Source organism: Triticum urartu, chromosome 5A, assembly GCF_056163025.1.
Source record: "Triticum urartu cultivar PI428250 chromosome 5A, HENAU_Tu73, whole genome shotgun sequence".
In the NCBI taxonomy this organism is placed as follows: Eukaryota; Viridiplantae; Streptophyta; class Magnoliopsida; order Poales; family Poaceae; genus Triticum; species Triticum urartu.
This window is the reverse complement of record NC_141877.1, coordinates 20573423-20645511: the sequence shown is the minus strand read 5'-3', so window position 1 is coordinate 20645511 and position 72089 is coordinate 20573423. Positions and strand designations below refer to the sequence as shown.

The 72089-nt window shown below is 42.6% G+C and overlaps 1 long non-coding RNA gene across 2 annotated transcripts; it reads left to right on the top strand.

Moving 5' to 3' along the window:
* Positions 1 to 40034: 40034 nt before the first annotated feature.
* On the top strand, positions 40035 to 40909 carry LOC147967606 (uncharacterized). 2 transcript variants are annotated; one of them, XR_015603181.1, is made up of 4 exons: positions 40035 to 40186; positions 40354 to 40437; positions 40547 to 40604; positions 40681 to 40909. It is a non-coding gene; the product is annotated as an uncharacterized LOC147967606 (long non-coding RNA). The 2 variants fall into 2 exon arrangements; XR_015603180.1 differs by lacking the exon at positions 40035 to 40186 and having other exon boundaries at positions 40268 to 40437.
* Positions 40910 to 72089: the final 31180 nt, after the last annotated feature.

Here is a 72089-nt window from a genome sequence, read left to right as displayed (position 1 = left end):
AAGACATCCTCGGCAATGTTAAGACAAGTCCAGCAAGACCACCCGATGCGCCGACATCCTGATAGGAGCTGCACATATCTCGTTCTCAGGGCACACCGGATAAGCTAAGCGTACGGGAGCCAACGTAACCCAAGTTGCCAAGGGACGGCCCCGCACGGTGCTCTGGGTTGGACCAACACTTAGACAAGCACTGGCCCAGGGGGTTAAAATAATGATGACCCTTGGGCGCGCGACCCCCAAGGGAAAAGAAAAGGCTAGGTGGCGAATGGTAAAACCAATGTTGGGCCTTGCCGGGAGTTTTATTCAAAGCGAACTGTCAAGGGGTTCCCATTATAACCCAACCGCGTAAGGAACGCAAAATCCGGGAACATAACACCGATATGACGGAAACTAGGGCGGCAAGAGTGGAACAAAACACCAGGCATAAGGCCGAGCCTTCCACCCTTTACCAAGTGTATAGATGCATTTATTAAATAAGATATATTGTGATATCCCAACAAGTAAACATGTTCCAACAAGGAACAACATCTCCATGTTCCAACAAGGAACAAACTTCAATCTTCACCTGCAACTAACAACGCTATAAGAGGGGCTGAGCAAAGCGGTAACATAGCCAAACAACGGTTTGCTAGGACATGGTGGGTTGGAGGTTTGACATGGCAATTTGGGAGGCTTGAAAGCAAATGGTAGGCATCGTAGCATTGGCATAGCAAAAGAGCGAGCAACTAGCAAAGCAAAGATAGTAGTGATTTCGAGGGTATGATCATCTTGCCTGAGAACCCGCAAGGAAGAAGAACGAGTCCATGAAGAAGAAAAACGGACGTAGACGAACGGGTCCTCACCAACGGGACATTACCGGAACCAAGCCGAAGAAGCAAACACCGGAAAGAAGCACACAACATAGAAAACAACCAACACATGAACATGGTATGATATGCGGGATGCGGTATGTGATGCATATGCATGATTGGGCAAGGAATGGATGAACCTGGCCTCAACTTGGAAATCCAAGTGTTCCACTGGAAAAATGAGATGATTTCGGTTGAAATCGATATAAAGATCACCGGAATCGGACTTACGGTTTGGAAATGGCAAGCGATTCAAATGACACCGGTCTGCGATTTATAGCAAGTAGTCATCTAAATGCAAAGAGATGAACATGCTACAACACTCAAACATGGCATAAAAATACATGGCATGGATGCATTCATGATGCTTAACAAAAGACTAGCACTGAGCTATGCCCAATTCATCCATTAACAGGTTCAAACAAGCATGGCAAAAACGCAAACGGTAAACAGATCTCAGACTTAGTGAAATTTACACTTGTCTGGAATTTCAGACCACGTAGCTCTCTTCGGAGCAACAAAACAACATGCTACAGGACCTGAACATGGCAAAGTAATACATGGCATGGAGCTACTCAAAGAGCTTAACAAAAGTCCCTTAGTGACCTTGAGCCAAAAGGTATCACAAAATATACTAACAAGCACATGAACATAGCAAAAATATAATCAGTTTTCAGACTTAGTGAAAACTGACACATGCTGAAATATAACTCAAGTAGGCATGTTTACGAGCTCGATGCACTCACTACGGTGCAAGTCATGGCAAGACAAGCATACATCCATTAATAAGGCACAAAATTCAAGCTAGACATGGCATTAACAATGGCATAGCATGCACGGATCAACTACAACATCACCGGCAAAATTGCAAACAAGTTGACAATCTGCCCGGATTCACAACGAAGCAAAAGTAGAGCTCGATGGACTCCAGATAGGGTGCTCCATAAGTGCAAACAAAGACATGGATGGACAGAGCAATACAATATTAACAAAACTCCTTTACTGATCATCCTCAAAAGAGGCACGGATCACTAGGAAACAACATGAACATATGGCATCATGAGATAAACAATCCCAGGACTTAGTGAGATTACTAAGTCCCTGAAAACAGAATTACCGGGTACCTCACTTTCCAAGCTTGCACTAGTCACCACACACATCACAAAAATACATGGGTTGCACCTCTGGAAAGATGACAAAACCCTTAACAAAACATATGTAGAGCATCAGGGCATATCATGCATACAATAATCATGGCAAAAATGACAAATGTCTAAGATGGAGTAGCAGATCTGACAATTATCTCAAGTAGCCCTCTTCTTACGGAATTTCGGGCATCAAGATGAGCTCAAATGAAAATGATGCAATGGAATGAAATGATGCAATCTCTGAGACGAACATTTTGATATGCTATATGCACAAAACGGAGTTACAGATGATGAGATACGACACATTGAACATGGGCATATGAAACATGGAAATCTCGGGGACTTTGTGAAAATTGGACCTCTCCGAGAAAAGTCAACGGGCGGACGAAGTTGTGCGGGACGACGAGATTCAGGCGCGGGGCCGAAGCGTTTGGATGGAGGGACCGGTGGATCTCATCCCCCCCAGTGAGCGGATCCGGCCGGAGTGGATCTCCGGCGAGCTCCGGTGACGAAGGCGGCGGCAGAGTCGCGCTTGCGCCGGCGATGGCCGGAGGTGGCGACGGGTGCCGGTCGCCGGAAGAGCGCAGGCGAGGCGGAGTAGTGAGGGCGGCGGCCGGTTGGCGATGGCGCGCGACGACGGCGAACTGGGGCGAGCGGGGCGGCGTGGAGGAGCCCGCCGGCGAGGCGAGGTCGCCGGAACAGCAGCTCCGCGACGGAACGATGAAGAGGCAGCCGGGCGGCGCTGCTCCGTTGGGCGGCGACGGGATGGGCCCGCGCGGGCCCGCGATGGGTTCGGCGGGCCGCGCGGTGGAGAGGCGGGGCGCCGGGACGACGTGGCGGCGCGCGGTTGGATGAGGCGGCGGCGGAGCTGACGTGGCAAGCACTGATTGGCCGGGGTGAGGTGGAGGCTGGACACATCCGGCGGGTGCGGACATGTCCGGCGGCGGAGTGGGAAGAAGCTAGGGTTTGGACTGCGCGAAAAATCGGGGAGAGCCACATATTTATAGGTAGAGGGAGCTAGGAGAGTCCAAATGAGGTGCGGTTTGCAGCCACGCGATCGTGATCGAACGCTCTAGATGATGGAGCAGAGTTAGGTGGGTTTTGGGCCAAATTGGAGGGGTGTTGGTCTGCAACACACACGAGGCCTTTTCGGTCCCTCGGTTAACCGTTGGAGTATAAAACAAAGTCCAAATAGTACGAAACTTGACAGGCGGTCTACCGGTAGTAAACCAAGGCCGCTTGGCAAGTCTCGGTCCAATCCGGAAATGTTTAATTCCCACACATGAAAGAAAGGTAGAAATGACCACCGGAGGAGAACGAAGCGCCGGAATGCAAAACGGACAACGGGATAAATGCTCGGATGCAAGAGACGAACATGTATGCAAATGAAATGCACATGATGACATGATATGCAACAACATCGAATAACTGCACGACACCTGGCACATCGGTCTTGGGGCGTTACAAGACACCCGAAAGTAAGTACTATAGTAGCATGTTCCGCGCATCTCCTATTTATTCAAGCGCTAGTTTCATCAATACCATTTGGCATTCTTGCTTATCAGTTTGATTGACCTCTATTTCTTGTAAAGTGGTTATGGAAGGAAGAAGGGAATGATTTCTGTGGATACTACGTTTGCGAGGCCATCCACCACACGACCTGTGAGCGGGGCTACTCTGACGAACAATATGAAGTGCGTAAATAACAACATTCACTATTTTATTTTATTACCATCATTTGTGTTGAGTTTCACTCATTCATATATATATATATATATATGTATTGACCCCCTTCTTCAAATTAGATGTTTCGGAAGCAGGATGAACTCCTAGCACCAGCTCGCATGCGAGCAATTCAAGAGGAATTGGCGGCATTCTTTCTTGACCACGTGATCGCTGAAGTCAGAGAATACTATGTGGACCATGAGTCCGTAGGTTAGGAGATTATATTTGTAAGAGATAATTATTTTATATATGTAGCCGGTAGTGCCGGATAGATATACGAGAACTTGTTGTTCGAAAAATCTCTCGGAGAAGGAGAGGTGGTCGATATCACTTCTCTCTGTATGCATATATGTTCATGACGATCTTCTGTTTCCTTCGTTTTCTTACTAGCTAGCTAGCGTGTCTAGCCCTCTCTATACGTATGTATAGTACGTAGCGTCGACCAAGCACGGACATAAGAGAGGACACTTCTATCTATTAATTATAGCTAGCTAACACAATATATGAAACACCTAAATTAACCCCCCAAAACACCCAACCCCCCCTTCAAAAAAAACCCCAGCCATAGAAATGCTGACGTGTGGATGCCTATTGGTCTAGGTTGGTGCCACCAACCGGGACCAAAGGCCCTCCTGCCTGGGCTCCGCGCATAGGCCACGTGGAGGCCCATCTGTCCCGGTTCTGGATTGAACCGGGACTAAAGGGGCAGGGCATTAGTACCGACCCTTTAGTCCCGGTTCCGGAACCGGGACAAAAGGCCCTTACGAACCGGGACATGAGGCCCTTTTTCTACTAGTGATTATAGGCGGTTCCCAAACAGAATGGTAAAGTTTATACTCCCCCTTCCACCAACAAGCATCAATCCATGGCTTGCTCGAAACAGCGAGTGCCTCCAACTAACAAGAGTCCCAGGGGGAGTTTTGTTTGCAATTATTTTGATTAGTTTGTATAAAGCATGGGACTGGGCATCCCGGTCACCAGCCATTTATCTCGTGTGTGAGGAGCGGAGTCCACTCCTCTTGAGAATAACCCGCCTAACATGGAAGATACAGACAGTCCTAGTTGATACATGAGCTATTCGAGCATACGAAATAGGATATTTATTTGAAGGTTTAGAGTTTGGCACATACAAAATTACTTGGAATGGCAGGTAGATACCGTATATAGGTAGGTATAGTGGACTCATATGGCATAACTTTGGGGGTTTAAGGAGTTTGGATACCGCCTAGTGCAGGTGAAGGCTAGCAAAAGACTGGGAAGCAACCAGCTAGAGAGCGACAACAGTCATGAATTGCATTAAAATTAATCAACACCGAATGCAAGCATGAGTAGGATATAATCCACCATGAACATAAATATCGTGAAGGCTATGTTGATTTTGTTTCAACTACATGCGTGAACATGCGCCAAGTCAAGTCACTTAAATCATTCAGAGGAGGATACCACCCTATCACACAACATCATAACCATCTCAATAGCATGTTGGCACGCAAGGTAAACCATTATAACTCATAGCTAATCAAGCATGGCACAACAAACTATGATCTCTAATTGTCATTGCAAACATGTTTATTCATAATCGGCTGAATCAGGAACGATGAACTAATCATATTTACAAAAACAAAAGAGGTCGAGTTCATACCAGCTTTTCTTATCTTAGTCAGTCCATTTTATATCGTCATAATTGCCTTTCACTTGCATGACTAAACGATGTGAATAATAATAATAGTGCACGTGCATTGGACTAAGCTGGAATCTGCAGGCATTCAATAGACAGGAGAAGACAAGGTAAAATGGGCTCTTTTGTCAGATCAACAATTATGCATCTAAGAGCCACTTCACCAATTTCATCATGGTCTTCTCCTATCGACCCCCAAAGAAAAGAAAAGAAATAAAACTATTTACATGGGAAAGCTCCCAACAAGCAAAAGAAGAACAAGAAATATTTTTGGGTTTTCTTTTTAATTACTACTACAAGCATGGAAAGTAAACTAATTAAAAGCTACAACTAATTTTTTTGGTTTTCTTAAGGTTTATTAAACACACAAGAACAAAGCATAAAAAGGAAAATAAACTAGCATGGATGATACAATGAAAAAGTATGAACACCGACATCTAGCAATGAGTGTGTGAACATGAATGTAATGTCAGTGGGAAATACGTACTCCCCCAAGCTTAGGCTTTTGGCCTAAGTTGGTCTATGGCCACGACTGGCCTGGAAGATATCCGTAATAGTAGCTGGGGTCGTACTGCGATGCGGCGGCTATCGCCTCCTGAGCTGCAGCGTGGCGACGAGCGGCCTCCCATCTCCTCTCGTACTCATCTGCCTCCTCTCTGGTAATGGTATATCTTCCTCTTGCCTGATAATCAAAGAAGGCAGGAGCAGGGAGAGAAATATGGACAGCACGACGTCTGTCAAAGATTAGTCGATACAGGAGAGGTGATTCATTCCTCTCAATGAACTGGTGGTGGAACATAGCATTAAAGTCTAGGTAAGCAGGTGGTAATTCAATATCATCTTCGGGTATGGCTACACCAAGAAAATTAGCTATGCGGGTTGCATAAATTCCTGCAAAGAAATCTCCATTAAATCTATTAAGATGCAACCTACGTGCAACAATGGCTCCCAAATTATAAGATTGGTCTCCTAACACAGCACTCCTAAGAATACTGAGATCGGGGACACACGTGTGACATGCCTCATCTTTACCATTGATGCATCTACCTATGAAGAGAGCAAAATAATGTATAGCAGGAAAGTGAATGCTCCCTATGGTAGGTTGTGTAATATCTCTAGAATCTCCCACAGTTATGCTAGCAAGAAAATCTCTAAATTCAGATTTGCGAGGATCCATTGTACTATCCCATTGTGGAATTTTGCATGCAGTGGTAAAATCCTCTAAGTCCATAGTGTAAGAATTATCATAAAGATCAAATAGGACAGTTGGAGAATTACGTGAAGTTGAAAATTCAAACCTCCTCACAAAGGTACTAGTGAGGTTGTGATACTGGCTGCACTTCTCTTCCTCGAAGCTCAAAAGATCAACGTTACGCAAATATGTGTTGAATTCTTCCTTAATTCCCGCTCGATCCATAAAGTTCACAGAAGGCCATTCACGAGGACGCACTGGAGCGTCTCTTGGTGGCTCGTCATCAGCATCACGCATTGCAAGCCTGGATCCTTGCTTCCTTGAAGAACTACCTTGGAACATTTTCCTAAGCATATTTCTTCCTCTAAAAAATTCTGAAATTTTTTAGTAACTTCAAAATAAAAGTAAACCAAACTCAATAATATTGATAGCAACTACTCATACAAGTGCCTAGGGCCTATATCATGCATCAAAACTACTTTTGACCATATAAATTTGACATGCACGCTCAAGAACAAGGTCACCTAAGCAGCAAAAAATTGCAATGAATAAATAACTAGAACAAAAACTAATTGGACCAATGGAGGAGTCACATACCAGGGAACAATCCCCCCAAGTAGTTTTGTGAGAGGTGCTTTGAGCAAGGAGATCGAAAATGGTAGCAAAACGAGCTTGGACTTGGGTTTGAGATGGTTATTCGTGTTTGTGGGAGGAAGAAGAAGTGTGTGGGTGCAGGAATAAGTGTAGGTGGGCCACCGTGGGCCCACGAGGCAGGGGGCGCGCCCAGGGGGTAGGGCGCGCCCTCCACCCTCGTGGGCAGGTGGTTGACCCCCTGCTGTGTTCTCAGTGCCAAATATTCTCAAATATTCTAGAAAAAATCATATTTAAATTTCAGGGCATTTGGAGAACTTTTATTTTCGAGGTATTTTTATATTGCATGGATAATCAGATAACAGACAGAAAAATATTTATTTTTATTTTATTTAATATAAATAATAGAAAGTAAAAGTGGGGTACAGAAGGTTGTGCCTTCTAGTTTCATCCACCTCATGATCATCAAAAGGAATCCTCTAACAAGGTTGATCAAGTCTTGTTAACGAACTCATTCCGAGTAACATGGAACCGGAGAAATTTCGAATAACACTATGATTCAACGGGGATATGCACATCCCCAATAATAAGAATATCATATTTCTTCTTGATAGTAGGAAGAGGAAATTCAAAACCTCCAAATATAATCGATGGAATTTTTCCAATAGAGTTGATACTATGAACTTGAGGTTGTTTCCTCGGAAAGTGTACTGTATGCTCATTACCATTAGCATGAAAAGTGACATTGCCTTTAGTGCAATCAATAACAGCCCCTATAGTATTCAAAAAGGGTCTTCCAAGAATAATAGACATACTATTGTCCTCGGGAATATCAAGAATAACAAAGTCCGTTAAAATAGTAACGTTTGCAACTAAAACAGGCACATCCTCACAAATACCGACAGGTATAGCAGTTGATTTATTAGCAATTTCAAAGATATTTCAGTAGGTGTCAACTTATTCAAATCAAGTCTACGATATAAAGAGAGAGGCGTAACACTAACACCGGCGGTTTTCACATAAAGCAGTTTTCACATAGTTTCCTTTAATGGAGCATGGTATAGTTGGTACACCGGGATCTCCAAGTTTCTTTGGTATTCCACCGTTAAAAGTATAATTAGCAAGCATGGTGGAAATTTCAGCTTCCGGTATCTTTCTTTTATTTGTAATAATATCTTTCATGTACTTGGCATAATGATTGGTTTTGAGCATATCAGTTAATCGCATACGCAAAAAGATAGGTCTAATCATTTCAGCAAGGCGCTCAAAATCCTCATCATCCTTTTTCTTGGATGGTTTGGGAGAAAAAGGCATGGGTTTCTGAACCCATGGTTCTCTTTCTTCAGCTTGTTTTCTAGCAGCAAAGTCTTTCTTATCATAACGTTGATTCATTTATTGTGGGTTATCAAGATCAACATCAGGTTCAATTTCTATATCATTATCATTACTAGGTTGAGCATCATTATGAACAATATCATTAACATTACCACCAGTTTTAGGTTCATTACCAGATTGTGCTTCAGCATCAGAAATAGAAATATCATTTGGATTCTCAAGTGTTTCAACAATAGGATCACTAGAAGCATGCAAAGTCCTATCATTTTTCTTTTTCTTCCTTTTAGTAGGACTAGGTGCATCTATATTATTTCTCTGATAATCTTGCTCAATTCTCTTAGGGTGGCCTTCAGGATACAAAGGTTCCTGAGTCATTCTGCCAGTTCTAGTAGCCACTCTAACAACGTTATCATTATCCTTACTATTCAATTCATTGAGCAAATCATTTTGATCTTTAAGTACTTGTTCTACTTGAGTGGTAACCATAGAAGCATGTTTACTAATAAGTTTAAGTTCACCTTTGACATTAGCCATATAATCACCCAAGTGTTCAAGCATATTTGAATTGTATTTCAATTGTCTACCAAAATAAGCATTAAAATATTCTTGCTTAGCCATAAATTTATCAATCTCATCTAAGCATGGGCTAGCAAATTTAGTAAATGGGATTTCAGCTTTATCATATCTATAGAGAGAATTTACCTTTACTACCTGTGTCGGGTTATCAAGACCATGAGTTTCTTAAATAGGTAATGGATTGAGATTATATGTTTCTTCAATAGGCGGTAAATTAAGACCATGTATTTCTTCAATAGGAGGTAAATTCTTAACATCTTCAGCTTTAATACCCTTTTCTTTCATAGATTTCTTCGCCTCTTGCATATCTTCAGGACTGAGAAATAGAATACCCCTCTTCTTCGGAGTTGGTTTAGGAATAGGCTCAGGAATTGGCTCCAGAGGTGTCCAATTATTTTCATTTGTCAACATATTATTCAATAGAATTTCAGCTTCATCTGGTGTTCTTTCCCTAAAAACAGAACCAGCACAACTATCCAAGTAATCTCTGGAGGCATTGGTTAGTCCATTATAAAAGATATCAAGTAATTCATTTTTCTTAAGAGGATGATCAAGCAAAGCATTAAGTAATTGGAGAAGCCTCCCCCAAGCTTGTGGGAGACTCTCTTCTTCAATTTGCACAAAATTATATATATCCCTTAAAGCAGCTTGTTTCTTATGAGTAGGGAAATATTTTGCAGAGAAGTAATAAATCATATCTGGGGACTACGCACACAACCAGGATCAAGAGAATTAAACCATATCTTAGCATCACCCTTTAATGAGAACGGAAATATTTTGAGGATGTAAAAGTAACAAGTTCTCTCATCTTTAGTGAACAGGGTGGCTATATCATTCAATTTAGTAAGATACGCCACAACAGTTTCAGATTCATAACCATGAAAAGGATCAGATTCAACCGAAGTAATTATATTATGATCAATAGAGAATTCATAATCCTTATCAGTAACAAAGATAAGTGAAGTAGGAAAAGCAGGGCGAGGTTTCATTCTAGCATTTAGAGATTGCTTACTCCATTTAGCTAATAACCTTTTGAGTTCATTTCTATTTTTGCAAGCTAAAATAGAGAAAGAAGCTTCTTGATCAAAAACATAACCCTTAGGAATAACATGTGATTCTTCATCATCACTTTCATCAGTATCATCAGATTCAATATTTTCAATTTCTCTAGCCCTAGCAAGTTGTTCATCAAGAAAATCACTAAGTGGCACAGTAGTATCAGACATATAAGTAGTTTCATCATAAGTATAATGCATAGCAGAAGTGGCATCATCAATAACATGCGACATATCAGAACGAATAGCAGAAGCAGGTGTAGGTGTCGCAAACTTACTCATAACAGAAGGTTAATCAAGTGCAGAGCTAGATGGCAGTTCCTTACCTCTCCTCGTAGTTGGGGGATAGATCTTGGTTTTTGGATAAGTTCTTCCTAATGATAAGAAGATATATATCCCAAGTGACTCATAGAATAGAGCTATGCTCCCCGGTAACGGCACCAGAAAATAGTCTTGATAACCCACAAGTATAGGGGATCGCAACAGTCTTCGAGGGTAAAGTATTCAACCCAAATTTATTAATTCCACACAAGGGGAGCCAAAGAATACTCTCAAGTATTAGCAGCTGAGTTGTCAATTCAACCACACGTGGAAACTTAATATCTGCAGCCAAGTGTGTAGTAGCAAAGTAATATGATAGTAGTGATAACGGTGACAAAAGGTAACAATAGTAAAAGTAATGTTTTTGGTATTTTGTAGTGATGATAGCAATAGCAACGGGAAAGTAAATAAGCTAAGAACAATATGGGGAAAGCTCGTAGGCAATGGATCAGTGATGGAGAATTATGCCGGATGCGGTTCGTCATGTAATAGTCATAACCTAGGGTGACACAGAAATAGCTCCAGTTCATTGATATAATGTAGGCATGTATTCCGAATATAGTCATACGTGCTTATGGAAAAGAACTTGCATGACATCTTTTGTCCTACCCTCCCGTGGCAGCGGGGTCCTTACGGAAACTAAGGGATATTAAGGCCTCCTTTTAATAGGGAACCGGAACAAAGCATTAACACATAGTGAATACATGAACTCCTCAAACTACGGTCATCACCGGCAAGTATCCCGATTATTGTACCTTCGGGGTTAACGGATCATAACACATAATAGGTGCCTATAGACTTGAAAACATAATAGGTTCAAGAACACTCATATATTGATGAAAACATAATAGGTTCAGATCTGAAATCATGGCACTCAGGACCTAGTGACAAGCATTAAGCATAGCAAAGTCATAGCAACATCAATCTCAGAACATAGTGGATACTAGGGATCAAACCCTAACAAAACTAACTTGATTACATGATAGATATCATCCAACCCATCACCGTCCAGCAAGCCTACGATGGAATTACTCACGCACGGCGGTGAGCATCATGGAATTACTCACGCACGGCGGCGGCTCCGTATCGTAAAATGCGATGATTTCTTCTCTCTAATTCCCCCCCCCAAACACAATATATAGAGTTGGAGTTGGAGTCGGAGAGGCAACAGGGGGCCCACGAGGTAGGGGGAGCGCCCTACGGGGGCAGGCGCGCCCCCCACCCTCGTGGAGAGGAGGTGGGCCCCCTGGCCTTCATCTTTTGCATGTATTTTTCATATTTTATGAAAAGTGGCTCCGTGAAGTTTCAGGTCATTCCGAGAACGTTTGTTTCTACACATAAATAACACCATGGTAATTCTGCTGAAAACAGCGCCAGTCCGGGTTAGTTCCACTCAAATCATGCAAGTTAGAGTCCAAAACAAGGGCAAAAGTGTTTGGAAAAGTAGATACGTTGGAGACGTATCACCTTCTCGAAGATATCTAACTTATGGCAGCGGGAGTGGTTTTACATCACAGCTCCCCGAAGTACTAAGTGGGTGGCTCCCCCCGCCTTCCGTTCGGGCCCCCACCACAACTGGCTTCATGGGTCAACAAGGGGCTAGATTGGGGGCCGGTTAATGACGTGCCGACATTGAAAAGTCGCATCCGAGATCTCCTCAAGAGGGATGTCAGTCTCGTCAAAGTAATGCAAGTTATGCTAGTTCGTCGGGTCCTGCCATGCCAACGTCGATCTCTCCGTATGTGGGAGTTTAACCCGGAAGGACCGCGAGCTATTCAGCAGTACTTCGGCATGACGCTCGAAGAGATGTATGGATTGTTCTTCGGATCACGAATAAAGTGTCTGGAAACCACCGAGGATGCGGGTCTCAACTTCAACCGTCCAGATACCTAGGTGAGTAATTCTGCGGCCGAATATTCTGTCTTTTTATTTGTCACAACATCATTCTAAAAAAATTGATCTTGGCCAGGACTGGATAAGAAAGCCGAAGAAGATCAGGTGTTCGGCCCCCCTTCCCGAAGGCTCACCAGATCCTGTACTAGCCAGGATGCTTTATGTCTACTACAAAATCTTCTTCTTGTAGACGTTGTTGGGCCTCCAAGTGCAGAGGTTTGTAGGACAGTAGCAAAGTTCCCTCAAGTGGATGACCTAAGGTTTATCTATCCGTAGGAGGCATTGGATGAAGATGGTCTCTCTCAAGCAACCGTGCAACCAAATAACAGAGAGTCTCTTGTGTCCCCAACACACCCAATACAATGGTAAATTGTATAGGTGCACTAGTTCGGTGAAGAGATGGTGATACAAGTGGTATATGGATGGTAGATAAAGGTTTTTGTAATCTGAAAATATAAAAACAACAAGGTAACTAATGATAAAAGTGAGCGTAAACGGTATTGCAATGCTAGGAGACAAGGCCTAGGGTTCATACTTTCACTAGTGCAAGTTCTCTCAACAATAATAACATAATTGGATCACATAACTATCCCTCAACATGCAACAAAGAGTCACTCCAAAGTCATTAATAACGGAGAACAAACGAAGAGATTATGGTAGGGTACGAAACCACCTCAAAGTTATTATTTCCAATCAATCCGTTGGGCTATTCCTATAAGTTTCACAAACAGCCCTAGAGTTCGTACTAGAATAACACCTTAAGACAAAAATCAACCAAAACCCTAATGTCACCTAGATACTCATCTATTCAACCAACACATAGAACCTCACAGAGTGCCCCAAAGTTTGTACTGGAGAATCACGACGAAAACGTGTGCCAACCCCTATGCATAGGTTCATGGGCGGAACCTGCAAGTTGATCACCAGAACATACATCAAGTGAATCACGTGATATCCCATTGTCACCACAGATATGCACGGCAAGACATATATCAAGTGTTCTCAAATGTTTAAAGACTCAATCCGATAAGATAACTTCAAAGGGAAAACTCAATCCATTACAAGAGAGTAGAGGGGGAGAAGACATCATAAGATCCAACTATAAAAGCAAAGCTCGCAATACATCAAGATCGTACCACCTCAAGAACACAAGAGAGAGAGAGAGAGAGATCAAACACATAGCTACTGGTACATACCCTCAGCCCCGGGGGTGGACTACTCCCTCCTCATTATGAAGAGCACCGAGATGATGAAGATGGCCACCAGAGAGGGATAGCCCCCTCCGGCAGGGTGCTAGAACGGGTCTAGATTGGTTTCCGGTGGCTACGGAGGCTTCTGGCGGTGGAACTCCCGATCTATTGTGCTCCCCGATTGTTTTAGGGTATATGGATATATATAGGCGGAAGAAGTATGTCAGGGGATCCACGAGGGGCCCACGAGGGTGGAGGGCGCGCCAGGGGGTGGGTGCGCCCCCCTACCTCGTGGCTTCCTCGAAGCCTCCTTGACGTGGAATCCAAGTCTCCCGAGTTGCTTTCCTTACAAAAATAAGTTCCATGAAGTTTCAGGTCAATTAGACTCCGTTTGATTTTCCTTTTCTGCGATACTCTAAAACAAGGAAAAAACAGAAACTGGCACTGGGTCTAGGTTAATAGGTTAGTCCCAAAAATCATATAAAATAGCATATAAATGCATATAAAACATCCAAGGTTGATAATATAATTTCATGGAACAATCAAAAATTATAGATACGTTGGAGACATATCAGCATCCCCAAGCTTAATTCCTGCTCGTCCTCGAGTAGGTAAATGATGAAAATAGAATTTTTGATGTGGAATGCTACCTAACATACTTCTATAATTAATTCTCTTTATTGTGGCATGAATGTTCAGATCCATAAGATTCAAGACAAAAGTTTAATATTGACATAAAAACAATAATACTTCAAGCATACTAACCAAGCAATCACGTCTTCTCAAAATAACATGGCCAAACAAAGCTATCCCAACAAAACCATATAGTCTTGCTATGCTCCATCTTCACGACACAACATATTTAAATCATGCACAACCACGATGACAAGCCAAGCAATTGTTTCATACTTTTGATGTTCTCAAACTTTTTCAATCTTCACGCAATACATGAGCGTGAGCCATGGACATGGCACTATAGGTGGAATAGAATGGTGGTTGTGGGGAAGACAAAAAGGAGAAGATAGTCTCACATCAACTAGGCGTATCAACGGGCAATGGAGATGCCCATCAATAGATATCGATGTGAGTGAGTAGGGATTGCCATGCAACGGATGCACTAGAGCTATAAATGTATGAAAGCTCAACAAAAGAAACTAGTGGGTGTGCATCCAACTCGCTTGCTCACGAAGACCTAGGGCATTTTGAGGAAGCCCATCATTGGAATATACAAGCCAAGTTCTATAATGAAAGATTCCCACTAGTATATGAAAGTGACAACATAGGAGACTCTCTATCATGAAGATCATGGTGCTACTTTGAAGCACAAGTGTGGTAAAAGGATAGTAGCATTGCCCCTTCTCTCTTTTTCTCTAATTTTTTTATTTTTTATATTTTTATTTGGGCCTTCTCTTTTTTTGTGGCCTCTTTTTTTCTTTTTTTTCGTCTGGAGTCTCATCCCGACTTATGGGGGAATCATAGTCTCCATCATCCTTTCCTCACTGGGACAATTCTCTAATAATGATGATCATCACACTTTTATTTACTTACAACTCAAGAATTACAACTCGATACGTAGAACAACATATGACTCTATATGAATGCCTCCGGCGGTGTACCGGGATGTGCAATGATGCATGAGTGACATGTATGAAAGAATTATGAATGTTGGCTTTGCCACAAATACGATGTCAACTACATGATCATGCAAAGCAATATGACAATGATGAAGCGTGTCATAATAATGGAACGGTGGAAAGTTGCATGGCAATATATCTCGGAATCGCGATGGAAATGCCATAATAGGTACGTATGGTGGTTGTTTTGAGGAAGACATATGGTGGGTTTATGGTACCGGTGAAAGTTGCGCGGTACTAGAGAGGCTAGTAATGGTGGAAGGGTGAGAGTGCGTATAATCCATGGACTCAACATTAGTCATAAAGAACTCACATACTTATTGCAAAAATCTATTAGTTATCGAAAAAAGTACTACGTGCATGTTCCTAAGGGGATAGATTGGTAGGAAAAGGCCATCGCTCGTCCCCGACCGCCACTCATAAGGAGGACAATCAATAAATACATCATGCTCCGACTTCTTAACATAACGGTTCACCATACGTGCATGCTACGGGAATCACAAACTTCAACACAAGCATTTCTCAAATTCACAACTACTCAACTTGCATGAATCTAATATCACCATCTCTATATCTCATAACAATTATCAAGTATCAAACTTCTCTTAGTATTCAATGCACTTATATGAAAGTTTTTATTATATCCCTCTTGGATGCCCATCATATTAGGACTAATTTCATAACCAAAGAAAATTACCATGCTGTTATAAAGACTCTAAAAATAATATAAGTGAAGAATGAGAGTTCATCTATTTCTACAAAATAAAACCACCACCGTGCTCTAAAAAGATATAACTGAAGCACTAGAGAAAATGACAAACTACTCCGAAAGATATAAGTGAAGATCAATGAGTAGTCGAATAATTATGCAACTATATGAAGACTCTCTAACATTTAAGAATTTAAGTTCTTGGTATTTTATTCAAACAGCATGCAAAGAAAAATAAAATAAAATGACGCTCCAAGCAAAACACATATCATGTGATGAATAAAAATATAGCTCCTAGTAAAGTTACCGATGAACGAAGACGAAAGAGGGGATGCCTTCCGGGGCATCCCCAAGCTTAGGCTCTTGGTTGTCCTTGAATATTACCTTGGGGTGCCTTGGGCATCCCCAAGCTTAGGCACTTGCCACTCCTTATTCCATAATGCATCGAATCTTTACCCAAAACTTGAAAACTTGACAACACAAAACTCAAAATAGAGAATCTCATTAGCTCCGTTAGTGAAAGAAAACAAAACATCACTTCAAGGTAATGTAATGAACTCATTCTTTATTTATATTTGTGTTAAACCTACTGTATTCCAACTTCTCTATGGTTTATAAACTATTTTACTAGCCATAGATTCATCAAAATAAGCAAACAACACACGAAAAACAGAATCTGTCAAAAACAGAACAGTCTGTAGTAATCTGCAGCTAACGCAAGATATGGGACCCCAAAAATTCTAAAATAAATTTCTGGACGTGAGGAATTTATCTATTAATCACATTCAAAAGGAATTAACTAAATATCACTCTCCAAATAAAAATGGAATCAAATCTCGTGAGCGCTAAAGTTTCTGTTTTTTATAGTGTGATCGCAAAGACTTTCCCCAAGTCTTCGCAAATGTTCTACTTGGCACAAACACTAATTAAAACATAAAAAACACAATCATAACAGAGGATAGATGATTAATTTATTACTAAACAGGACCAAAAAGCAAAGAACAAGAATAAAATTGGGTTGCCTCCCAACAAGCGCTATCGTTTAACGCCCCTAGCTAGGCATGATGATTTCAACGATGCTCAGATAAAAGATAAAAATTGAAACATAAGGAGAGCTTCATGCAGAATATGACTAGCACATTTAATTCTAACCCACTTCCTATGCATAGCGATTTTTTGAGAAAACAACTTGTGGGAACAAGAATCAACTATCATAGGAAGGTAAAACAAGCATAGCTTTAAAAATTTAAGCACATAGAGAGGAAACTTGATATTATTGCAAGTCCTACAAGCATATATTCATCCCTCATAATAATTTTCAGTAGCATCATGAATGAATTCAACAATATAACCAGCACCTAAAGCATTCTTTTTATGATCTACAAGCATAGAAATTTTATTACTCTCCACATAAGCAAAATTCTTCTCATTCGAAATAGTGGGAGTATCATAAGAAACTTGAATACTATAAATTGTTACCATATTAAAAGAGTAATGTTCAGAAAAGGGGTAACCATAATCATGAAAAGTTTTATAAATGTAATCACTACTTTTTATAGCATAAGTATCATCACGATAATCATCATAAGTAGGAGGCATGCTATCATCATTATAAATTTGCATATCAAAACTTGGGAGACTAAAAATATCATCTTCATTAAACGTAGAATCCCCAAGCTTGGGACAAACATTAATTGCAGCAAATATATTCTCAAAAACATCATCTTCATCAAACATAGCATCCCCAAGCTTGGGCCTTTTCATATCATAAGCATAATCACCCTCATCATCAATAGTATGGATAGCACCAATAGTATAGCAATTATCATATTCTTCTAAGCAAGTGCCAAAAAGATTTTCAAGATCATAAGAAGTATCATTATATTTCACAATTATATTTTCATGACGCACAATAGTAATAGGAGCAGCATTATTTGGGATAGATATCTTTTTACCTCTCTTCCTTTTTCTTTTCTTCTTCTTCACCACATCATGTGTGGGTTCAATCTTTTTTTGGAGCTCCTTATTAATGAGATTGGTTGAATAGGAGGCTCCTCCTCGTTATCTGATTCATCATAAGAAATAATAGGAGGGTATTGGGAAGTCTCTTCCCTTTCATTAGTATTCTCTTCATCTTCTATTTGTTTTCTTTTCTTTATGTAGTTGGCAATATAAGTATTTTCAATACAATTCACCGCACAATACATATAAATTTCCTCTAGATCAAAACCAAGAAGTTTATAACGGGCAAATTCTAGAAGATGCTTAGTTATACGTTTCATTTCTTCATAGCCCATAAGCGAACTAAGTTCATTATAATGTGCAAGGTAAATCAAGTCATCACAATTTTTGGACACGATTAGATCATGAAACAATTTGCATCGGATAGCTAAATTACCATGTTCATTGCAAAGTCCACAAGTACGGCCAAGAAATTTTAAATTTTCAGCACAATCATCTAGCCTTTCTTGCAACAATTTAGTTTCTAAATACTTATGCCTCTTGCAATATCTGTCTTCCCTATTTGGTGTATACTAGCAAACCCAATGCACTCCACAAAAATTGACATGTTTATAGGAGACATTTTCATCATAACTAGTGCAATCATCATTAGTACCATGGATATTCAAGGAGTTCATACTAACAACATTGCAATCATGCTCATCATTCAAAGATTTAGTGCCAAACATTTTAATGCATTCTTCTTCTAACACTTCGGCACAATTTTCCTTTCCATCATACTCATGAAAGATATTAAAAAGATGAAGCGTATGAGGCAAACTTAATTCCATTTTTTATAGTTTTCTTTTATAAAGTAAACTAGTGATAAAACAAGAAACTAAAAGACTTGATTGCAAGATCTAAATATATACCTTCAAACACTCACCTCCCCGGCAACGGCGCAAGAAAAGAGCTTGATGTCTACTACACAACCTTCTTCTTGTAGACGTTGTTGGGCCTCCAAGTGCATAGGTTTGTAGGACAGTAGAAATTTCCCTCAAGTGGATGACCTAAGGTTTATCAATCCGTAGGAGGCGTAGGATTAAGATGGTCTCTCTCAAGCAACCCTGCAACCAAATAACAAAGAGTCTCTTGTGTCCCCAACACACCTAATACAATGGTAAATTGTATAGGTGCACTAGTTCGGTGAAGAGATGGTTATACAAGTGGTATCTGGATGGTAGATAAAGGTTTTTGTAATCTGAAAATATAAAAATACCAAGGTAACTAATGATAAAAGTGAGCGTAAACGGTATTGCAATGCTAGGAAACAAGGCCTAGGGTTCATACTTTCACTAGTGCAAGTCCTCTCAACAATAATAACATAATTGGATCACATAACTATCCCTCAACATGCAACAAAGAGTCAGTCCAAAGTCACTAATATCGGAGAACAAACGAAGAGATTATGGTAGGGTACGAAACCACCTCAAAGTTATTCTTTCCAATCAATCTGTTGGGCTATTCCTATAGGTGTCACAAACAACCTTAGAGTTCGTACTAGAATAACACTTTAAGACACAAATAAACCAAAACCCTAATGTCACCTAGATACTCCAATGTCACCTCAAGTATCCGTGGGTATGATTATACGATATGCATCACACAATGTCAAATTCATCTATTCAACCAACACATAGAACCTCAAAGAGTGCCCCAAAGTTTCTACCAGAGAATCACGACGAAAATGTGTGCCAACCCCTATGCATAGGTTCATGGGAGGAACTAGCAAGTTGATCACCAAAACATACATCAAGTGAATCACGTGATATCCCATTGTCACCACAGATACGCACGGCAAGACATACATCAAGTGTTCACAAATGTTTAAAGATGCAATCCGATAAGATAACTTCAAAGGTAAAACTTAATCCATTACAAGAGAGTAGAGGGGGGAGAAAACATCATAAGATCCAACTATAATAGAAAAGCTCGCGATACATCAAGATCATACCACCTCAAGAACACGAGAGAGAGAGAGATCAAACACATAGCTACTGGTACATACCCTCAGCCCTGAGGGTGGACTACTCCCTCCTCTTCATGGAGAGCACCGGGATGATGAAGATGGCCACCGGAGAGGGATTGCCCCCTCTGGCAGGGTGCCGGAACGTGTCTAGATTGGTTTTCAGTGGCTACAGAGGCTTCTGGTGGCGGAAATCCCGATCTATTGTGCTCCCCGATCGTTTTAGGTTATATGGATATATATAGGCGGAAGAAGTACGTCAGGGGAGCCTCGACGGGCCCACGAGGGTGGAGGGCATGCCCAGGGGGGTGGGCGGGCCCCCTACCTCGTGGCTTCGTCGAAGCTTCCTTGACGTGGACTCCAAGTCTCCCGGGTTGCTTTCCTTCCAAAAATAAGTTCCGTGAAGTTTCAGGTCAATTGGACTCGATTTGATTTTCCTTTTCTGTGATACTATAAAGCAAGGGAAAAAACAGAAACTGGCACTGGGCTCTAGGTTAATAGGTTAGTCCCAAAAATCATATAAAATAGCATATAAATGCATATAAAACATCCAAGGTTGATAATATAATAGCATGAAACAATCAAAAATTATAGATACGTTGGAGACATATCAATGCTCGAGCGCGCACTTTATCAAGTGCCATCAGGGGAAGATAAAGGGAGGGATAAAGAAGCCGAAAGCGGGCCTCACGCATTACTCATCCAAACCGGGGGAATTAGTGTCTCCACGAAGGAGAATGATCGGGAGAAGAATCTAGAATCCCCCTCCCCCCAAGGAAGGAAAAGGATTGTCTCTGACGACTTGGAAACGAAAGGTTCCAAACGAGGGAAGAAATCTTCATCAGGAGGCACTGCCCCGGAGGGCGTCCTTACGGCATAATGCTCGCAAGGGGGCCAACCCTCCATCGAGATTTAAGTGAATCAAGAGTACTTTTGGTAAATATATCCTGCTTTATCTCCGAGGACAATAATCGAGACATATATCTTGCAGCCTGGCTCGTAGCCCTTCTTAGCAGAGTTCGTCTTTGGGGGATGTTCTTTCGGAGATGATGGAGAGCGAAACGCCTCCCCCTACCTCCCCGCCTCCTGGGACGGACGACCCTAAGGTGTCATCATAGAGGGTTTCTCCTGATCCGCCAAGGCCAGAAGGTAACCCTTTGGCCACCCGCGGTCCGGAATATTCGTCTCCTATGTAGAGCAACAAAAAGAGTCCGGGACTGTCCAGTGGGCAACCGGACGCACTGATGAGCCTTTTGGAGAAAGCGGCTATTTCAGAGGAGCATCGTACTTTAATGAGTACGATGGTTGAGAGGATCTCATCCTCCACAAGTGGGTTGCATGAAGCTTTTACGAGCCTGCTAAGAGTCTTTGAGGTACGCAAAGTAATATACAAATATTTTTTGACAGTACCGCACACGCTAGGTGTCCTCTATACAGATAGTAGCCCCTGAGACTCTGGTTGCTGTCCAGGGGCAGCAAACAGAGGATCATAGTCCCAGGTAAATAACTGCGCTGCTTTCATGTGCAGATGGCTAACTGTCCGGTGGCTGGCCGGACTGCTGAGTTTGCCGGTTTGAGCCGGCAACTTGATGCGGCAGATGCCGACATTGTGCTTGTGAACAAGCGGAATGACGAGGCACAGGGTATGTATTTTCCGGTGGTCGACAAATATTAAGAGGAGCATGATGCTAGTATCTATAATATGTTGTGACTGTAGATGGAGCTACCGCAGTGGAGACCCTTCGGGCAGAACTTGCCCGAGCCAAGGAACAAGCTAGGAGGAGTGATGCGGCCGCCCTAAAGGCGGCAGAAGACTTAAGAGCCGAACAGGCTGCTCATCGCAAAAGCGAAGATAAAATAGCCAAGATGGCTGATGAGCTAAAAGATGTCGCCGGCTGATATGAGCTTCTTGAAAAGGAAAGCCAAGTGAGAGCGGCTGACCTGAAGAAAGTTATGAAAGCAGCCAAGGAAACCCGTTCTGAAATCAGAGTGGTGAAGGAGGAGCTCCGTCAAGCCGGAGATGTCACGGCTGGGAAGCCCTTCTTGTTGCGGACGAAGTTTGGAGATCCGAAGTATGCCCCTTTAGGTCAATTATGGAGTGATGCAGACGCGTATTCGAACTTGGCAATGAGTGCTGCTGATGCGACTGCGTTTTTCAGAGATCAAAAAGATCATGAAGTGGAAAAGTTGTTCTGGTCGTAGTTCAGTGCTCCGACGCGTCTACTGCTGTTAAATGAGCAAATGGCTGAGTGGGCTGAGCTCCCTAGGTTGTCCGGGCTTGCCATGAGGTCTGTCGTGGATCATCTTTGGCCGGAAGGACCAAGGTTGAATAGTTATTTTAGTTTAGTGCAACGATTCCATAGTGTTGTGCCTCATATCGACGCTGTAAAGAGGTTGACGTGCATAGAGGTGCGCGGATGGCTCTTTCCCGTGTTAAGACATACTGGGCAGAGATGGATGCCACCACTATTGCAAACCGGGGTTCGGCCGTAGGCCAGGTCTCGGCCGAGCACTATTTTGGAGAAGTCCTAGAAGGCGCTCATTTAATAGAGGCTCAGTGCTCGAAGAATATTATGTTCGAGTGACATGTATCCCAATTGTAAAAACAATGCTATTTGGATTATAAAGGTTTTTATACTTTTGCCTGAAAGTATTATGATGCCTCCTGTGCGGCTGTTTTATGTTTGTATATAACCTAAAAGTTTGCAGTCGTCGGCTTCAGCCGCCACGCACATAATGCAGGGGTGTTCGGAAAAGCACGTATTCACACTTGATCCAATGCCTTGGTCCATGAAGGAGGTGATAGTGCGGCGAACAAGGCAATCGGACTATATTGCTTTAACGCTTTCACTTAGCCATAGGAGTGTGACAGTGGGGCTACTATATAGCCCCTGGTACCTCCACGCTTATCCAAATATGGTGCACGTACATACATGACCGGGAAACCGGTCCTTCGTTAATGCGGAGGAATCGTGAATATTCCGCTGAGTCATCGAGTGGTTGACCAGTCTCGCGCTTTATCATGACAGTCAGTTTTCGGCTTTCTCTACTGAGGTGCTCACCCAGATGAACCAGGGCACAATCGAAGTAGTTCTCCCGGTGCCACCTTAGAGGATAGAGCGGAACGTAAGGTAGCAAAACACGGTAGGCGGGCAAACCCAACATTTGACCAAAGACATGATTCAGAGCTGATGCATAAAAGGCCAAACTCGCGACGCCGAACACTCCCTAAGGTATTCGGACTTCAGAACATATACCGGGCTGAGCGAAGCCCTTGATAATCAACCCTGAATTTCCAGGTACGTGCATCACTCTGACGTGGCGAAAATGACAATAACATCAGCATCCCTCTCGATTGTGTTAAGTATCTGGAGGGCATAAAGAAACAAGGGACAGTGAGAAAGGTTTACACAGGGTCTTAATCTAAAAAGAAACCTTTGAGCGGGGCCCTGCTGCATGTCGGCGCCTGTGTCTCCGTTGTGCCGTGTCCTGGAAGGGTGTAGCACAATTGTCATCTGCAAGAGAGAAAAAACCCATATGAAAGCCTACGTGCGGAAAATTGGTTATTATTAATAGACCATTGAAATTCAATCTAAGTAAGGTCAAACAGAACTATAGTCTTTTTTACATGCGGGAAGCCCCTAGCGCCACCTATGGGGGTATATCCATCGACCCAATCTCGGGTTTATCTGAACTGTTACAGCGAGGGGTGCGCAGGACTCGTCTAGCCGTGTCTGCGGTCTTGACGACCGATCCTTTATTCTGGTTAGAGGGGTCGTTCAGTGTTCGGCTGCGAAAGCCGCCATACACTCCTCCGCGTGTAAGGAACGCTTTGAGTGTCCGCTAACTGTGATGATGCCACGTGGACTAGGCATCTTAAGCTTAAGATAAGCGTAATGCAGTATTGCATTAAAACGAGCGAGGTTGTTCTTCCGAGTAGTGCTTGATAGCCGCTTCGGAATGGAGCGATGTCGAAGGTTAATTCTTTGGTTCGGAAGTTGTCGGGAAAACCAAATACAACCTCTAGTACTATAGAGCCCGTGCAGCGGGCCTCTGAGCCTAGTACTAGTCCTTTAAAGGTAGTATTGCTTTGGTTGATTCTTGTTGGGTCTATCCCCATTTTGCGGACCGTGTCTTGATATATCAAATTAAGACTACTGCCGCCGTCCATAAGGACTCGGGTGAGATGGTATCCGTCAATTATTGGGTCTGGTACCATGGCAGCCGATCCTCCATGCTGGATACTAGTTGGGTGATCCCTGCGATCAAAAGTGATTGGGCAGGCTGACCAAGGGCTGAACTTGGGGGTAACGGGCTCTATGGTGCATACGTCTCGGAGCGCGCGTGTGCTCCTCCTCTTCGTTACGTGAATCATGTTCACTCTTTTGACTTCTGTTGGGAATTTTTTCTGTCCCCCCAGTGTTTTGTTGGTGAGGCTCATCCTCGTCTTCACATGGTGTCTCCCTCCCCTTGTGTTCGGTGTTTAGCTTGCTGGCCCGCTTAAAGACCCAGCATTCTCTGTTGGTGTGATTAGCAGGTTTATCGGAGGTGCCGTGAATCTGACATAATCTATCCAGAATCTTGTTTATGCTGGACGGTCCATCTCTGCTGCCTTTGAATGTTTTTTCCATTGACCGGGTCGAGAGCCCCAGAATCCGGCGTTTACCGCCGTGTTGTCTGGGCTGTCTTTGTTGCTTCGACGCTTGCTTTTATTGCGTCGTGGTTTTCCATTGCCATCCCTGACTCCGGATGTGCTTGGGTTGCTGGTGCCGCTGCGGGCCAGCCAACTATCCTCACCCGCGCAAAAGCGGGTCATAAGGCTTGTTAGGGCTGCCATTTTCCTTGGTTTTTCCTGGCCGAGGTGTCTGGCAAGCCATTCGTCCCGGACACTATGTTTGAAAGCCGCTAAGGCTTCGGCATCCGGGCAATCGACAATTTGATTCTTCTTAGTGAGGAATCTATTCCAAAGCTTTCGGGCTGACTCTCCAGGCTGCTGAATTATGTGACTTAAATCTTCTGCATGCGGAGGTCGGACATAGGTCCCTTGAAAATTAGCCCTGAAAGCGTCCTCAAGCTCTTCCAAACTTCCAATTGAGTTTTCTGGGAGGCTCTTCAACCAGTGCCTAGCTGGTCCTTTCAACTTTAAGGGCAAGTATTTGATGGCGTGGAGATCATCTCCACGAAACATGTGGATGTGAAGGATAAAGTCCTCAATCCAGACCCCGGGGTCTATTGTTCCGTCGTATGAATCTATGTTCACGGGTTTGAATCCTTCTAGGAATTCATGGTCCAGTACCTCGTTGGTGAAACATAGGGGGTGCGCGGCACCCCTGTATTTGGGTGTGTCTGACGGTTGTATTGTTCGGTTTTGATTCCGAACTATTATTTTGTCAGTAAAGTCATTTGGGCGGTGATGATTCTGTGCCAGAACGCGCTTCCTAGGTTCGTAAATGGACCTGGTCAAACCGCCTTTTTTGTGTAGGTCCACACTTAGGTCGTGTGCTGACTTTTGTACGTCATCGTTAGCCGCCCTGTCACGACCACGGGGTGGCCGGTCCGGTTGATCGGTCATTTTATTTTCCAGCTGAGTGGGCACTAAGGCCTCATCGTCGAATTCAGGCAACAACTTGCGCTTTGGATAGCTTTTTGTGTGGCGATTACCGCCGTACTTTTCTTCTATGTCAAGCACTTTATTCCATCTGCTGTTGAGCGTATTCTGCGCGGTCTTAAGCCTTTGCTTCTGCTTCTTCAGGCTCCGCGCGGTTTCAATGAGCCTTTTATGAAGGTTCTCTTGTTCCAAGTGTCTTTCAGGGATGATGTGTGCATCGTCGTCCGGACTATTCATGTCTCCGGAGACAGGTTGATGAGTTTTACCCTCGGGGTTGTCGTGACCTGGCAACGGCTCCGTACTATGTTCGTCGTCCGCTAGTTCACCCTGCTCCACCGCTGGGTTCATGTGGTCGTTGTCTCCTTTGGGGTCAACCGGGGTGTTACTCTTTCTTGCACTATTATCGCTGTTTTTGCTAGGGCGGGATTTGGAGCGGCGCTTATGCCGTCGCTTTGGTTGCTTCTCGATGGAATTGTCCTTTCGCTGCTTCCTCCTGTTCCTCATCATCATTTTCTTGGGTTGTATCCACCATGTATATATCATGTGATGAAGTGGCAGTCTAGCGCCCTGCGGGCGGTGGTTCCTATTCATTTCCCGCATCGTCGTCCATACCGTCGAAGTCTTTGGAGCCGAAATCAAGCATGTCGGTTAAGTCGTCGACAGTGGCTATTAAGTGGGTAGTGGGTGGGGGACGAATTTCTTCGTCGTCCGCTTCCCACTTGAGAAGAACACAGTTCGGCCAGGGGCCTCTTGACAAGGAGAGAGACCTTAATGAATTTAGCACATCGCCCAAGGGTGAGTGCTGAAAGATATCCACGAAGGAAAACTCCGTGATCGGCACCCTATCAGATTTGATAGGTACGGACACAGGCAATTTGGAGAACGTGGCCAGGGACGAATCCAAAGGTCCGGCAACACAGGTCTCGTAGGAGGTGAAGTCAGTATTCGGCTCTATCGCCGCTGGGTGTGCGGCCTCTGGGCGGGGTCCATCCACCCGTCCTCGGATGGCGCGATCTGCTCCGGATCAAGGGCCGGGGTCGCCACAAGTGTGATCTCCCGAACACTGTCTGGCGGTAGAGCTAAGTCATGCCCGTCGTGACTGTGCGGCGCACCTGACGCGGGCTTGAATCACTCGATCAAGTCTCCGCGGATGTCAGTAGTATAGTTCAAACTTCCAAACCTGACCTGATGGCCATGGGCGTAGCTTTCAATCTACTCCAGAAGGCCAAGCGAGTTGGCCCGCAGTGCGAAGCCGCCGGATACAAAGATCTGTCCGGGGAGAAAAACCCTACCCTGGATCGCATCGTTGCCGATTATCGAAGGGGCCATCGAGCCTCATGGTGACGACACAATGGAACTCTCAATGAAAGCACCAATGTCAGTGTCAAAACCAGCGGATCTCAGGTAGGGGGTCCCAAACTGTGCGTCTAAGGCGGATGGTAACAGGAGGCGGGGGACACAACGTTTACCCAGGTTCGGGCCCTCTCGATGGAGGTAATACCCTACTTCCTGCTTGATTGATCTTGATGATATGAGTATTACAAGAGTTGATCTACCACGAGATCGAAGAGGCTAAACCCTAGAATCTAGCCTATGGTATGACTGTTGTTGTCATACGGACTAAAACCCTCTGGTTTATATAGACACCAAAAGGGGCTAGGGTTACGCAGGGTCAGTTACAAGGGAGGAGATCTACATATCCGAACGGCCAAGCTTGCCTTGCACGCAAAGGAGAGTCCCACCCGGACATAGGACGAAGTCTTCAATCTTGTATCTTCATAGTCCAACAGTCTAGCCAAGGAATATAGTCCGGCTGTCCGAGGACCCCCTAATCCAGGACTCCCTCAACCATATCATATCACTTATATGATTGCATGTGATGTTTATCCTTTATGCATCTTATTTTGCTTAGTTCGGCGGTAGCATTATAAGATGATCTCTCTCTAAATTTCAAGGTATAAGTGTTCGCCCTGAGTATGCACCATTACGACAGTTCGTCGTGCCGAAACACCACGTGATGACTGGGTCTGATAGGCTCTATGTTCACATACAATGGGTGCAAGACATTTTTGCACACGCGGAATACTCGGGTTAAGCTTGATGAGCCTAGCATATGCACACATGGCCTCGGAACACTGAGACCAAAAGGTCGAGCATGAATCATATAGAAGATATGATCAACATAGTGATGTTCACCATTCAAAACTACTCCATCTCACGTGATGATCGGACATGGTTTAGTTGATATCGATCACGTGATCACTTAGATGATTAGAGGGATGTCTATCTAAGTGGGAGTCCTTAAGTAAGTAATATGATTAATTGGACTTTAATTTATCATGAACTTAGTCCTAGTAGTTTTTGCATATCTATGTTGTAGATCAATAGCTCACGTATAGCTCCCCTATTTTTTTGATATGTTCCTAGAGAAAAATAAGTTGAAAGATGATAGTAGCAATGATGCGGACTGGGTCCGTGATCTGAGGATTATCCTCATTGCTGCATAGAAGAATTATGTCCTTGAGGCACTGCTAGGTGATGGATCTTTTGCAGGAGCAGATGCAGATGTTATGAACGTTTGACAAGCTCGGTATGATGACTACTTGATAGTTTAGTGTGTCATACTTTACGGCTTAGAACCGGGACTTCAAAAACATTTTGAATGCCAGGGAGCATATAAGATGTTCCAAGAGATGAAATTCATATTTCAGACTCATGCCCGAGTCGAGAGGTATGAGACCTTTGAAAAGTACGTTTCCTACAAGATGGAGGAGAATAGCTCAACCCGTGAGCATGTGCTTAGAATGTATGAGTACTACAATTGCTTGAATCAAGTGGGAGTTAATCTTCCAGATAAGATAGTGATTGACAGAGTTCTCTCGTCACTATCACCAAGTTACTGGAACTTCGTGAAGAACTATAATATGCAAGGGATGACGAAAACGATTCCCAAGCTCTTCGTGATGCTGAAATCGACGAAGGTAGAATTCAAGAAAGAGCATCAAGTGTTGATGGTTAATAAGACCACTACTTTCGGTCTACAAGGGTACGTAGACATACTCTCCCCTCTCGTTGCTATGCATCTCCTAGATAGATCTTGCGTGATCGTAGGAATTTTTTTGAAATACTGCGTTCCCCAATGATACGTCTCCAACGTATCTATAATTTTCAATTGTTCCATGCTATTATATTATCTGTTTTGGATGTTTAATGGGCTTTACTTTGCACTTTTATATTATTTTTGGGACTAACCTATTAGGCGACGGCCCAGTGCAAATTGCTGTTTTTTTGCCTATTTCAGTGTTTCGCAGAAAAGGAATATCAAACGGAATCCAAACGGAATGAAACCTTCGCGAGGATCTTTTTTTTGGAACAAACGTGATCCAGGAGACTTGGAGTGGACGTTAAGGAAGCAGCGAGGCGGCCACGAGGTAGGAGGGCGTGATACGTCTCCAACGTATATATAATTTTTGATCGTTCCATGCTATTCTATTATCTGTTTTGGATGTTAATGGGCTTATTTATATACTTTTACATTATTTTTGGGACTAACCTACTAACCCAAGGCCCAGTGCAAATTGCTGTTTTTTTGCCTATTTCAGTGTTTCACAGAAAAGGAATATCAAACGGAATAAAACCTTCGGGAGAGTTATTTTTGGAACAAACGTGATCCAGAGGACTTGGAATGGACGTCAAGCAACCAATGAAGAAGCCACGAGGCAGGGGGGCGCATCCTCCACCCTCGTGGGCCTCTTGTGGCTCGAACGACCAACTTCTTCCTCCTATATATGTCCACATACCCCGAAAACATCCAGGAGCACCACGAAACCCTATTTCCACCGCCGCAACCTTCTGTACCCAAGAGATCCCATCTTGGGGCCTTTTTTGGAGCTCCGCCGAAGGGGGAATCAATCACGGAGGGCTTCTACGTCAACACCATAGCCTCTCCGATGATTTGTGAGTAGTTTACCTCAGACCTTCGGGTCCATAGTTATTAGCTAGATGGCTTCTTCTCTCTCTTTGGATCTCAATACAATGTTCTCCTCGATCTTCTTGGACATCTATTTGATGTAACTCTTTTTGCGATGTGTTTGTCGAGATCCAATGAACTTTTGGTTTATGATCAAGTTTATCTATGAACAATAATCACTAGTAGAAAAAGGGCCATTTGTTCCGGTTCATAAGGCCCATCTATCCCGGTTGGGGAACCGGGACTAAAGGGTCGTTACTAATGCCCTAGGCCTTTAGTCCCGGTTTTTATACTAACCGGGACAGATGGGCCGCCACGTGGCCTCTCCGGCGAGCCCAGGCACAAGGGCCTTTGGTCCTGGTTGGTAGCACCAACCGGGACCAATAAGCTTCCACGCGTCAGCATTTCAGGGGCTGGTTTATTTTGAAAGGAGGTAGTTTAGGGGTTTTGGGGGTTAATTTAGGTTGGTATACGTAGCTAATAGAGAGATGTGTTCTCTCTTATCTCCGTGCTACTGCTACTTCTATGCCTAAACATGACTTAGATTGAAGTGAGGCAACATGTGGTGCATGTCGAAAGTAATACTAATCCAAACTTGATCAAGTTTGGATTGTACTACTTTCGACATGCACCACATGCATGTTGCCTTCACTTCAATCCAATCCATGTTCATTTCACCCACAGATATATAATAACTCTTCATGCTCGCATCATGCATCATCATAATAACAGGTCCTACTAATCATCATCATAAAAGTTCTACTCGTTATTAATAACAAGTCATACGATCATCATCATGATAGTCATCAAACCAACCCTACTTAATTGTTCTTAGCACATGATCATCAGTATTATGTAGGACCTAAATACCCTCTTTAAGGTAAAATAGCATAAAACAATATAGACTCTGACTCTCCATTATGGAGAACGGAGATCATCCTGTCTCCAATTCTTGCGCTTCGCTTCGTTTTGCTTCCAAGAACCTCCTTACGACTATCCATACATTTTTTCCATTTTTTGATTAGCATGTCTCCACTTCTTTGAGAAATCTGGTATGGACAGTTGAGATTCGTAGGATGACCTGGATATATGTTCAAAACACGAAGGCTGCCATTCTGATACATCAAATGAGGCACACAATCCTCTGGGATTCTTTGTTGAAAACATAGTAATAACTTCATAGTTAGCAATGATGTACTAGTTTTAGAAGTATGCAAAAGATGCATGGATGTCGTAATAGTAAAAAATCTTACCAGGGTATCTCCATGGTAGTTACCGTAGTTCAACACGTGCACTAGTGGCACGTATTGACCATAATGTTGAGGAGTTTGATTGTAGATATTGTAGTTCTCATTATCAGTACAAAATCCGACCAGATGATTTTTCTCCTGATAAGTTAATTCGGAGCCATCGGTGTACTAGATTTTGTCTACCATCTCCCGCACATTCTTTGAAGAATGAAAATATGCTGTCAATGGAAATAAGCTGTCAACTATTTTGAAATAAACAATATAAATTAACTACTAACTATGTTTGAGAAACTCACATAGCGGTAGAATTGGAGACGTGTCAACAAGGACCTAAATGTCCATATTGTCTTGCTCGATTTCAGGATCACCAAGATCCATGGTGACAAGCATACCCTCATCAAAACCATACATCTTGCAAAGTGCTTCCCATTTTTTGCAACCAAAATAGGTTACGCTCTCAGAATTGTACAACTTTACTTCAAAATCCACATCATGATGAGTCCTTAGGTGAATTTTCTTTGTTTCAAAACTTTCATGGTCTTCAAAATCCATTCTCTCCAAGACATAGCATCTTGCATGCCATGGGATAAGCTACTCGAATGGTAAAAGATGAAAATTACATGTTGAAATAGTTGTAGTCATGCTTAATTACGAAAAAATACTTCTCGTCGTTGCGTACCATTTTAACATCGAAGGTCTCCTCGAGCTTAATGCTGAAGCGCCGATCATCGTCCAGGTGAGGCCTGTCACACAAACCTCGATCGTCGTGGCACTAGCTGCACTTCCCCAGGAGACTTTCGTCGTCTGATGACGACATTTCCTACGTTCATAATTCAAAGATTAAACTTGTACAATTAAATATATGTACTACAAAAACTAAACTAGATCATTATTATTCATCACGGGTTGACTATCGGCCTGTCGATTCTTTTCTTGAAAACTCTCAGCTCACGTGGTGTATATATTCGACTCTCGGTGATGGTCGCTCCTCACTTCGTCCCTGAGTGCATTACACCAAAATGTCTAGCACACGAGAACGAAGGAGATGCGACCCCCACGACAACAGTCGGGATTCTTCGTCCTCTCATATATATATGTGGTGGAACTCTCCTTCACTGATTCCTCTTTGACATTTGCGACCGTCGGTGATGGTCGTTACTCCTTCTTCCCCTAGTGCATAACAAAGGTCTAGCACCCGGAGAAGAAGGAGAAATGACCCCCACGACAAACAGTCGGGATTCTTCGTCCTCTCATATATATATATATATATATATATATATATATATATATATATATGGTGGAACTCTCCCTCACTGATTCCTCTCTGACATTTGCGACCGTTGGTGATGGTCGTTACTCCTTCTTCCCCTAGTGCATAACAAAGGTCTAGCACCCAGAGAAGAAGGGGAAATGACCCCCCACGACAACAGTCGGGCTTCTTCGTCCTCTCATATATGGTGGAGACTCGACAGACTGAAAGTCAACCCGAAATATCATTTAATTATCTTTCTAAAAAAGTATTTGTCTGGTCTCACCTCGAGGTCGGAGGGGGTCGGTGACAGGGATGACGACGGGGATGATGGAGGGGGGGCTCCTAGATTTCTGTGAAAACAAAAACCCTATAAGCTATCAACTAATCATATGCATACGCCTTGCATAGTGCTCTCCAATTTTAGCATTCAAAGTAGGAGTAGTTTTCCAATTTGAGCATTCAATAAGCAAAATCAAATCACAAAATAAAGTAGTATTCAAACTAGGATGCATTCAATTATAAGCAAAACTACATCATCTCTTGCGTCCTTACATCGTCGAATATTATACCTAATACACCTCGAATACTATCATACATATAACATCGCTAGTACAACTAGAACCGTAGCGCCCGACGGGTATCGGCACGGGCGATGGACACCCAAAGAGAAGGAACCATCACAGGATCGCTCCACTGAGATCCCTGAAGAACCTGCCAGGTATTGTCAAACCTTCCCTCCAACGCAACCATGTAGCGACAGACGTGCTCGTCCTCCTCGCTAACACGGTGACGTACCACCTCTGCGGTGTCCGGAAGCCTCGGCACAGTCACTGGCCCATGCGACCGCCACCAAACAAGGATCGGGTCAACGACGGGCTGGCTCCTCACCAACCTATGCCCCCCGGAAGGTAGCACATCCCAAAACCATCCCGGCGGAGCCCAGTCCCGGACATGGCCCCTCTGATCAAGCCAGCCTCCTCCGCCGAGTCGACGACGAGGATGCGGGATAGGAATCCTCGACATCGATGCGGGAATAATTGCTTTAACTAAAAAATAAACTAGTTCTATTAATTTTCTTGCTAAAAATAAACTACTTTTATAGTAAAATAAACTAGTTTTATTAAATCAAGTAGTTCAACTACTAAGCACTTACTATAAATAGAAAAAGTAGTACTTACTAAAAATAAACTACTTCTATATATAGTAAAATAAAGTAGTTTTATTAAATTAACTAGTTCAACTACTAATTAATTAAGCACTTACTATAAATAAAATAGTTTTATTAAATCAACTAGTTAAACTACTAATTAATCATTTACTATAAATAAACTAGTTTAACTAGTTCAATACTAATTAACCACCTCCGCGGTGTCCGGAAAAAGAAAAAATAGGAGAAGAAGAAAGGATTAATAGAGGAGAAGATCGAAGAAAAAAAGAACAAAAAAGAGGAGAAGAAGAAAGGAATAGAGGAGAAGAAGAAAAAATAGAAAATATTCTATTTTTTATTCTTCTCCTCTATTCCTTTCTTCTTCTCCTCTTTTTTCCTCTTCTTCCTCTCCTCTTCTTCTCCTTCTTCTTCTCCTTCTTCCTCTCCTGCTTCTTTTTCTTCTTCTTCTTCCTTCTTCATCTTTTCATCTTTTTCCTTATTTTACTTTTTCCTCTACACTAACCTAAAATGCACTAAACTAAAATCGATATCTACTAACAATCTAAATAAAAAATTAATACATATATGAAAAAAGGGGGCTCACATCGGGGGCGGCCGGCGAGGGCGACGACGGCGGGTGGCGGAGGGCGACGACAACGGCGACGGGGGGTGGAGGGCGACGGAGGTGGGCGGAGGGCGACGACGGGGGGCGAAGGGCGACGACGCGGGGGGGGGGGGCGGAGGGCGATGGCGGGGGGCGTAGGGCGACGGCGGGGGCGATGGAGGGCGACGGCGACGGCGGAGGGGGCGGAGGGCGACGACGGCGGCGACGGGGGGCGGCTCGGGGGCGGCGGAGGGCGACGGCGACGGGGGGCGGCTCGGGGGCGACAGAGGGCGGGGGCAACTGATTGTGGAATTTTCACAAGTCCAACTTATATAACCAGAGCATTGGTTCTGGTTCCTGGCAACAACCGGGACCAATGGCCCCCTTTAGTACCGGTTGGTGCCACGAACCAGGACCAAAGGTCAGTTTTCGGTAGCCCAAAGGGCGGGAAGCGGCAACCTTTGGTTCCGGTTGCTGGCACCAACCGGTACCAAAGGGGGGCATTCGTACCGGTTGGTGCCACGAACCGGTTCCAATGCCCCCCTTTAGTCCCAGTTGGTGGCACCAACCGGGACCAAAGGCCTCGTGCTGCCCGTGCCCAAATGTTTAGTCCCACCTCGCTAGCTGAGAGGGGCGCGCAGTAGTTTATAAGCCCCACTGACGCACCCCTCTAGAGCTCCTCTCCATTGCAGGCTTTCGGGCCTAATTGTCACTAGTATGCCTGATGGGCCTACTGGGCCTTCTGCGGTCCTGAATACTGGCCCATGGTTGGGTTTCTAGTCGTATTCAGGCCGTGGAGGCCCAGTAGGTGGCATATTTTTTTATTTTTTCCTTGTTTTTTGCTTTATTTATTTTGTTTTGTTTCTACTTACAACAAAAAACTTATTTATTTTATTTTATTTTGTTTCCAATTACTTACTTATTATGTAATTTTGTTATTAAAGTTTCTAACAAAAAAAGTTCTTTATGAAAATTATTTTTTCTTTTAATGATTTTCAACAGAAAATACTTTGATAATTTTAGTTGCATCAGTTTTATATGTAATTTTAGTTTCAATAATACTAGAGGTTGCTTATAATGTTTTTAACAGAAAATACTTTGATAATTTTAGTTTTATAAATTTTATTTATGTTATTAAAGTTTATTTTATTTTATTTTGTTTCTACTTATATATTTTATTAAAGTTTATATTATTTTGTTTCTAATTACTTATTTAATTTATTTTATGAATTATGTTTGCTATTAAAGTTTGTAACAAAAAAGTTCTTTATGAAAATTCTATGAACTCCTGACTTTTTGTGTGTTCAAAATGCACCATTCAAAGCCACATCATCAATTTTCAACCCTTTCTGACTTCATTTGTTATTTTTCATGCATTTACTGATTATTTTGAGCGAAAAGACCCTGAAATTGAAAAGCATTTACTGATTATTATTGAGCTATAAGCCAAATCATCAATAAAATTCTTTTTGCTTTTAATGTTTTGAACAGAAAATACTGTGATAATTTTAGTTGCATAAATTCTATATAATTTTAGTTTCAATAATACTAGAGGTTTATAAAATGCAACATTCAAAGCATTTCAACAAAACATTCAAAGCATTTCAACAAAATGGACAATCTGTTTCGAGATATCAGGGTTTCATATGGAAACTCGTCTGTTACAACATGCATTTCAAATGAACTAGGAAAAGGTTGAAAGTTGGCATGGTATCATCATAATAGTTGTGGAGAGAAAGTCTTCACTTTTTTTCGGTTGTGTCCTTTGCTTATTGCACCGTAACCATGGATAATCTTCATGTTTATCAGGATGCTTGGGTCAGCATTGACTTTGAAGGGAGGAATTTCATGAAACTTTTCATAATCTTCGGACATGTCTGTCTTGCCCTCCACTCCCACAATGTTCATTTTTCCTGAAAGAACTATGTGGCGCTTTGGCTCATCGTATGATGTATTCGCTTCCTTATCTTATCTTTTTCTCGGTTTGGTAGACATGTCCTTCACATAGATAACCTTTGGCACATCATTGGCTAGGAAGAACTGTTCGTCAGTGTACCCAAGATTGTTTAGATCCAGTGTTGTCATTCTGTAGTGTGTGTTTACCTGTACCCCGCCTCCAGACAGATTGACCCATTTGCACTTAAACAAAGGGACCTTAAAATCATTTCCGTAGTCAAGTTCCCATATGTCCACTATGTAACCATAATATGTGTCCTTTCCCCTCTCGGTTGCTACATCAAAGCGGACACTGCTGTTTTGGTTGGTGCTCTTTTGATCTTGGGCGATCGTGTAAAATGTATTCCCATTTATCTCGTATCCTTTGTAAGTCAATACAGTCGAAGATGGTCCCCTGGACAATGAGTACAGCTCATCACAAACAGTGTTGTCACCTCTAAGACGTGTTGCCAACCAACTGCAGAAAGTCCTGATGTGTTCACATGTAATCCAGTCGTCACACTGCTCCGGGTTTTTGGAGCGCAGACTGTTCTTGTGTTCATCGACATACGGGGTCACCAAGGTAGAGCTCTGTAGAACTGTGTAGTGTGCTTGAGACCAAGAATGCCCGTCCATGCATATTATTGAGTCCGCTCCTAGCATGCCTTTTCCAGTCAGTCTCCCATCATACCGCGATTTAGGGAGACCTATCTTCTTAAGGCCAGGAATGAAGTCAACACAAAACCCAATTACATCCTCAGTTTGATGGCCCATGGAGATGCTTCCATCTGGCCTAGCACAGTTACGGACATATTTCTTTAGGACTCCCATGAACCTCTCAAAGGGGAACATATTGTGTATAAATACGTAGGCCGGAATGAAAATCTCGTCGACTAGATGAACTAGACGTTCGTCATGATATTGAAGAAGGATGGTGGGAACACCAGCTCAAAACTGACAAGACATTGTGCCACATCACTTCTTAGCCTTGGTATGATTTCTGGATCGATCACCTTCTGAGAGATTGCATTGAGGAATGCACATAGCTTCACAATGGCTAATCGAACGTTTTCCGGTAGAAGCCCCCTTAATGCAACCGGAAGCAGTTGTGTCATAATCACGTGGCAGTCATGAGACTTTAGGTTCTGGAACTTTTTCTCTGGAATATTTATTATTCCCTTTATATTTGACGAGAAGCCAGTTGGGACCTTCATACTGAGCAGGCATTCAAAAAAGATTCCCTTCTCTTCTTTGATAAGAGCTTAGCTGGCAGGACCTTCATACTGCTTTGGAGGCATGCCGTCTTTTTCGTGCAAACGTTGTAGGTCTTCCTGTGCCTCAGGTGTTTCTTTTGTCTTCTCATACACGCCCAAGAAGCCTAACAGGTTCACGCAAAGGTTCTTCGTCACATGCATCACGTCGATTGAAGAGCGTACCTCTAGCTCTTTCCAGTAGGGTAGGTCCCAAAATATAGATTTCTTCTTCCACATGGGTGTGCCTCCCTCAGCCTCATTCGGAAAAGCTAGTCCGCCGGGACCCTTTCCAAATATTACGTGTAAATCAGAGACAATATCAAGTACGTGATCACCGGTACGCATGGCGGGCTTCTTCCGGTGATCTGCCTCACCTTTGAAATGCTTGCCTTTCTTTCGACATTGATGGCTGGTCGGGAGAAATCGACGATGTCCCGGTGTTGGGGAACGTAGCAAAAATTCAAAATTTTCCTACGTGTCACCAAGATCTATCTATGGAGAAACTAGCAACGAGGGGAAGGAGAGTGCATCTACATACCCTTGTAGATCGCTAAGCGGAAGTGTTCAAGTGAACGGGGTTGATGGAGTCGTACTCGTCGTGATCCAAATCACCGATGACCAAGTGCGGAACGCACGGCACCTCCGCGTTCAACACATTCCTTGATCCAGCAAGGAGAGAGGGAGAGGTTGAGGAAGACTCCATCCAGCAGCAGCACAATGGCGTGGTGGTGGTGGAGGAGCGTGGCAATCCTGCAGGGCTTCGCCAAGCACCACGGGAGAGGAGAAGGACTTGGGAGAGGGGAGGGCTGCACCAAAGGCAAAGGTATGGCTGCCCTCCCACCCCCACACATATATATAGGGGCAAGGGAGAGGGGGGGCGCAGCCTTGGCCCTTCCTCCAAGGAAGGGTGCGGCTAGGGAGGAGTCCCTCCTCCCCAAGGCACCTCGGAGGTGCCTTCCCCCTTTAGGACTCTTCCTTTCCTTATCCCTTGGCGCATGGGCCTCTTGGGGCTGGTGCCCTTGGCCCATATAGGCCAAGGCGCATCCCCTTACAGCCCATGTGGCCCCCCGGGGCAGGTGGCCCCACCCGGTGGACCCCCGGGACCCTTCCGGTGGTCCCGGTACAATACCGGTGACCCCGAAACTTGTCCGGTGACCAAAACAGGACTTCCCATATATAAATCTTTACCTCCGGACCATTCCGGAACTCCTCGTGACGTCCGGGATCTCATCCGGGACTCCGAAAAACATTCGGTAACCACATACAAACTTCCTTTATAACCCTAGCGTCATCGGACCTTAAGTGTGTAGACCCTATGGGTTCGGGAGACATGCAGACATGACCGAGACATTCTCCGGTCAATAACCAATAGCGGGATCTGGATACCCATGTTGGCTCCCACATGTTCCACGATGATCTCATCGGATGAACCATGATGTCAAGGACTTAATCAATCCCGTATACAATTCCCTTTGTCTATCGGTACGATACTTGCCCAAGATTCGATCGTCGGTATCCTGATACCTTGCTCAATCTCGTTACCGGCAAGTCTCTTTACTCGTTCCGTAACACATCATCCCATGATCAACTCCTTGGTCACATTGTGCACATTATGATGATGTCCTACCGAGTGGGCCCAGAGATACCTCTCCGTCACACGGAGTGACAAATCCTAGTCTCGATTCGTGCCAACCCAACAGACACTTTCGGAGATACCCGTAGTGTACCTTTATAGCCACCCAGTTACGTTGTGACGTTTGGCACACCCAAAGCACTCCTACGGTATCCGGGAGTTGCACAATCTCATGGTCTACGGAAATGATACTTGACATTAGAAAAGCTTTAGCATACGAACTACACGATCTAGTGCTTTGCTTAGGATTGGGTCTTGTCCATCACATCATTCTCCTAATGATGTGATCCCGTTATCAACGACATCCAATGTCCATGGTCAGGAAACCGTAACCATCTATTGATCAACGAGCTAGTCAACTAGAGGCTTACTAGGGACATGGTGTTGTCTATGTATCCACACATGTATCTGAGTTTCCTATCAATACAATTCTAGCATGGATAATAAACGATTATCATGAACAAGGAAATATAATAATAATCAATTTATTATTGCCTCTAGGGCATATTTCCAACACCCGGGTACACATTCTTCCTGCATCTGTCTAGGTATATATACTTTCGGTGTCAGCTAAACAGTGCGTGCATGCGTGGCATCCCTTGTTTGTTTGTCCTGAAAGGTTACTAAGAGCGGGCCAATCGTTGATGGTTACAAACAGCAACGCATGCAGGTTAAATTCCTGATGTTTGTGCTCATCCCACACACGTACACCGTTTCCATTCCACAGCTGTAAAAGTTCTTCAACTAATGGCCCTAGGTACACATCAATGTCGTTGCCGGGTTGCTTAGGGCCTTGGGTGAGAATTGGCATCATAATGAACTTCCGCTTCATGCACATCCAAGGAGGAAGGTTATACATACATAGAGTCATGGGCCAGGTGTTGTGATTGCTGCTCTGCTCCTCGAAAGGATTAATGCCATCCGCGCTTAAAGCAAACCATACATTCCTTGGGTCACTTGCAAACTGGGCCCAATACTTTCTCTCGATTTTTCTCCACTGCAACCCGTCAGCGGGTGCTCTCAACTTCCCGTCTTTCTTATGGTCCTCACTATGCCATCGCATCAACTTGGCATGCTCTTTGTTTCTGAACACTCAACCGTGGTATTATAGGAGCATACCACATCACCTTCGCAGGAACCCTCTTCCTGCAGGGCTCGCCCTCAATATCACCAGGGTCATCTCCTCTGATCTTATACCGCAATGCACTCCATACCGGGCATGCGTTCAAATCCTTGTACGGATCGCGGTAGAGGATGCAGTCACACTAGTAGAAAAAGGGTCAAACGTGAAGCACATTAGTGCCGGTTTGTATTTGAGCCGGCACTAATGTATACATTAGTGCCGGTTCCAACGGCTAGCCGGGCCGCTTTCATAAGTACTGGTTCGTGGCGAACCTTTAGCACCGGTTCGTGCCACGAACCGGTACTAATCAGAGTGGTGGCAGGATGTTGTCAGACTGGGGCCCCTCCAGCCCCTTTAGTACCGGTTCTTGGCACGAACCGGTACTAAAGGTCGTCCTACATAAACCCTTCGTCCACCCGAGCTCGCTCTGTTCTTCTCCTTTCCCCTCTCCTCTCTCTGTTCTTCCCCTCTTCCTCTCGAGCTCATCACACATTTTTCCCAAAATTTGTCAAGATTTGAAGGCCCCCATCCATTCAAATGATCACAAAGGTTAGCAACTTTGTCCTTTCATCTCTCATTGCTAGATTAGCTCTTGCAATGCTTTATATAGTGATTAATTTGTGAGTTTAGTAATTTGGGAGGATATATATATATATGCTAGTATTTGATTTATATGCAATTTGAGGTCAAAAATAACACTTAGTTTGCATATGTAGGTGTGGTTTACTTAGTGCCTTCTAAATCTCCGTCGTAACCACCATCGATCGCCCGCACCGTCCCGTCGCCGGCACCACCTTGTGGTGAGCCTCTTATTCATGAAATTTTATATAAAAATTGATGTTTGTGTGATTTGGATATATAGTTACTCGTATAATTATCTTACCCGTACGTTGTTTGTTATACATATAGTGCCATGGTTTTGATATCCGTCCCCGTTGGCCCTCGTCCTTGTTATGATTCGGATGTGGTATATATATTCTCTTTTAAAACTAGTTGCATTTCGTGTTTATGACCCATGAAGTTGACATAGAAATTTTTTCTAGGAGGTATGTGAACCAGAAATTCCAACCAACCCTATTGTCGAGAGGTTAAATTTAGTTGAAAGAGAAAACGAGTACTTGAAAGAAAAATTGAAAAGAATTGAGGGGGAGAAGATGGAATTGGAGTTGCATGTTCCCGATGTCGTCGATGATCACAAGATCAAGATGGAGAAAATGCGCTTGAAGATTAGAAAGATTAGAAAATATGCCATCGATAGTGAGGCTTGGTATCATTATGTTGTTGGATCCATTGTTACCTTAGTTGCGATCTTGATCGCATTTGTTGTTGCATTTAAATGCTTTAGCTAGAGAGTTATTTGTTTGTTGCATTTAAGTGTTGTATGAACTTTATGTATGAACTTGTATTAATTTGCTGTATTCAGTGTTGTGTAATGAAGGTGAGCCGGCAAAGGATGTACGATGACCGATGCTCTCCCCAGTTCATTGAGGGCGTGCATACTTTTCTGCTTGGGGCTGAGGCAAACAAGCGGGGCGGATGGTTTTGTGCCTTGTCCATGTGCTGGCTGTAAGAATGGTCAAAATTACTCTATGTCAAGAACCATTCACGTCCACCTGTTTAAGTCCGGTTTCATGCCCCACTATAATGTTTGGACCAAGCACGGAGAAAGAGGGGTTATGATGGAAGACAATGAAGAAGAAGAGGACGACGATAGCTATCCTGGCCATGGGTTCCCTGAATACGATGATACAACAATGGGGGAAGAAGCTGAGCTGGTAATGCGGGAAGAAGCTGAGCCGGCAATGCGGGAAGAAGCTGAAGAAGAGGCATCAGATGAGCCCGTTGATGATCTAGGTCGGGCCATTGCCGATGCAAAGAGAAACTGCGCAAGTGATTTGGAGAAGAAGAAGTTGCAGCCCATGTTAGAGGATCACAAAAAATTGTTGTACCCAAATTGCGCAGGTGACAAGAAAAAGCTGGGCACCACACTGGAATTGCTGCAATGGAAGGCAGAGAATGGTGTATCTGACAAGGGATTTGGAAAGTTGCTGGTAATGATAAAGGATATGCTTCCAAAGGACAACGAATTGCCCGAGAGTACGTACGAAGCAAAGAAGGCTGTCTGCCCTCTAGGGTTAGAGGTGCAGAAGATACATGCATGCCCTAATGATTGCATCCTCTACCGCTGTGAGTACGAGGATTTGAACGCTTGCCCGGTATGTGGTGCATTGCGCTATAAGATCAGCCGCGATGACCCTGGTGATGTCGAGGGCGAGCGCCCCAGGAAGAAGATTCCTGCCAAGGTGATGTGGTATGATCCTATAATACCATGGTTGAAACGTTTGTTCCAAAACAAAGAGCATGCCAAGGCGATGCGATGGCACAGAGAAGACCGTAAGAAAGACGGAAAGTTGAGAGTACCCGCTGACGGGTCGCAGTGGAGAAAAATCGAAAGAAATTATGGGAAGGAGTTTGCAGATGACGCGAGGAGCGTATGGTTTGGTCTAAGCGCAGATGGCATTAATCCTTTTGGGGAGCACAGCAGCGACCATAGTACCTGGCCTGTGACTCTATGTTTGTATAACCTTCCTCCTTGGTTGTGCATGAAGCGGATGTTCATTATGATGCCAGTGCTCATCCCAGGCCCTAAGCAACCCGGCAACGACATTGATGTGTACCTAAGGCCATTAGTTGAAGAACTCTTACAACTGTGGAATGGAACAGGTGTACGTGCGTGGGATGAGCACATGGGGGAAGAATTTGACCTAAAGGCGTTGCTGTTCGTGACCATCAATGATTGGCCTGCTCTCAGTAACCTTTCAGGACAGACAAACAAGGGATACCGCGCATGCACGCACTGTTTGGACGATACCGACATTATATATTTGGCTAATTGTAAGAAGAATGTGTACCTGGGACATCGCCGATTTCTTCCGAGCAGGCATCCCGTAAGAAAGAAAGGCAAGCATTTCACAGGTGAGGCAGATCACCGGACGAAGCCTCGCCACCGTACTGGTGCTGATGTACATGATATGGTCAAGGATTTGAAGGTGGTCTTTGGAAAGGGTCCTGGTGGACAACCTGTTCCGAATGACGCTGACGGACACGCACCCATGTGGAAGAAGAAATCTATATTTTGGGACCTTCCCTATTGGAAAGACCTAGAGGTCCGCTCCGCAATCGACGTGATGCACGTGACGAAGAATCTTTGTGTGACCCTGCTTGGCTTCTTGGGCGTGTATGGGAAGACAAAAGATACACATGAGGCACGAGAGGACCAGCAACGTATGCACGGAAAAGACGGCATACATCAGGGTCATGCAAGCTACGCTCTTACCAAAGAAGAGAAGGAAATCTTCTTTGAATGTCTGCTCAGTATTAAGGTACCGTCTGTCTTCTCGCCGAATATAAAGGGAATAATAAACATGGCAGAGAAAAAGTTCCAGAACATAAAGTCTCATGACTGCCACGTGATTATGATGCAACTGCTTCCGGTTGCATTGAGGGGACTTCTACCAGAAAATGTTTGATTAGCCATTGTGAAGCTATGTGCATTTCTCAATGCAATCTCTCAGAAGGTAATCGATCCAGAAATCATACCAAGGTTAGAGAATGATTTGGTGCAATGTCTTGTCAGTTTCGAGTTGGTGTTCCCACCATCCTTCTTCAACATCATGACGCACGTCCTAGTTCACCTATGCGAAGAGATTAACGTTTTGGGTCCTGTATTTATACACAATATGTTCCCCTTTGAGAGGTTCATGGGAGTCTTAAAGAAATATGTTCATAACCGTGCTAGGCCAGAAGGAAGCATCTCCAAGGGCCGTCAAAATAAGGAGGTCATTGAGATTTGTATTGACTTTATTCCTGACCTTAAGCCGATTGGTGTTCTTGAATCGCGGCATAAGGGCAGACTGGATGGAAAAGGCACGCTAGGAGGGGAACAAATAATATGTATGGATGGACATTCTCTCACTGAAGCACACTACACAGTTCTATAGAATTCCGCCTTGGTGGCTCCGTATATGGATGAACACAAGAATTTGCTACGCTCCAAACACCCGGAGCGGTCTGATGACTGGATTACACGTGAACAAACCAGGAGTTTCGCCAGCTGGTTGCAGACACGTACCATGCATGACACCTCTATTGAAGATGACCTGTACTTGCTGTCCCAGTTACCATCTTCGAATATAATGACTTTCAAAGGGTATGAGATAAATGGTAATATATTTTACATGATCGCCCAAGATAAGAAGAGCACCAACCAAAACAGTGGTGTCCGCTTTGATGCAGAAACCAAGACGGGAAAGGAAACATATTATGGTTATATACAGGACATATGGGAACTTGACTATCGACGTGGTTTGAAGGTCCCTTTGTTTCGGTGCAAATGGGTCAATATGACACGAGGCGGGGTAACGGAAGACCCGCAGTACGAAATGACAACAGTGGATCTCAACAATCTTGCGTATGCAGACGAACCATTCGTCCTAGCCAATGATGTGGCACAGGTTTTCTATGTGAAGGACATGTCTACCAAGCCAAGAAAAAGAAAGGATAAGGAAGCGAATGCATCGTATGATGAGCCAAAGTGGCACATAGTTCTTTCTCGGAAGAGAAACATCGTGGGAGTGGATGACAAGACAGACAAGTCAGAAGATTATGAAAAGTTTGATCAAATTGCTCCATTCACAGTGAATATTGACCCGAGCATCCCGTTAAATGATGAAGATTTTCCATGGTTACGGCGCAAAGGGACACATGCGAAGAAAAAGTTTCACACCCAAAGATCTGGGATGTGATCGGCTTCACTATCATCACTTTCTTCTGTGTTTCACACCCAGAAGGGAATCTCTGTAATAGTTAGTGTAGTTAATTATGTGTTTTGGCATTTGAAACGCGAAGAAATTTTTAAAGTTAAGTTATTCACAAAATAGTGATTCACACTAATTTCAAATAATTCAAAATTTAAACTATTCAAATATGAAAACTACGGGCACTAACAGAAAGTTTGTAATTTTTTGTACCTAAAGCAAAAATATTCACAAAGAAACTCTAAATACACAAAAAAACAACTCAAAAATAAATAAATAAATAAAAGCCCGCCTACTAGGCCAGAGCAGCCTGCATACGACTAGAAACCCAACCTGTTGTTGGGCCAGGATGCAGGCCCGCACAGGCCCAGTAGGCCAATAGGGCAGCACAGAACATGTAGGCCCATTAGGCCTGCTTTGGAGAGGAGCTCGAGAGAGCTACCGCACGGGGGTTTATAAACCAGTGCGGTCGCCCCTCGGCTAGCGAGGTGGGACTAAACTTGCGCACCGCACCTGCGCCAGCGCACCCCCTTTAGTACCGGTTTGTGGCACCAACCGGTACTAAAGGGGGGCCTTTAGTACCGGTTGGAGCCACCAACCGGTAATAAAGGTGGTGCGGTTCCCGCCGCTTGGCCTGGCCAAAACAGGCCTTTAGTACCGGTTGGTGGCTCCAACCGGTACTAAAGGTGCCTTCTATATATACAACACTTAGGAAAATTTCATTCTCCCTCTGTTTCTTCCTCTGTTTCCCCATTGAAACACCGCCCGCGCGCCCCGATCGATCGACGCCGTCACCGTCGCCGCCCCCGTCCCCGTCGCCGCCCTCGTCCCCGTCATCGCCCTTGTCTCCGTCGCCGCCCTGGGCCCGTCCCCGTCGCGCCGTCCCCGCGTCACGCCCCGGCCCGTCGCCGCCCCCGGCCGTCGCCTCGCCGTCGCTGTCGCACCGCTGTGAGCTCTCACCCTCTAACCCCTCTCCCTCGCCCCTGGCGGCCACCATGGGCGCCGCCCCTCCTCGAGCCCATACACACACACACAAGCATGATGAACACACACACACACGTACATATGTATGAATTAATGCATGTATATATTAGTATATACGTATTTTGTATGTTTAATTAGTTTAGATTTTTTAGATTATTATTTTTTCAATAGTATATATGTATGAATGCATGTTAGATGGATATAATTAGTATTTAATTAGTATGGAATTTTTTTATATAATGTTGTTTTTCAGTTTTTTAATGGATGTATAAAAGTTGTTTTTTTTGTTTTTAGTGTTAGATGCTTAATTAGTATGAAATAGCATATAGAATTTTGACATATGCAATGATAGCATAATTAGTGTTATATAGAAATGTTAGAAATTTTAGTTATCAAAATCCAATCATTAAAAAAATGTTACTTTTTGCGGGCATATAGCTAGTATTTGTTCTCGACGATGCCCGGCCCGCATCCTCGCCGTCGACCTGTCCGCGACGACGTCCGAGTGACCCATGTCCGGGACTGGGCTCCGCCGGGCTGGCACTGGGAGGTGCTGCCTGGAGGGGCACGCCGCTTGATGAGGAACCCGGCCCCGGGTCCCGTCGTCGACCCTGATCTCGTTTGGTGGCGTTCGCGTGGGCAAGTTTCGGTGCGGAGGGAGCCGGCTCCACCGGAGGTGGTACGTCGCCGTGTCAGGGAGGAGGATGAGCACGTCCATCGCTACATGGTTGCGTTAGAGGGCGGCAGGTTCTCCAATACCTGGCAGTTTCTTCAGGGATCTCACTTCAGCTATGATCCTGTGAGGGTTCCTTCTCTTTGGGTGTCCACCGCCCGCGCCGCCTGGCCAGTGATGTACTATTCAATATTATATATTATTCGAGACGATGTATTCGAGATTATATCTATTATTCGAGACGATGTATTCGAGATTATATCTATTATTCAAGACAATGTATTCGAGATTATATCTATTATTCAAGACAATGTATTCGAGATTATATCTATTATTTGAGACGATGTATTCGAGATTATATCTATTACTCGAGACGATGTAATTTGAATACTAAATTGTTTTATATTTCTTTTGGCATAGTTAAATAAAAGCTATGGCGGACAATACCGACAGAGAGGGAGAACAGACCATGTTCGATATAATACGCGGGCCAGATGATGATCGGAATGAAGAAGATTATGACGGCTCCGAATTTCTAAACAACACCGGAGAGGGTGATATGATATTCGATCGCGACGACCGAATTGATGAAGTGATCATGAACTACGATTATGACAATGACGAAGAACATGTTGATCCTGAAACAACAAAGACCGGCGAGGTATATATATTTATATAAGCAGGCATCTGGTGATCATCACATGTTTTAAATGAGTTGAAGATATATTAACGAATCGATCTTTCTTCTTTCAGCCATCCGGATCGAGCAAATCTTCAGGAAACAGGACGAAACGAGGCCCGAACAAAAAGTTGAAGGAGGGCATAAAGTATAATATCGAGGCAATCAGACCTAATGGCGAACCATTAGCGCCTAAGAAGATTGCGGACAAGTTCGTTCGTCAGTGCGGAGTTCTTGTGAAGGACCAACTACCGATCTCCCTTCAAGAATGGAGAGAGCCAGCAAAGCCACGTCCAGATCATACTTTTGTCGACAACAGACAAAAAAGTCTGCTTTGGGATACTCTCATGGAACATTTCACCCTACCAGATCATTTCACAGAAGCATATGTGCAGAAAGTCAAGGACGCTGCTCTTAGGAAGATGGCGGTTGCATTCAAGAACCACAAGAATCGTGAATGGGACAAGTACGTCAAGGGAGGAAGGAAGACTCCAGTATTCGAGGGAACACTAGAGAATCAAAGTGCTCATTGGGACGATTTCGTGAAATTCAAGGATTCAGAATTAGCTAAGGAACGGTCGAGAATAAACAAGAAGACTGTCGAAAAAAAGGATAAGTTCCATAAGCTGGGGCCAGGTGGCTACGCGGTGGCAATGCCTAAGTGGGATAAGTCTGAGAAAGAGATGGAGCATGCAGGTGTCACTCCGGTTACTAAGAGCTGGCCCCCAGGTGCAGGACTTGGTTCTATGCGCATGGGGGGGAGTTGGACCCGAAGACAGGCAAAGTTTCGACGAAGGCATGTCTGAACGGAGCCGACGATAATATACTTGTTGCAATAGAAGAGGCTCGAACGGGAGTGTTCCAGCCCAACAGAGAGAACGACGAGCTTACGCGTGCCCTGGGAAATCCTGAACACCCGGGAAGAACACGAGGCAAGGGCGCTATTCCGTGGTATGAGGGGTTTTCGGACTGGAACGCCGACTACAGAAACCGTGCAAGAAGGAAGATTGCGGAGGAGAAGCAGAGGGAGATGGAGGAGGAGAAGAGGAAGATGGACTATGAACGCCTTCAAGGCCTAGAATCAGCGCACGCGGACTTGGTAGTCAAATTCCAGCGGCAGCAGGAGCAGATCGACTCACTTAGCCAGCAAATGGCGTCTCAGCAGCTGCAGCAGCTAGCAGATGATCCAGCATTGGATAGCACCGCCCCATCCATGCCCAGAAGCAGCGTGGGTTCCGCCCCGTTTGACGCAATGCTGGATAGGTACCCCATGGATGACATCGCGGAGAACACTAACTACGAGCTACACTTCAAAATTAAGAACATATCCTTGAAGGTGGCGGACGGCGTTGCTTATACAAATTCCCCCGATGCAACCTTCCATTGCAACCCGATTCCAGCAGGCTATGCTCGTGTTGTGGTTGATGAGGTGGTGGACCAATATTCGGGGCTAGAGCTTGACATTCCTGGAGGTGACGAGGAGCACACACTCGGAGATGCCAAACATCGTATCATCCTACGGAGAAAGGATTGCATCATCTTTCGAAGGCCACCGACACCGCGTCACCGGACTCCTCGTCGAAGTCCGCCACCGAGTCAGCAGACTCCCGCTCCTCCAAGTCCACCAATGCGTGAGGCCACTCCTCCTCCTCCAAGTCCGACAAAGTGTCAGGCCACTCCTCCTCCAAGTCCGACACAGCGTCAGACGTCCACTCCTCCTCCAAGTCCGGCACAACCTCAGGCCACTCCTCCTCCAAGTCCGGCACAGCTTCAGGCCACTCCTCCTCGTCCAACTCAGCCCCGTCAGCCGTCTCCGCCGCGTCAGTAATCGCAGAAGAGACACCCCACAGCTATGGTGCGTAGCAGTACGAGTCGAGGTCATAGTACAGGAAGTACAGGCGGAGGCAAGCGATATAAATATGGTCCAAACCTCACTACTCCTCTTCCTGAGAGGGCTTACGACAGGACCGAGGAGCAAACCAATGCCATAGTGCGGGCAAAAATCGACGCCCATTTTGCACCGAAACCGCCACCGCCGCCAAGGGAGAAAGTGCCTGTGGAAGTAGTTGACCACTTCATTCGTATGGCTCAACCACCAGCTCCTAAGCCTGTTGACATAAACTATGAGCGACACATCAGGAAGTTACATCGACAACGTCTACAGAAGGAGGCGAGCTCGAGCTCGAGCAAACAACAAGCAGCTATCAAAAAATGCGGGAAAACCGTTGCCCAGCTGGGAGAACAGGCGGCGCAATCGATCCCCCCGCTTGTTGTGCCGCCAACAACACGTGACAGTATGCGCGCCCAATATTATTGTGGGCAAACAGTTTACGTTCCCGAGGTGGGCGATGTGGTAATAACCCAGGAGCATATAATGCAGGCTGAAACTCTCAAAATCACTGTTGGACAACTCCTCGAGATCGAGGACATGCCTGTGCTTACAGGAGGAGGAAATAAAACGGAAATATGCACGGGGCCAACCTTTGGTCAAGCCTGAAGAGGTCAAGAAGCTCCCAACGAGAATGTATGAATTGCATCAATGATACATGGACATTACCAAGAGATCCGATCGAGACTCCCTCATGGTGCAAGTCAAGAAGGATCATTACTACCATCAAAAACCTATGACCGTTGAGTATTCTGAACTGTTTCAGTTATACAATCAAGATGCACTCGACAAATCTATCGTCAGTTGCTATTGTCTGTAAGTGATTCTTTCTGTAATTTAAGTCTCAAGCTAGCTGTAGTGATCCTTTTGATCAATCATTACCTGTAATTATCCTCACTATATTCTTTTATGTGGTATTATGCGGGATGAAGATGTATGAAATGAGAAAAGGTGGACGCTATGGCATTGGGTTCATTGACCCAAACACCATTAATAAATATACATGGAAAATAAACAAGCATCATGAAAAGCAGGTAGAGGACAGCATGCTAGAGTTCTTGAAGCGCCTCAAATACAATGAAGATATACTACTTCCGTACAACTTCCAGTGAGTCACACTTTCTTGTACTACAAATTCTCTGTTTTTTCCTACTAGCTAGCTAAATGTTTTTGCTTACATATGCCCACTTAATTAAGACATGCAAACGTGTGTGCATGCAGATTTCACTGGATCTTGTGTATCATTAAAGTTGATGCCGGAACAGTTGAAATACTGGACTCACTACTCAAAGCAAATAGTGACTATAACATCTTGTTTGGGATAGTCAACAGGTAATTTCAATCATTATTAACTATATATCTCGGCCTATTTAGTTCGTCATTTCATGATATGAACTATTTAATAACCCCTTTATTCATTTTCTTTGTCGGCGGGTAGGGCTTGGGCAAGGTTCATCAGCGTCACGGAAGGCGAATGGAAACGACAGCTCAAATGGTTTCGACCCAAGGTAAGTAATTAAGTAGTACTAGCTAGCTAGCTAGCTGCCATCTCTTTAATTATCATGCTTGATTAATTATTATCTGATCAAATTAAATTCCATTCTCGTAATAAAGGCCCTGAAGCAGGCGCAGGGGACTAATCTGTGTGTATTCGGCGTTTGCGAGAACATTCGCATGATGGCGTCCGAAAGGAGCAGATCTCAAAGAAAGGAATGGGTACGCTTGTCAGAACACTACTCACAATTTTTACACCATTATTGATATCTAGTCACACAAATAATACACATGCATATTGATCTCCTTCTTAACAGTTCAAAGAAGTGCGGGACAAGCTCCTAGAAATGGAGCGCGTAGAAGTACTTCAAGAGGAAATAGTGGGATTTTTGCTCGACCAGGTCATAAATCCGAAGGAAGAATACTATTACCCGCTACCACCCCCATCGACCAGGTCATGAACCACTTCCAATTGTCATCGTGCTCCGAAGGCACCAATTAGGCTAATGCCACTGGCTCCGAAGGCAACATGCATATGTAGGAGAAATTGTATATAGCTATACATGTGTGTATGTGTGAATTAATATGGTGGTTTGTGAGACAATGATGATATATATATATGATTGGTTCTACTAGAAATATATATATATATATATATATACATAACGTGTACAATGTGTAGTATCGTAAAATACCAGCAAAAAAGAATTAAAATAGAAAACACAAAATTAAATGAAAAAGAAATTATAAAACCAAAAACCCCCCAAACATTTTAGTACCGGTTGGTGTTACCAACCGGTACTAAAGGGCTCCCGGCCCCTGGAGCTGGCTCGTGCCACGTGGTTGCCTTTTAGCACCGGTTCGTGCTAAACTGGTACTAAAGGGGGGGGCTTTAGTGCCCACACTTTAGTGCCGGTTATGGAACCGGCCTTACGAACCGATGCTATTGCCCGGTTCTGCACTAGTGTCATTAGGGCATGCATGTATCTTCTCCACCTCCAATCCTAGAGGGCATACGACCTACTTTGCTGCGTATGTACTGTCGGGCAATTCGTTATCCTTTGGAAGCTTCTTCTTCAATATTTTCAGTAGCTTCTCAAATCCTTTGTCACGCACATCATTCTCTACCTTCCACTGCAGCAATTCCTGTATGGTACCAAGGTTTGTGTTGCCATCTTCGCAATTGGGGTAAAACCCTTTTTTCTGATCCTCTAACATGCGATCGAACTTCAGCTTCCCCTTTTCACTTTCGCACTTTTCCCTTGCATCAACAATGACCCGGCGGAGATCATCATCGGGCACATCGTCTGGTTCCTCTGAGTCTTTAGCTTCCTCTTAATCTGAAGTTTCCCCCATTGCAGCATCACTGTATTAAGGGGGGCACATAGTTGTCATCGGCCTCTTCTTCTTTGCTGTCTTCCATCATAACCCCTATTTCTCCGTGCTTCGTCCAAACATTATAGTGTGGCATGAAACCTTTATAAAGAAGGTGGGTGTGAAAGATTTTCTAGTCAGAGTAAGACCTCGTATTCCCACAATCAGGGCATGGACAACACATAAAACTATTTTGCTTGTTTGCCTCAGCCACTTCGAGAAATTTATGCACGCCCTTAATGTACTCGGAGGTGTGTCTGTCACCGTACATCCATTAACGATTCATCTGCGTGTATTATATATAATTATGTGTGTCAAAAGTAAGAAAATTAGACAAGTTTCTATCTAAAGTAAGATTTTTTTTCTTTCAGAAAGAAGATAAGAACAAGAGGCTCACCACGGTGGTGCCGGCGATAAGATCGACACGGGCGATCAACGGCAGTGAAGACGAGGACGGGGCGTGACCGACCGCTAAACCTAGACAAATCTCAGAAAAAATGGAGCTTAGAGGTCGAGCTTCGAGAGGAGAAAGCTTAACTAGTGTGGCTTGGGCATTTCATCGAACACCTCAGATGCATAAGAGGTGAGCTAGAGCACCCAAATGCCCTTCCTCGCCGATCAGCGAAAAACAGAGCACTGTGGAGTGCTCTGCTCGCCGGCGATGGGGTATATATAGGCAACTCATTTGTCCCGGTTCGTGGCTAGAACCGGAACTAAAGCCTAGCCTTCTGTCCCAGTTCGAGCCAAGAACCGGGACCAATGTTTGTGGGCCAGGAGCGAGGCCCATTGGTCCCGGTTCATGCCTAGAACCAGGACAAATGGGTCCATACGAACCGGGACCAATGCCCACGAGGCCCCGGCCGGCCCCCTGGGCAAAAGAACCGGGACGAATGCATCCATTGATCTCGGTTCGTGGTAGAACTGGGACTAATGGGCTGGCCAGGCCCGAACGAAAGCCCCTTTTTCTACTAGTGATTTGATTCTTCTCTGAAATATTTTATGTATGATTGGTTATCTTTGCAAGTCTTTTCAAATTATCAATTTGGTTTGGCCTACTAGATTAATCTTTCTTGCAATGGGAGAAGTGCTTAGCTTTGGGTTCAATCTTGCGGTGTCCTTTCCCAGTGACAGTAGGGGCAGTAAGGCACGTATTGTATTGTCGCCATCAAGGATAAAAAGATGGGGTTTATATCATATTGCTTGAGTTTATCCCTCTACATCATGTCATCTTGCCTAATGTGTTACTCTATTCTTATGAACTTAATACTCTAGATGCATGCTGGATAGTAGTCGATGTGTTGAGTAATAGTAGTAGATGCAGAATCGTTTCGGTCTACTTGTCGCGGACGTGATGCCTATATACATGATCATGCCTAGATATTCTCATAATTATTCACTTTTCTATCAATTGCTCGACAGTAATTCGTTCACCCACGGTAATGCTTATGCTATCTTGAGAGAAGCCACTAGTGAAACCTATGGCCCCCGGGTCTATCTTTTATCATATAAGTTTCTAGTCTATTTATTTTTCAATCTATATCATAAAAATACCAAAAATATTTATCTATTATTATTAGCTCTATCAGATCTCACTTTCGTAAGTGATCGTCAAGGGATTAACAACCCCTTTATCGCGTTGGTTGCGAGGTTCTTATTTGTTTGTGTAGGTACGAGGGACTTGTGTTTAGTCTCCTACTAAATTGATACCTTGGTTCTCAAAAACTGAGGGAAATACTTATGCTACTTTGCTGCATCACCCTTTCCTCTTCAAGGAAAAACCAACGCAGTGCTCAAGAGGTAGCAAGAAGGATTTCTGGCGCCGTTGCCAGGGAGATCTACCACAATTCAAGACATACCAAGTACCCATCACAAACTCTTATCCCTCGTATTACATTATTTACCATTTGCCTCTCGTTTTCCTCTCCCCACTTCACCCTTGCCATTTTATTTGCCCTCTTTTCCGCTCGCCTTTTTTCCGTTCGCCTCTTTTTTGCTCGCTTCTTGTGTTCTTGTGTGTTGGGTTGCTTGTCACGATGGCTCAAGATAATACTAAATTGTGTGACTTTTCTAATACCAATAATAATGATTTTATTAGCACTCCGATTGCTCCTCTTACCGATGTTGAATCTTGTGAGATTAATACTGCTTTGCTGAATCTTGTCATGAAAGATCCGTTTTCTGGCCTTCCCAGTGAAGATGCCGCTACCCATCTGAGCAACTTCGTTGATTTGTGTGATATGCAAAAGAAGAAAGATGAGGATAATGATATTGTTCAATTGAAGTTATTCCCGTTTTCTCTTAGAGATCGTGCTAAAACTTGGTTTTCCTCTTTGCCTAAAAATAGTATTGATTCATGGAATAAGTGCAAAGATACTTTTATCTCTAAGTATTTTCCTCCTGCTAAGATCATCTCTCTTAGGAACGATATTATGAATTTTAAGCAACTTGATCATGAACATGTTGCACAAGCTTGGGAGAGGATGAAATTAATGGTCCGTAATTGCCCTACACATGGTTTGAATTTATGGATGATCATATAAATTTTTTATGCTGGATTGAATTTTGCTTCTAGAAATCTTTTAGATTCGGCCGCGGGAGGCCCTTTTATGGAAATCACCTTAGGAGAAGCTACTAAACTTCTAGATAATATTATGGTTAATTATTCTCAATGGCACACTGAAAGATCTACTAAAAAAAAGGTGCATGCAATAGAAGAAATTAATGTTTTGACTGAAAAGATGGATGAACTTATGAAATTGTTTGCTAATAAGAGTGTTTCTTCTGATCCTAATGATATGCCTTTGTATACTTTGATTGAGAATCATAATGAATCTATGGATGTGAATTTTGTTGGTAGAAGCAATTTTGGTAATAACGCGTATAGAGGTAATTTTAATCCTAGTCCGTTTCCTAATAATTCCTCTAATAATTATGGTAACTAGTCGTCAACCCGTGAATTCGCACGGGCTATTATATTGAGAAAATTAACTTTTAATAATAATCGTAATCAAACAATAGGGTTAAGCCATTACCAAATATCATCATTTTTCTTTTACTTAATAATTTTATTGCGGTGGCAGACATAAATTTTCATAGAAGGCATGCCAAACTTGTTTGTAAATTTATTCCACATCTTAAATTTCTTAAAACAATCTTAAAATAATGTCAAAGTTCATATAAAGTACCAATTTGATGCCCCATTTATTATATTACATCCTAAATGATTAAATAGCCATTAATATCCAACCTGTCCTTCTACTACACTATACACGAGGTTTCTGCGAGTTATTGCACTATTTCTATTAAGACTTGATTCGTTGAATATGTATTCATGTTTATTCTTACTATACCCCTTTTCTGTTTCTTCATCAGAATATATATATACAACATGACATGTGTTCTTGTTCCTGGTATTTTGATGTCCTCGACGATGTGTTTTGAACCTTGAATTGTTTATATAAGTGTATGATATTTGGTGCATTTGTACCAGCCTTGTACAAAAACATGCAAATATAGAGCATCTTAGTAGCAATAGTCATTATTTGTAAGTTTTTAATCTTTTACTTACAGATCTTTCTCAATATAATTAAAACATATTTTATAAAAAGTGCAATCTTGGTAACCATACTTGAGAATATAGTCACTGAGGCTGAACTTGAAAATCAATTTCTCCTCGCATATTTTCTAGATTTGTTTTGCCTGCTGATGGTTTAAATAATCATGTGTATCAATCAAGAATTATGCAGATTCCTTAATGTTTTTTCTACTTCTTTCTCGAACATGGTGCAGGTAGTTTTTCTACACATATAATGGAGAAGATGGCAATGATTTGAACTTTCTCAAACACGCATTTAGCCCCAGCTGAATATCCGGCACTGTGTGCATGTACCTAAAATCAGTCGGTGCCTATGACAATATGAAAGACAAATGGAGAGCAGTGTGATTCTGCCCACATACCTCATGCAAGCACATGGTTGAGAAACTGATTGCACTATCTTTGGGCCAGTCGCTCCGAGCCGGTCGCTGATGAAGGTGCACCCGTGTGCATTGTTGACCACAATCCACACGATTGTATAGACAAAACCATGTGATTTATTACCCCTCAGTGCACACGGTTGCATAATTTCAAACCTATGCATTGAGCTTCTCTATGCAAACAGCCATTGTAGGGCAACCATGTACGCAATGACTACACCTCAAGATGGCAATGGGGCCCCGAAACCAGCGTCCCCGCGGGTTTTTACCCTATTAGGGGACGGAGATGGGCATATTTTCATCCTCGCAGGGCTGTTGTTGGGCACATTATACAACCCGACACGATTCATGGATTTGCACCGTTTCGGTAGTCCCCGAACCCGAAACCCGGCAAACCCGACAAAATACATTTTTTACCAAGCACTGATCCGGCGCGGCCCAAACCAAAGCTACCGAGCCCCCCACACCCCAGCTTCAAAGGCCAAACCAAGAATTCTATTTTAGAACTTATGTAATTGCACATCTTGTTGAACCATGTATGGCTGAAATCTGATCATTTTTGTTGCTGAAATGTGGTATTATGCTGCTGAAATACACTCTATATAGCTGTTGAACCATCTACTATTGTTTTTTGTTGAAATTTGCTCAAGTTATGCTGCTGAAATGTGCTTGTTTTGCTGTAGAAATGTTATTCTTTGTCTCCACTATGTTTGTTTAAATATTTTGATTTTCTCGTGGGTTCCCCGAAACCCGATGGGTTTAAGGGACGGGCAGAAAACTAGCCCCGCGCATGGTGATGGGGATGGGGACGGGTTTACGGTTTTCTCGTGGGGATGGGTTTGAGAAGGCAAAACCCGATGGGTTTCGTCCCCGTTGCCATCTTGAACTACACCATTGCATGCAGTTTTTTTTGCGGGTACCATTGCATGCAGTTAATCATGTGCAATTAAATTACCATTGCACAACATTCAGAAATATTACAGAAATTTACAACGCGGCCTTCCTAGTATATATTGGATAATCTTGTAAGTATAAAAAGGTTGAGATATTCTTACTAACGACTTCATTGTTCTGCATAATGGATAATTAACTGGAACGTATCAATATTGTGTACAAAGCAAGGGAAGCTTCCAATGGGATTATGGATGGTATGCTAGGTCGAATACTTAAAGCACAAAAACATCTATGGTCTAAGAAACTGTACGTTTCTGCATGTATATTTAAAATGATATGGAAAAGCTAACCTCGACGGGTCCAATTTGAGTGAGTTCCTCCTACACCGTATTTGGCGCATAACAACCGTGCTACAGCTTCAAATTAGCTCTGACATTCATTTCAGTTAAAACTAAAAGTATGATGAGAATTAGGGTGCTGCAAATACTACCATAGAAAATTGCATCTTTGGTACATACTGGTAAACCATTATTATATATTGTGCAATAAGGTTATCTTAGTTGATACAGGGTAACTTCTATTTATCTTTATGAGCACTGTAATCTTTCAAACACAGACCACACTGTTCATCTTAAAAGTAAACAGGTAGAGGACTACGTACAGAATTAAGAGTATATAGTGACATGTATCAATCATGAGCAGTAATGTGCAAAATCAATCACCTGATGATATCAGCCAAATAGAATTCACATACTTTGATCGCCTTGTTATATTCACCATGGGTGCAGGTAACACATGAGCTGATCAGTCGATACTGGTCGGGTAGCCCAAGGATCTTATCAATTGGAAATATATGATAGCCGCTCCACCAAAAAAAGGAAATACAGGATAGTGCATTACCTGATATATATTAGCGCTGGACTGAACCTTCTTGGATCAATGGACTGAACATGTTACCATATTTTTCATTACCTTCCCATGTATCAGAGTGCCCTGAAACAATTATAATGCAGTTCAAAGATGCCTCACCTGTTAATATAACTACAACAAACTTATAGTAGCATGTTTATGTTAGAAAACTGTACGCTTGTACTGATAAAACACCTCTTAATCAAGTACTATCATGCCAAGGATAATAAGTTCATCGCTGTTAAGGTTAACGGAGTAGCCAAATTACACTGAGGTACAGTTTCCGTGAATCTTCCTCGTGGCCAATCACCTGGACCATATCACCACACGCCTGTTTTGAACCTTGTATACCAGAAAATATATGATTCCCATCTCAATCTAACTAAACAGTCTATCAGCACTACTTATATCATGGATCCTAATTATGATGACTTAAATTTGGCTGTATTTGCAAAGCTTGAGCAAAACAGGTTCGAACATTCAAATAAATATGACAACTGTTTGTAAAAAGAACATTAGAAAGCAATCAAATTTGACATCCAAATAAATATGACAACGGTGTGGCGTACACGTACGATAGCACCACCATCTCGTCGACAACAACAGCGGCATGGCATACACGTACGATAGCACCACCATCTTGTCGACAACGGCAGCGACATGGTGTACACGTACGATAGCACCACCATCTCGTCGACAACGGCAGCGGCGTGACATACATGATCCATGCGACGGCATCACCATCTCACCGACAACGGCGGCTGCATGGCGTGCATGATCCATGTGACAGCATCACCATCCCATCAACAACTGCGGCTGCACGGGGTGCATGATCCATGCGACGGCATCACCATCTCGTTAGCAATGGCGGCGGTGTGGTATGTCCGTGATGGTTAATACACCCGTGAGGATAAGGGTCTGGGCATGCACAGGCATGACCAATTGTTTTGGGTTGAATCAAACATGGACTCTATTTCCACAACCGTGAGATGAAAGGACTGTCGGCCGAATATATTTCTACAACCGTGAGATATTTCTACAGCCGTGAGATGAAAGGGATGAAAGGACTGTTCGGCCGATTCTATTTCTACAACCCTGAGATATTTCTACAGCCGTGAGATGAAAGGACTGTGGGCCTTCTATTTTTCTTTGGGCGAATTAAGCTATTTTCAGCCAAAAGTTACATTGATTAATCTGAACCGTAGTAACTCGGCCCTACCAGATTAACGGCTCGTAAAATCTAATTAACGTGGAATTTCTGGAGAGTCAAGAATTAGTATAGATAATAATAATAATAATAATAATAATAATAATAATATAGGTATAGATAGATAGATAGATAAATTCCTACAACAATTCTTATGAAAATTATAATAAGATGTCCTCTGATTTTGAATCTAATATTAAAGAATTTATTAGTTCGCAAAAGAGTTCCAATACCTTGATTGAAGAAAAATTGTCTAAGATTGATGAGTTGGCTAGGAACGTGGATATAATTTCTCTTCATGTTGATTCTTTGAAATTTATATCTATTCCACCTAAGTATGATATCAATGAGTCTCTCAAAGCTATTAAATCCTTGTTTTGCAATATGAATCTTGATAATGATGGGAGTGGATATGAGTCAACTTTATTTAATAGGCGTCTCAATGATTCGGAGTTTTTAGATCTTGATGGAAAAATTGATAAAAGTGGTATTGATGAGGTCAAAACTTTACGTAGCAATGAACCCACTATTTTGGATTTCAAGGAATTTAATTATGATAATTGTTTTTTGATAGATTGTATTTCCTTGATGCAATCCATGCCAAATCTCCACATGCTTATAAGCAAAATAAAGCTTTTACTAAACATATCGTTGATGCTTTAATGCAATCTTATGAAGAAAATCTTGAATTGGAAGTTTCTATTCCTAGAAAACTTCATTATGAGTGGGAACCTACTATTAAAATTAAAATTAAAGATCATGAATTCTATGCTTTTATGTGATTTGGGTGCTAGCATTTCCATAATTCCAAAAACTTTGTGTGATATGTTAGGTTTCCGTGAATTTGATGATTGTTCTTTAAATTTGCATCTTGCAGATTCCACTATCAAGAAACCTATGGGAAGGATTAATGATGTTCTTATTGTTGCAAATAGGAATTATGTGCCCGTAGATTTCATTATTCTTGATATTGATTGCAATCCTATATGTCCCATATTGATTGCAATTCTTGGTAGACCTCTCCTTAGAACGATTGGTGCAATTATTGATATGAAGGAAGGGAATATTAGATTCCAATCTCCATTAAGGAAAGGCATGGAACAATTTCTTAGAAAGAAAATTAAATCTATTATGAGAGCCACTTGTGGATTGCATACCAAAGATGATAATATCTAGATCTATTCTTGCTTTTATGCCTAGCTAGGGGCGTTAAACGATAGCGCTTGTTCTGAGGCAACCCAATTTTATTTTTGTTCCTTTCTTTTTGGTTCTATTTAGTAATAAATAATTCATCTCGCCTCTGTTTAGATGTGGTTTTATGCTTTTAATTGGTGTTTGTGCCAAGTAGAACCTTTGGGAAGACTTGGGGGAAGTTTTAGTAATCTTGCTGTAAAAAACAGAAACGTTAGCGCTCACGATATTTGCTTCCATCTTTTACTGGAGAGTGCGATTAAGTTGATTCTTTTTGCATATGATTAATAGATAAATTTCTCACGTGCAGCAATTTATTTTAGTATTTTGGGGATTATAGAAGTATTCAAAACCTACAGATTACTACAGACTGTTCTGTTTTGGACAGATTCTGTTATTCGCGTGTTGTATCCTTATTTTGATGAATCTATAGCTAGTATCCAAGGTTATGAACCATGCAGAAGTTGGAATACAGTAGGTTTAACACCAAAAAAAATAAATAATGAGTTCATTACAGTACCTTAAGTGGTAGTTTTGTTTTCTTATACTAACGGAGCTCACGAAATTTCCTGTTTAAGTTTTGTGTTGTGAAGTTTTGAAGTTTTGGGTAAAGATTTGATGGATTATGGAATAAGGAGTGGAAAGAGCCTAAGCTTGGGGATTCCCAATGCACCCCAAGGTAAAATTCAAGGACAATCAAAAGCCTAAGCTTGGGGATGCCCCGGAAGGCATCCCCTCTTTTGTCTTCTTCTATCGTTAACTTTACTTGAGGCTATATTTTTATTCACCACATGATATGTGTTTTGCTTGGAGCGTTTTGTATGATTTGAGTCTTTGATTTTTAGTTTACCACAATCATCCTTGCTGTACACACCTTTTGGGAGAGACACACATGAATTGATATTTATTAGAATACTCTATGTGCTTCACTTAAATCTTTTGAGCTAGATAATTTTGCTCTAGTGCTTCACTTATATCTCTTAGAGCACGGTGGTGGTTCTATTTTATAGAAATTATTGTTCTCTCATGCTTCACTTATATTATTTTTGGAGTCCTTTAGAACAACATGGTAATTTTCTTTGGTTATAAAATTAGTCCTAATATGATAGGCATCCAAGATGGGTATAATAAAAACTATCATAAAAAGTGCATTGAATACTATGAGAAGTTTGATACTTGATGATTGTTTTGAGATATGAAGATGGTGATATTAGATTCATGCTATTGAGTAGTTGTGAATTTGAGAAATACTTGTGTTGAAGTTTGTGATTCTCATAGTATGCACGTATGGTGAACCGTTATGTGATGAAGTCGGAGCATGATTTATTTATTGATTGTCTTCCTTATGAGTGGCGGTCGGGGACGAGCGATGGTCTTTTCCTACCAATCTATCCCCCTAGGAGCATGCGTGTAGTACTTTGTTTAGATAACTAATAAATTTTTGCAATAAGTATGTGAGTTCTTTATGACTAATGTTGAGTCCATGGATTATACGCACTCTCACCCTTCCACCATTGCTAGCCTCTCTAGTACCGCGCAACTTTCGCCGGTACCATAAACCCACCATACACCTTCCTCAAAACAGCCACCATACCTACCTATTATGGAATTTCCATAGCCATTCCGAGATATATTGCCATGCAACTTTCCACCGTTCCGTTATTATGACACGCTTCATCATTGTCATATTGCTTTGCATGATCATGTAGTTGACATCGTATTAGTGGCAAAGCCACCATTCATAATTCTCTCATACATGTCACTCATGAGTCATTGCACATCCCGGCACACCGCCGGAGTCATTCACATAGAATCATATTTTGTTCTAAGAATTGAGTTGTAAGTAAATAAAGTGTGATGATCATCATTATTAGAGCATTGTCCCATGGGAGGAAAGGATGATGGAGACTATGATTCCCCCACAAGTATGGATGAGACTCCGGACAAAAAATAAAAATAAAATAAAAAAGAGACCAAAAAAAGAAAAGGCCCAAATAAATAAAAATAAATCAAAGAAAAAAAGAGAAAAAGAGAGAAGGGACAATGTTAGTATCCTTTTACCACACTTGTGCTTCAAAGTAGCACCATGATTTTCATGATAGAGAGTCTCATATGTTGTCACTTTCATATACTAGTGGGACTTTTACATTATAGAACTTGGCTTGTATATTCCAATGATGGGCTTCCTCAAAATGCCCTAGGTCTTCGTGAGCAAGCGAGTTGGATGCACACCCACTTAGTTTCTTTTTGAGCTTTCATACACTTATAGCTCTAGTGCATCTGTTGCATGGCAATCCCTACTCACTCACCTTGATATCTATTGATGGGCATCTCCATAGCCCATTGATACGCCTAGTTGATGTGAGACTATCTTCCCCTTTTTTGTCTTCTCCACAACCACCATTCTATTCCACATATAGTGTTATGTCCTTGACTCACGCTCATGTATTGCGTGAAGATTGAAAAATTTTGAGAACATCAAAAGTATGAAACAATTGCTTGGCTTGTCATTGGGGTTGTGCATGATTTAAATACTTTGTGTGGTGAAGATAGAGCATAGCCGGACTATATGATTTTGTAGGGATAACTTTCTTTGGCCATGTTATTTTGAGAAGACATAATAGCTTTGTTAGTATGCTTGAAGTATTATTATTTTAATTTCAATATTAAACTTTTGTCTTGAATCTTTCGGATTTGAACATTCATGCCACAATAAAGAAGATTACATTGAGAATTATGCTAGGTAGCATTCCACATCAAAAATTCCGTTTTTATCATTTACCTACTCGAGGACAAGCAGGAATTAAGCTTGGGGATGCTTGATACGTCTGCAACGTATCTATAACTTTTTATTGTTCCAAGCTATTATATTATCTGTTTTGTATAATAATGGGCTTATTTATACACTTTTATATTATTTTTGGGCTAACCTACTAACCCAAGGCCCAGTGCAAATTGTTGTTTTTTTGCTTATTTCGGTGTTTTGTAGAAAAGGAATATCAAACGGAATCCACACGGAATAAAACCTTCGGGAGAGTTATTTTTGGAACAAACGTGATCCAGAGGACTTAGAGTGGACGTCAAGCAACCAACGAGGAAGCCACGAGGCAGGGGGACGCGCCTACCCCCCTGGGCGCGCCCTCCACCCTCGTGGGCCCCTCGTGGCTCCACCGACCTACTTCTTCATCCTCTATATGTCCACATACACCGAAAACATCCAAGAGCATCACGAAACCCTATTTCCACCATCGCAACCTTCTGTACCCAAGAGATCCTATCTTGGGGCCTTTTCCGGAGCTCCACCGGAGGGGGAATCAATCATGGAGGGCTTCTACATCAACACCATAGCCTCTCCGATGATGTGTGAGTAGTTTACCTCAGACCTTCGGGTCCATAGTTATTAGCTAGATTGCTTCTTCTCTATCTTTGGATCTCAATACACTGTTCTCCTCGATCTTCTTGGAGATCTATTTGATGTAACTCTTTTTGCGGTGTGTTTGTCGAGATCCAATGAATTGTGGGTTTATGATCAAGTTTATCTATGAACAATATTTGATTCTTCTGTGAAATCTTTTATGTATGATTGGTTATCTTTGCAAGTCTCTTCGAATTATCAGTTTGGTTTGACCTACTAGTTTGATCTTTCTTGCAATGGGAGAAGTACTTAGCTTTGGGTTCAATCTTGCGGTGTCCTTTCCAAGTGACAGCATGGGCAGCAAGGCACGTATTGTATTGTTGCCACCGAGGATAAAAAGATGGGGTTTATGTCATATTCACTAGTAGAAAACAGGGCTTTCGTTCGGGCCAGGTAAGCCCATTAGTCCCGGTTCAGTCACGAACCGGGACTAATGTGAGCATTGGTCCCGGTTCGTGCGGCTAAAGGCATTAGTCCTGGTTCAAATGAGCTCTTTAGTCCCGGTTTGTTCGTGTCTCAAACCGGGACTAAAGGGCTCATTTGAACCAGGACTAATGCCTTTAGCCGCACGAACCGGGACCAATGCTCACATTAGTCCGGGTTCGTGACTGAACCTGGACTAATGGGCTTACCTGGCCCGAACGAAAGCCCTGTTTTCTACTAGTGAATATGATATAAACCCCATCTTTTTATCCTCGATGGCAATAATACAATACGTGTCATTTCCCTTTCTGTCACTCGGATCGAGCACCGCAATATTGAACCCAAATCTAAGCACTTCTCCCATTGCAAGAAAGATCAATCTAGGAGGCCAAACCAAACCAATAATTCGAAGAGACTTGCGAAGATAACCAATCATACATAAAAGATTTCAGAGAAGAATCAAATATTGTTCATAGATAGACTTGATCATAAACCCACAATTCATCCGATCTCGACAAGCACACCGCAAAAAGAGTTACATCAAATAGATCTCCAAGAAGATCGAGGAGAACATTGTATTGAGATCCAAAGAGAGAGAAGAAGCCATCTAGCTAATAGCTATGGACCCGAAGGTCTGAAGTAAACTACTCACACATCATCGGAGGGGCCATTGAGTTGATGTAGAGGCCCTCCGTGATCGATGCCCCCTCCGACAGAGCTCTGGAAAAGGCCCCAAGATGGGATCTCTTGGGTACAAAAGGTTGCGGCGGTGGAAATAGGGTTTCATGGTGCTCCTGGATGTTTTCAGGGTATATCAGTATATATAGGAGGACGAAGTAGGTCGGTTGAGCCACAAGGGCGAGGGCGCGCCCTGGGGGTAGGCGCGCCCCTGGCCTCGTGGCCTCCTTGGTTGTTTCTTGACGTCCACTCCATGTCCTCTGGATCACGTTTGTTCCAAAAATCACGCTCCCGATGGTTTCATTCCGTTTGGACTCCGTTTGATATTCCTTTTCCATGAAATACTGAAATAGGCCAAAAAAACAGCAATTTGCACTGGGCCTTGGGTTAATAGGTTAGTCCCAAAAATAATATAAAAGTGTATAATAAATCCCATTAAACATCCAAACCAGAATATATAATAGCATGGAACAATAAAAAATTATAGATACGTTGGAGACGTATCACAGGGCATGTTTTTATGTGATATGGTCAAGACATGATTATTTAAATTATTGTATGAGATGATCATGTTTTGTAACATAGTTATTGGCAACTGGCAGGAGCCATATGGTTGTCGCTTTATTGTATGAAATGCAATTGCCATGTAATTGCTTTACTTTATCACTAAGCGTTAGCGATAGTCGTAGAAGCAATAGTTGGCGAGACGACAACGATGCTTCGATGGAGATCATGGTGTCAAGATGGTGACGATGGTGATCACGATGGTGCTTTGGAGATGGAGATCAAAGGCACAAGATGATGATGGCATGTGATGTTTATCCTTGATGCATCTTATTTCGCTTAGTTCGGCGGTATCATTATAAGATGATCTCTCACTAAATTTCAAGGTATAAGTGTTTTCCCTGAGTATGCACTATTGCGACAGTTTGTCGTGCCGAAACACCACGTGATGATCGGGTGTGACAAGCTCTATGTTCACATACAACGGGTGCAAGACAGTTTTGCACACGCGGAATACTCGGGTTAAACTTGATGAGCCTAGCATATGCAGATATGGCCTCGGAACACTGAGACCAAAAGGTCGAGCGTGAATCATATAGAAGATATGATCAACATAGTGATGTTCACCATTCAAAACTACTCCATCTTACGTGATGATCGGACATGGTTTAGTTGATATGGATCACATGATCACTTAGATGATTAGAGGGATGTCTATCTAAGTGGGAGTTCTTAAGTAAGTAATATGGTTAATTGAACTTTAATTTATCATTAACTTAGTCCTGGTAGTTTTTGCATATCTATGTTGTAGATCAATAGCTCGCGTATAGCTCCCCTATTTTTTTGATATGTTACTAGAGAAAAATAAGTTGAAAGATGATAGTAGCAATGATGCAGACTGGGTCCATGATCTGAGGATTATCCTCATTACTGCACAATAGAATTATGTCCTTGATGCACCGCTAGGTGATGGACCTTTTGCAGGAGCAGATGCAGACGTTATGAACGTTTGACAAGCTCGGTATGATGACTACTTGATAGTTTAGTGTGCCATACTTTACGGCTTAGAACCGGGACTTCAAAAACGTTTTGAATGCCAGGGAGCATATAAGATGTTCCAAGAGATGAAATTGGTATTTCAGACTCATGCCCGAGTCGAAAGGTATGAGACCTCTGACAAGTACTTTGCCTACAGGATGGAGGAGAATAGCTCAACCAGTGAGCATGTGCTTAGAATGTCTGAGTACTACAGTCGCTTGAATCAAGTGGGAGTTAATCTTCCAGATAAGATAGTGATTGACAGAGTTCTCTAGTCACTATCACCAAGTTACTAGAACTTCGTGAAGAACTATAATAAGCAAGGGATGACGAAAACGATTTCCAAGCTCTTCATGATGCAGAAATCGACAAAGGTAGACTTCAAGAAAGAGCATCAAGTAGCACCATGATCTTCATGATAGAGAGTCTCATATGTTGTCACTTCCATATACTAGTGGGAATTTTACATTATAGAACTTGGCTTGTATATTCCAATGATGGGCTTCCTGAAAATGACCTAGGTCTTCGTGAGCAAGCGAGTTGGATGCACTTAGTTTCTTTTTGAGCTTTCATACACTTATAGCTCTAGTACATCCGTTCCATGGCAATCCCTACTCACTCAGATTGATATCTATTGACGGGCATCTCCTTAGCCCATTGATACGCCTAGTTGATGTGAGACTATCTTCCCCTTTTTTTGTCTTCTCCACAACAACCATTCTATTCCACATATAGTGCTATGTCCATGGCTCATGCTCATGCATTGCGTGAAGATTGAAAAAGTTTGAGAACATAAAAATATGAAACAATTGCTTGGCTTGTCATCGGGGTTCTGCATGATTTAAATACTTTGTGTGGTGAAGATAGAGCATAGCCATACTATATGATTTTGTAGGGATAACTTTCTTTGGCCATGTTATTTTGATAAGACATAATTGCTTTGTTAGTATGCTTGAAGTATTATTATTTTTATGTCAATATTAAACTTTTGTCTTCAATCTTTCGGATTTGAACATTCATGCCACAATAAAGAATATTACATCGAGAATTATGCTAGGTAGCATTCCACATCAAAAATTCTGTTTTTATCATTTACCTACTCAAGGACGTGCAGGAATTAAGCTTGGGGATGCTTGATACGTCTCCAATGCATCTATACTTTTTTATTATTACATGCTATTATGTTATCTATTTTGGATGTTAATGGGCTTATTTATACATTTTTATATTATTTTTGGGACTAACCTACTAACCCAAGGCCTAGTGCAAATTGCTGTTTTTTTGTCTATTTCATGTTTCACCGAAAAGGAATATCAAACGGAATCCAAACGGAATAAAACCATCGGGAGAGTTATTTTTGGAACAAACGTGATCCAGAGGACATGGAGTGGACGTCAAGTAACCAACGAGGAAGCCATGAGGCAGGGGGGCGCGCCTACCCCCCGAGGCGTGCCCTCCACCCTCATGGCCTCTCGTGGCTCCACCGACCTACTTCTTCCTGCTATATATGTCCACATACCCAAAAAACATCCATGAGCACCATGAAACCCTATTTCGACCGTCGCAACCTTCTGTACCCAAGAGATCCCATCTTGGGGCCTTTTCCGGAGCTCCGCCGGAGGTGGAATCAATCATGGAGGGCTTCTACATCAACACCATAGCCTCTCTGATGATGTGTGAGTAGTTTACCTCAGACCTTTGGGTCCATAGTTATTAGCTAGATGGCTTCTTCTCTCTCTTTGGATCTAAATACAATGTTCTCCTCGATCTTCTTGGATATCTATTTGATGTAACTCTTTTTGCGGTGTGTTTGTCGAGATCCGTTGAATTGTGGGTTTATGATCAAGTTTATCTATGAACAATATTTGATTCTTCTCTGACATCTTTTATGTATGGTTGGTTATCTTTGCAAGTCTCTTCGAATTATCAGTTTGGTTTGGCCTACTAGATTGATCTTTCTTGCAATGGGAGAAGTACTTAGCTTTGGTTTCAATCTTGCGGTGTCCTTTCCCAGTGACAGCAGGGGTAGCAGGGCACGTATTGTATTGTTGCCGTCGATGATAAAAAGATGGGGTTTATGTCATATTCACTAGTAGAAAACAAGGCTTTCGTTCGGGCCAGGTAAGCCCATTAGTCTCGGTTCATTCACGAACCGGGACTAATGTGAGCATTGGTCCCGGTTCATGCGGCTAAATGCATTAGTCCCAGTTCAAATGAGCCCTTTAGTCCCGGTTTGAGACACGAACCGGGACTAAAGGGTGCGATGCCCTTTAATCCCGGTTCGTATCTCAATCCGGGACTAAAGATTAGACCTTTAGTCCTGGTTTGAGACACGGACCGGGACTAAAGTGTGGTATGCCCTTTAGTCCAGGTTCTTGTTTCAAACCGGGACTAAAGGTCCCATTTTCAAACTCTACCCCGCCACCGCCCAAGTGGACCGTCTTTTCAGTTTTGTGAAAATCAAAAGAAAATGATAAAAAGTTCAAAAAATAAAATCCTTCGAGATGTAGCTATATTACTTCATCTACTAGTTAGGAAAATTAAAAAACCTAAATTTGGACATGTTTTGCAAAAAAGTGTCATGAAAAAGTAAAACGGCTAAAACTTTTGCATACGATGTCGAAAAAAACATATAATATATCAAAATGTTCAGCACGAAAGTCCGCATCCGATTTTGACAACCTATATCCTATTTGCAAATTTTTACAATCCTCAAATTCTAAAAGGAAAAAAAGATATGCTCAAGAAGTACTAGTGTTACTAAATAATTATTCAAGATTATTAGTGTTACTAAATAATTATGACAGTTTTTTATATTATAAGACAAATCTGGTCAAACTATGGTCAAACTATGGTCAAACTATTTATTCAAGAAATATTAGTGTTACTACATAATTATTCAAGAATATTAGTGTTACTAAATAATTATTTCAATTTTTTGAATTTTAGTCAAATCTGGTCAAACTGTGGTCAAACTACTTATTTAAGAAATATTAGTGTTACTAAATAATTATTGTTTTTTAGAATAATAGTTTCAAACTCAAACAGTGAAATGTATGACTTCATGCTCAAGCTAAACTCGTGAGGGTTAATAGGATTGACATCTTACTATTGTCAGGAAAACAACAAGTGCAGACTTGGAAACGAGGGGGAATAGAACCCGGAAGTTAAGCGTCCTCAGGCTGGAGTAGTGAGGGGATGGGTGACCAGCCGAGAAGTTAGATGATTTGGAATGATGAGAGGTGATTAGATATTAGAGGTTAAATTGAGCAGGTATGAGGGGTGATTAGAGATTAAGTTGGGAAATAATTCAGAAATTTGAAAATAAAAAAAATTCAAAAAAGTTTTAAAAACATTAAAAAAGTTGGTGTTACCAACCGGGACTAAAGGTGGAGCTCCAGACAGCGGCGATGTGGCCCTTTTTACACTAGTGATTGCTTGATTTTATCTCTGTACATCATGTCATCTTGCCTAATGCGTTACTCAGTTCTTATGAACTTAATACTCTAGATGCATGCTGGATAGCGGTCAATGTGTGGAGTAATAGTAGTAGATGCAGAATCGTTTCGGTCTACTTGTCACGGACGTGATGCCTATATACATGATCATGCCTAGATATTCTCATAATTTTTCAATTTTCTATCAATTGCTCGATAGTAATTCGTTCACCCACTGTAATACTTATGCTATCTTGAGAGAAGCCACTAGTGAAATCTATGGCCCCGAGTCTATCTTTTATCATATAAGTTTCCAATCTATTTTATTTTGCAATCTTTACTTTCAATCTATATCATAAAAATACCAAACATATTTATCTTATTATTATTATCTCTATCAGATCTCACTCTCGTAAGTGATCGTGAAGGGATTGACAACCCCTTTATCGTGTTGGTTGCGAGGTTCTTATTTGTTTGCGTAGGTATGAGGGACTTGTGCCTAGTCTCCTACTGGATTGATACCTTGGTTCTCAAAAACTGAGGGAAATACTTACACTACTTTGCTGCATCACCCTTTCCTCTTAAACGGAAAACCAACGCAATGCTCATGAGGTAGCAGGGCGCGCCCAGGGGGACCAGGCGTGCCCCCCACCCTAATGGCCCCTCGCAGCTCCACCGACCTACTTCTTTCGCCTATATATACTCTTATACCATGAAACCTTCGGGGAGAGCAATGAAACACGTTTTCCATCGCCGCAACCTTCTGTACCTGTGAGATCCCATCTTGGGGCCATTTCCAGCGCTCCGCCGGATGGGAATTCTATCACGGAGGGCTTCTACATCAACACCATAGCCTCTCCGATGATGTGTGAGTAGTTTACCATAGACCTTTGGGTCCATAGTTATTAGCTAGATGGCTTCTTCTCTCTCTTTGGATCTCAATACAAAGTTCTCCTCGATCTTCTTGGAGATCTATTTGATGTAACTCTTTTTGCGGTGTGTTTGCCGAGATCCGATGAATTGTGGGTTTATGAACTTGATTATCTATGAATATTATTTGATTCTTCTCTGAATTCTTATATGCATGATTTGATATCTTTGCAAGTCTCTTCGAATTATCGGTTTGGTTTGGCCTACTAGATTGATCTTTCTTGCAATGGGAGAAGTGCTTAGCTTTGGGTTCAATCTTGCGGTGCTCGATCCAAGTGAAAGAAAGGGAAACGACACATATTGTATTGTTGCCATTGAGGATAAAAAGATGGTGTTTATATCATATTGCTTGAGTATATCCCTCTACATCATGTCATCTTGCCAAATGTGTTACTCAGTTCTTCTGAACTTAATACTCTAGATGCATGCTGGATAGCAGTCGATGTGTGGAGTAATAGTAGTAGATGCAGAATCGTTTTGGTCTACTTGTCACGGACCGTCTTTTCTATCAATGGCTCAGAAGTAATTTGTTCACCCACCGTAATGCATGCTATCTTTAGAGAAGCCACTAGTGAAACCTATGGCCCCCGGGTCTACTTTACATCATATAAGTTTCCAATCTACAATTCTAGTTTACTATTTATTTTGCAATCTTTATTTTCCAATCTATAGCATAAAAATACCAAAAATATTTATGTTATTATATTTATCAGATATCACTTTTGCAAGTGGCCGTGAAGGGATTGACAACCCCTTTATCGCGTTGGTTGCAAGGTTCTTGATTGTTTGTGCAGGTACTAGGCGACTTGCATGTAATCTCCTACTGGATTGATACCTTGGTTCTCAAAAACAGAGGGAAATACTTACGCTACTTTGTTGCATCACCCATTCCTCTTCAAGGCAAAACCAATGCATGATCAAGAAGTAGCACCCAACAACAAAAGTATATATGATATACATGTTATTGATGTGTACTTTACTAGTATTCATATTAGCCCCTAGGTATTTGATACTGGTTCAGTTGCTATGATTAATAACTCAAAACAGGAGTTACACAATGAACAAAGACTAGTTGAGGGCAAGGTGACGATGTGTGTTGGAAATGATTCCAAAGGTTGATAAGATCACCATTGCACACTCCCTTTACCTTCGGGATTAGTGTTGAACCTAAAATAAATGTTATTTGGTGTTTGTGTTGAGCATAATATGATTGGATCATGTTTATTGCAATACGGTTATTCATTGAAGTCAAAGAATAATTGCTATTCTGTTTACATGAATAAAACCTTATGTGGTCATACACCCAAGGTGAATGGTTTATTGAATCTCGATCGTAGTGATTCACATATTCATGATATTGATGCCAAAACATGCAAAGTTGATAATGATAGTGCAAAATACTAGTGGAACTGCCATTTAGGTCATATTGGTGTAAAGCGCATGAAGAAACTCCATGGTGATGGGCTGTTGGAATCACTTGATTATGAATCACTTGATGCTTGCGAACCATGCCTCATGGGCAAGATGACTAAGACTCCGTTCTCCGGAGCAATGGAGCAAGCAACAGACTTACTATGAATAATACATACTGATGTATGCGATTCAATGAGTGTTGAGGCTCGCGGCGGGTATCGTTATTTTCTGACCTTCACAGATGATTTGAGCAGATATGAGTATATCTACTTAATGAAACACAAGTTTGAAACGTTTAAAAAAGTTCAAAGAATTTCAAAGTGAAGTGGAGAATCATCCTAACAAGAAAATTTAGTTTCTACGATCTGATCGCGGAGATGAAATATTTGAGTTAGGAGTTTTTCCTTCAGTTGAAACAATGTCGAATAGTTTCACAACTCACGCCACCTGGAACACCACAGCGTAATGGTGTGTATGAATGTCGTAACAATACTTTATTAGATATGGTGAGATTTTTGATGTCTCTTAC